The following is a 72,089-nucleotide window of genomic DNA, read 5'->3' on the forward strand; positions in this document are numbered from 1 at the left end:
TGTAGAAAAGAAATATACATGAAACAATTTGAGGGACAGTTAGTGATATGGCTATGGACTTTGTAAAGCACTGCATAATATGTTGGTGCTATATAAATACAAAAAAATAATAATGTACTGTGCAATCCAATACAAAACATACAACGACACAATTAAGGTATCCGCATCCAAGTATTTTACAATTTACGTTAATAGATTTTAAAATACAGATATGATTTATTTGCATCAAAATTTGTATTATGTTAAAAACCATTTAAAAGCAACATGGATAAGTCTAAGTTATTGTTTGTTCGACGCGTTCCGTAGACTCTTGTCCACTTCTTAAGGAACCGACTTGAGATTTGTAATGTGTCTTTATTTCTCATGTATAATTCTTCCTCAAACTGGGTACAAACACAGAGCGAGCCTTTCAGCCAACAGTTTTATCTCTTCACTTGCAGCCATGTAGCTTGACTTGGTTTAGCTTGGCTTGTTCCTTTACTGCCTCCAACCACACAGAAAGAAAGAAAGTGGTTGGAGGCAGTAAAGGAACAAGCCAAGAACTATATCATCCATTTTTGGGGACATTTTGTGTTGGTATGGACCAACACAAAATGTCCCAGGTTCTGTCCCTGGTAAATGGTTTGCACTCTACACCTCTGCAATAGACCTGTTCCCTGTTTACTGGACCATATGCTAATATGTAGTACAAATTGTATCAGCCACAATTCCAACAGCCATAATATTGCATGATATTAGGATTTTGGCATACTTGGATTTGTAGTAACTTCTTTACATGAATCTAAAATATCCAAAATCCTGGACTGTACTGTAGTTATGCTTGGTTAATGAAATTCTTTTTAAAGGTTGTTATCGGAATTGGTAATAAAATACACAATATGAATGAAAATAATAAAGTAAAATTCTAGAACCTGGAAATAAATAGTGATAGACAGTAACATGACAAAGTAGCATAAAATCACAGATGGAGATCCATCTGTCACACACTTTAAATAGGAGATACAAAAAAATCACTTGAAGACAACATTTAGATAATTACATTCAGCCAGATTACTGTTCTGGTACATGACCACAATTCTTTTATATATAGAAAGGAACATGCAATCCAAGATCAAAGAAAACTGGGAGCTTACCACTAGAGACAAGTGAAATGACCCAAATATCTGTATTTGGGCCACAGACAGTAAAAAGAACAAAAACAAAAACAGTGGTTTTGATAATCCTATAAAGTATCCAAAAACTAAATTCTAAAAAAATGGCTATATATATATATATATATATATATATATATATATATATATAAACAAACCTAACATTTTCATGTTCAATATCCTGAAGTTTTTTTTCCAGGTATCATGCAGCTGTTTATTGCACAAGATTAATATACGTATCTCATTACCTAACAAAATACAAGGCAATATTCATGATGCATGTCCAATTCTATTAAATAACTTGATTAGTCTTATTAGAAAAGAATATGCGTGGGAGGAAATTTATGCTAATGAAAATGTACACTGAAAACACAGCTAATGTTCTTTCATTATGCAGAATCAATTTAATACAGAGAAAGAGCAAAAGTTAAATGTTGGACTAAACAGTGTAATGCATTTCATACACCTAAATTCTTGTGGTATTTTAATAACCCCCCCTAATCCAAATCATGGACACAATAGCTCCTGATCTAAGTGATTGGCACCAGCAGTCCCCTCATGCCTTAAAATTTATATGCATCAACAGCAAATGATTATTGATGTAGTAAGTGATAAAGCAAGAGTGAAGTTATTGTGATCTCTATTTTTTTTGGAAGATATTTAAGCTCTGCCTTCTCTATTAATTGAAGTGCAATTTTACCTTAAGTCAAAAAAAAGCAGCTGTTAAAAAAGACAAAAAGTTAGCTCTGGGTTTATCCCCACATACCCTCCCTGTGATTCATTCATTACTCTTCTGATTAAATGACACCCAATGTAATTGAGCCTACTTCTTGTGATCTCAGAGTGTCATGTCTTTGCTCCCTGCCCTGGACTCACTAAAGAATGCCCGGAGCCCGGATTTCTCATAAGGCCACTTAGGTCATGGCCCAAAGTCCCATGGTAATGAAGAGGCAGCATTTGTTTAGCATGTTATACATAACTGCTTCCAATACTTTTCTCAGGAATGGGGATATGTAGATGAATAAAATTTTAGATGGAAGTAGGGTACACTTGTGGGTAACTCCCTCTAAAATGTCATCATTACGGCATACTTACAACATAAAAAACTCTACCCATCAAAAAGCACTGCCCTGTTACAGATAACTGTCCGCTTCCCTTCAATGAAACCCAATATCTGGGTTTTTACTTACTTTTAATTATTTTTCTAACCTTAATTTCTTATGAATGGGGAGATGTAGAGACCCGAAGATGAAGTACGAATAACATGCCCCCTTGGCTATCTGTCACATGAATTGCATTTCTCACCATTGAAGAGTTATGGGGGTTCAAAGAAGGTTAGTGGCTACCTATAACTTACAGGCGCATTGTATGGTGCATCTAGTTTCTGCTTCAGAAATGGTGAGCAGGGAGCAATATTTGAATTCCAGCAATATATAATTTAGTTTTGTATCTTTTATGTGACCGGAAAGGTAGGGGGGGAGCGAGCTTCTGGTCTAGGGAGAAAAAAGTATGAATGTGACCATGGCTGCAGATAGTGGCATCACCTCTCACCTCATTCTGTAGCATTCACCATTCATTTAAGTTTTGAGCAGGTAAGCAAACTATTGTCAAAAAAGGCATAATGCCCTCAGTGTTTTACAAATTAGCCATACTATGTTTTGGCAGTACTGCATTACTTAAAAGTTTATTTAAAAAAAACGTTACAACCACAATTCTACATTCACCAAACCACCTCTCATTACTGTACCCCATTTTCCCCAAATAATCAAAATATAGGTATATATTTGATTTAAAAAAATTGCCCAGCCAGGGAGCCCTTGAACAGGCAGCAATAGATAAAAAAGCAGCAAAAAATCAGAGTATATAATCTAAGAGACAATAACTAAATATGTTGTTAGAGAGTGATGATATCCATGACTTTAAGATGGGAATATATCAAAAACTCTAAAGCACAACACAAGATTTACTCTGATACAAACAATAAAAATTTTACAGTTGCAGCTGCTGAAAAATTGTGTGGCATCCTAACAGTGTCAAGATACCATAATGGGTACCTCTACGGTGCAGCACTGGAATAGGTCAGGAAAGTTGTGAGCAGCTGCTAATGGTGGCAGGTATTGATTTTTGTTTTTTTGGGGGGGTAAAACTAAAAAGTTTAATCTGTGACATCTATGTGCTCGAGGTTTTCACACAAAGTTCATTAGTACAAGGAAAGCCAAACCAGAAGCTGCAGTACATACTGCACATGCTCCAAAACGGGAATCCCCATTCTGCTTATTTGTTACTTTGATAGGCTTCCTCTAATTGTTCAACCCAGAATCTTCTTAATGAGGTCAGGAGCCACAATACCACTTTGGTAGACAAATTAACCCTTTCTATTCTTTCCAAATTTTTACAAAAGCTTTTGCCTTTATATACACAATAATTCTTCAATAAGTAGGATGGGCTTTTTGGTTTAGAAAAAGCTGCACCCATCATTTAAACCTTCTACTTTTTTAAGGGTATATCTTCACATATGTTCTTTTTTATCTGTTTCAATTTTAAATTTTGCATTATTTTATGTTAACCAATTCTAGCCAGCAGGTACTGAATACGAGTCTTGCATTGCAGGGTTTCAGGAAGATGGTTTACTATTATACTGTTCAGACTTGAACTATAGAATCTCAGGTTACACAGAAACTCACACTATGGAATGACTCTGAACCCCTCTATCTCTTAAAAAAGAAATTTGTTTGGATCCCTCAGAAAGCAAGGATTTATTGCTGGGCTTTCTGGTTAAACAGCCCAACATGCACTGCGCACACAAAGCATCACCATCTTTCCATATGTTAAAACAATAGCTGTGAGGATATCACAGATGCCACTCAGCAAAAGTCAAGGACTGGATGGAATGGATCCCAAGTCTGTGTATTTTGTGAATTACACAAGAAAAGAAACTGTAGAGTCTTCACCTATACATTATTGATTGGTAGCCAAGCATATAAGAAGCAGCAACACTGAGATACACAGTTAGACTCTCCAGTGGATCCAGATGAAAAGTACTAGAGACTCATCATGGATAATAAGAAGAAAACGGTGAGAATGGAGAAGGTAGGATGTCACTGAGTGAGGTCATTGTGTTATGTCCAAGAAGCTGCTGAGTACTGTTAAGTGTTCCTTTATTAGATACAGTGTTTTCTCAGGATGCTATGAGTGTGTGCTTTTGTATAAATGGTATAAAAGCACAAAGCTGTAACTGAGACTAGAAAACATAAACTACAAAGACAATTAGCTGATTTCACATTTCACATAAAATACCACAAGCTATTCTAAAGAGAAATCCATTTAAGTTCTAGTAGCAAGCAGAGTCAACATGTGTTAGCATTCTATACTGAAATCCTTACACTTATATCCTTATATAACCCTGCTCATACTAGAACATTTTATTCTGAGGCCAAATGACTAGCAGGTAGCTGCGCTTAACCAAGCAGAAATGTAATATATATAGTGTCAGTGCTGAAGATGCTGCTGTCACAGGTAGAATAGCTGCACCTGAGCCCCTGAAATAGAGAATATTGAAAGTTTTCACGTCTACATCAAAAGGTGTAGGTGAAAATACATGATGATGTACTTATAACCAACGTGGTGTCATGTGCGGTCACAGCGACAGAATTATAGAATGTAAGCAAATGATCTAAAAAATGTTTGATGAGAAAGTGAAAAAAGGAAATTAGGAGAAAGATTTTTAATGCAAAGGGGGGTACTATATACATCAGAGAGCAACTGGAGCCAACAAATGTCCATGCAAGTCAACAGCCAGGATTTGAAGACTTGCATGTTACATACATTCTGGTTAGTAGATGCTGATCATTTGAAGAGTACTGTAGCGTACAATATACATTAATATTTTAATTCATATTTTTATATTTTTGTTGTTGTTTTTATATAGTATTTAGGTAAGGCTGGGTACACACATGCGATAATTGTCACTGGAAAGGATCTTTCCAGCGACAAAAGACTGCACGATGCATGAACGAGCGCTGTACATACACCACTGTTCTGCTCTATGGAGAGGGGAGGGGGAGAACGATGGAGCAGAACCCTGCTGCGCTCTCTCCTTTTCACTTTTATTACAATCGTTCCTCGTTTGTTGTTTATGGATCCACCAGGACACCCTTTACACACACAATATTCTTGTCTGATATCAGCCCCGAGGCAATTATCGGACGAGAATCATCTTACATATGTATATAGCCTAAGATGAAAATGTGTTGTAATAAACAAAATGCAGGGCAGCCAGAGTGGCATGTACCAGACAAATCAGGCCACAAACCACAAAGGCATAATTGGCATTCGCTTTTCATTATTTAAGCATTCTAAAACAAATGCCAGTTCTGTAATATAACAGTGAGCACTCCACAATATAAACTAAAACATTCCCAATGTATCTGCGTTGGTTTGTTTTGTATTGTATCACAACAGCTATGTTTGGAAGGTATTTGGCAACTTTCATTGCCAAATTCTAGCTTGCCAAATGCTTCAATGATAGTAAATGACTTTGCACCCTTAGCACACCTTTGGCGATTGTAAGGCTTCCAGAAAACCTTTGCTTTTAATTTATTTTCTTTTAGAAATAAAAAAGCAGTTTAACACAGTCTGAAAACACTGATACTATAGATGTTCTACATGCTTTAATTAAATGTTTCATGAGAGTTGGCAATCTAGGTTATACTAGACAAGTAAGGCTCCAATTTCCCGGATGACCAGAGACACTTGAAAAATTGTGCTCTACATCATGAAGCCCTGCATGCTTAGTTGAAGTCACTAGGCCAGATGATACCCAAGAACAGTATTGAATCCTACTTAACATCTCAAAGGGAATATGGCCACTCCCCACATTGCCATGCAGTCCTCCTCCAAATTTCCCCTGCCTCTTGGTCCAGAGCCAAAGCCATCGATTCTTTTACTTACCTTTATCTGGGGAAATTAAAAGTACCTTTATCACAGTTCCTTTTCTGCCATCAGAAAGCAATAGGATATCCACATAGATAGGTGAAGCCAATAAACCCTCTTTACTTGTAATTTTTGGATCAGAAATCTGGCCCGCAGCTTGTAATAATAAGGGGGAGAATTCCTTTTGTGCCCTATAACAGTGCTCATTTTGTTCAGCTAGATATAATCCACTTAATTTCCCCAAATGACAGGGAATGAAGGTGGCCATGTTTGTAAGGTCCTTACATAGAAGAAACAAGACTCTTAAAAGAAAGACAATCTTTTTCCAAGGATCCTTCTCGTCTCTATTCCTGAAGGGATATTTTATCTGCTCTTACCCTGATATAAAAGAAGAACTGTACTAATATCCTTCCTACATAGCGGAGTGACAGTGACAATGGGAAGGGCAGCCCAGACCCCTATACTAACCTTACCCTTTTCCATTGTTCCTGTGACCCAGGGAACAAGTGAAAGTAAATATACCTGTATATAAATATTTATTCCCTCTGGGCAAAAACAAGTAATAAATCCTTGCAGTGTGGGGAACCCCACTGCAAAGGTCACTATACCCAAGAAATCCTGAGATTTCCTCATTGAAGACGGTACAGAAAATATTTTTGTATAGATAATTTAAACTTTGATTAATTTTATAAAATAGATTACCATAATAGTCTCAATGCATCTTTCTCAGTATTAAGCATAGGAGCGTCTCACTTCACTGACAACTCTAATGTAAGTAACTTCAAGCACTGAGCTGGAAATTCAAGAGTTCTATTACATAACATAGAATAGTAAATGAGAACAGATTGTATGACATATGACAGTGGCTGAAGTAGCAACCTGAACTGCTGCCTGAGAGTAATGCCTGTATAATGCATGATGCATTCCCAGCAATCACTATAAACACAGCAGGTATTCAGTGGGCATTAAATATCACAGATACTTTATTTTTATCTCTCCCTAGAGGAAAAAGCTGACAAATCTGGATTTTTTTTTTTTATCACCTAGTCTCTACATCACCTATTCTTCTGCATCCTCATTTAAAGCTGCTGTACTTCTGCTGTCAGATTTACAGTGTTGGCACTATTAGGTTGCATAGCTATCCAGTGTAACAGCGAAATAAAGATTTGTCAATGTAATTTCCTTTTTTACAAAGACAGCATGCTGCACTGACTTGGCCTGGTGCAAGAGGTATATTACCAGCTTCAGGATATACAATGCTTTATATGACATATCTCCCACTGGAGCAGTACATAGTTACAAGTTTACAAGTAAATAAGATTTATTTGATTAACAGAAGAAACAAAAAACTGTGAAGGTAAGTATACCTATAATTATATTGGTGAAAATAGGATAGTAAGCAGTCTTGAGCAGTGTCACTTGCGATTATGATTATTATTATTATTATTATTATTATTTTTTTTTGCTATAATTGGACTAAAAAGGGTCTATCATTTTATGGCAGTGTTTGCAAGCATTTTTTTACAAGTGATTTCAATAATTTCAACTAAAACCTGACGTATGACTTGCATGTAAGTGCAGACATCTGTATGCTACACAGGTCATGATTCCTGGGTGTTAGATAGCTATAAAGTCCATGGGTATTAGAATGCTGGACATAGCACACAGACTATGGGTTCTTGGTACCTGTATAGCAAAAAAGACCAGTTCACCATAAAACACCACTGGGGAATGCATTTAACTTACAATTTATCTTTACTGGGAATGTCGCATCTATCAAATGACTGCCACTGCAATACCCCATGATGACTATGTATTGATGATGTAAGAACCCGATGGGTAGGGCACTGCAGTGAGATGTTGGTGAGAAGCACCTAGAGAAGCCAACACAGGGGAGCAGTGCCTAAGATCCTTAAAATCCAACCATGTTCTACCATGTATGTACATTGGCAGGAGGCACTGTAAGGGATTCTGGTTACTAATAATCTCTTCAAAACAAGTTAATGATCATTATAAATCTGCTTTTTATACAGTAGTCCCTGGGTTACATACACAATAGGGACTGTAGGTTTGTTCTTAAGTTGAATTTGTATGTAAGTCGGGACAGGTACATTATTTTAATAAATGCAATTTGGACAGATGTTTGACTCAACATTTTATTAGGCAGCTTGGTGTCAGTTACTGTATAAAATCATCACTGTGAGTTAATCACAAACAAAGCAAAAAAAAAAAAAAAAAAAAACTTTATGGAGCCTAGATATTCATTAATTTCTGGAGCAAGCTGTGCTTTGATATGTAAAAAAAAAATGACTGCGGAGTTTGTTTTGGTCATTAAAGAGTTACAAGAGGCAGCAGAAAGAGCTCACCCCCCTAAGATCACCCACAACCTCAGCTGTGTTTAGAAAAACATTTCTTCTGCAAGTCATGCGAATTAGCCCCCTCCTCCCTTCAAGCCTCTGTCCTGCACATGAGCAAGCAGGGAAGCCCCGTTCATATCTAGGATATATATATACCATATACCATATATCCGATGCCTTTTCTTGGGGACCACCTGTATACATAAAAATCCAGAATATTGTGTTTTATTATTGAGGTATACATGTGTCAAGTGACTCGCTCCCAAATAAAAGCTTAAAAAAAAGAAAAATCTCAGCACTTGATTCTTTCCTTTGTAGACTCCCCTTTCCAGCATTGAAAGGTATGTATATGGGGAGGTAGTGGTTAGCAGAAACAATTCAGAGTGGTGATGACATATATTTTTGAGTTTAGTCAGTGCCCATCCATCTGTGTATTATAGCAGCCAGGCTGACATTCACAACAAGGTCATGGAAGGACTTGATCTGTTGCCAGCTATCTCTAGGCTGTGCACTTTTCCACATTTAATAGCAAACCAATTTGTAGTGGAACACGGTAAATTGATTTGGTAAGCAATGTTTTATTTGAGATATTACTCTTCACGAGGGATGCTCTATGGTGTCTGTTTTTCATGCTGAAAGGACAATTATAGATCTCAGCTAAAAATATCTAAAAAATATCATGGGCACTGTTAACAATTTCTCTAAAATAAAAAAAAAGTAAAAAATGCATTTCAAGCTCAATTTACAGGAGGAACAAAAAAAAAAAGAACAGAAATATGACTTAACAACCCAGTAAGATATGTACTGGAAAAAAGTAGTAAAGTATTTAAAGGCATATTGATTAACAGTCCATAAATCTGTCATCTGTAAAACCTGCAACTATTTTGTCTTTTAGAGGTGTATGCTTTCTTTCTATTAATATTAATGATATAATACTAATTATTTTGTAATAATGAGACCAATTGACATAATCATTTTTCAGTCTCCCAAAAACCATTATTTATATGCACAAGCATAATATTTACCATTTCATGTCAGCACAATACTTTATAGGAAATGCAATTGTACTTTGCATTATTTTTTATTGTCCCTTCTTTCACTGTATGGTTATCACAGCAAACATAATTTTTGGTTTGGCCATTTCCTAAATTATTTTTTGAAGGAGTGCAACTGGGATATATACAGAAAATAATTGCTTCCTACTTACAGCAAAAAATAAAAAAGTAGATCCAGCTTCTATACTCACCTGATCTTCAGCGTAGGCCCCCAAAGATCCCGCCATCCAGTGATGCAGTATTGCCCAATGTCATTCAACATCATTAAACCCTTCTTCTGAGTTCAGGGTCTCAAGGCTCCACACTTACCTCAAAGGGTAGTAGGTCATCATGTACTGACCTAGAGCTGCTCTTTGCAGCATTTAAGGTCTTCCCACTGCTGGAGTAGAAGGAGAGGACCCTGGACATCATCAGGCCTGACTCAAGATCTTTAGGAAATAAAAGTAGGAATAAAATACTTATTTTTTTAATATTTTCCCCTTTTTTACTCTTTTTAATATTTTGTCCTTCTGATATCCTTCTGGATGCAAATAGCAGATTTTTTATGTTTGGTAAGTTTTCATCCATTCATTCATTTTGATTCATACATAAAAGAATAATAGATATTTTATGAGTTTTATTGGACTGTTTCAGCTGACTGGTATCCCTTTGTTTTGCAGTGTTGTCACTGGCAGGACCAAAGACGAATGAAACTTGGTTCACATACAAGCATCCCACACAAGGAGATGAAAGAGGAGCCAGGAGAAGTACAAACAGGGCCAAAGTAATTGTTGTGTCTTGGTGTCCACACAGCTGTGATGGGAATAGAAATTGTAGTATTTAAATAATATTTTTCACATTTAGGGCGATATTCGTAATGTAATTTTTTTTTTTCAATTAAAAAAATGAGTTTGTTATTCAGTAGCTTTAAACCTCATTTATGCCTCAAATTATGCTGGTTAGGTTACTGAAGCTCACTACTGTCTGTTTGCCTTGATCTTAGGCACCACAGGCAAACACTGTATCTGCCCGGTATAAAGGTTCTCCACTTTTCTTATTGCAGACAATACAAGGTGAGAAAGGTAGAAGTTCAAGTCCCCAAAGTGGTTACAGCAGAATATTCTGTTATGTGGTGTGTGGTGGCTTGGGTCATTTAGCTCTAATATTCTCACTGACATTTCACACTCAATAACTAGCAAAATTAAAGCTGCTTTTTGACTTGTTTATTTTGTTTTATTAAAATTAGACAATATGACAAAATTAGTAAAGATAGACAAAAATATAAAATATTATGTAGAAAAAGGAGTCTGATTATGAATATTTTCACAAGATTTACCCACCTTACCTAAAATATATACATTTTTACTCTGAATTAAATTAGTAAAATGTATAAATCATGAGTGAATCATAGTTGATTCAAAGATTTTCCAATTGAATCCAATATAAAAAATGGGTAGATTGTAGGCAAATGTTGAATGAATCTTTGGTTGAAAACATTTATAAACAGACCACTAAAAGGATGGGTACATGGGACAAAAAATATTCTCTACCTGATAGTATTAACGCTTTAAAAAAATGGGGTGATCAAGTCAACAATGAAATCAGGGATTATATAAAGGCAGCACAGCCAAATCCCCTATTTTTACTACCTGGAGTTACATTTTTTTCCCTTCAGGTCATACCATAATATCTAGGTGACCAACTTCTAAAATAAAATGCTTCAAATTAAATAAGAAAACTGTTTTAGGAATGTTTGGGTTCCTAAGAGCATGCTTCTTAAAGGACTTTGAATCTCTTTATTCTAACATCCTCATGACAATGGATTAGAGAGTGTAAAGAAATTTAAAGTGCATTTAAAGTGGACCTAAAAGTGGAGCAAACTCACCTTTGAGTTCCAGCTCTGGGTGCCGCCATCTTTATTCTATTCTTCTGCTTCCAAATGATCTTCGGTAATCTTTAATTATTAGCCATGCCAGGATGACATAATCATATGTCAGCACACCCAAAGGAGAGCGAGGACTGCTGCCCCTGTTTTAGCTTTCCTTGTACATGATTTTGTATTCTTTTCACATTTGCTAAGTGAATTATCCCTTGCAGAATGATATTTCACCTTGAAAAGAGAACTGTTGGAAAGAAAAGTTCCTTTAGTAAATCAGCCCCAAATGTGTTTGGTAAAAGAACTTTCTCAGACTGATCACCAATCTACTTCACCCATGCACTAGAAAATGATGGCTGTATGTGTTCAAACCTAATTGTTTGGGGAAAAATGTCTGTGACAGCTCCTTCTAAAAACACTTTGATAAATGAGTGATGCATTCATATACAAATAAATTGAAACTTGAGTTACACAGTTATCTATTTTCAATGTTGCAGTGTCCCTCAACGCCTAACAAAACTTTCTCACAACCATAAATTATATTTTATGACTTTTCTTTCTAGGTCTAAGTATGTTTTAAAGTCAGCAGAGTTCAGCCAGACCAAAGAATCCCACAGCTTCCTAGAAGAGGTGAGGACAAATATTTTTTTAGACTGATAATATCCAATATAATAATGATCCAGACAAACATATCATTCACATAAAGCATACAATTCAAGTTTCATCAATCATCTTTTTGAACATTTCCCTTACTATATGTAAAAAAATGTTCAATTCAAACATCATGATTTAGTATAACTCACAATAGAAGGTACTATAAAGTAACTGTAACATATACTTCTATATGTAACACGTTAGAAGCACACAGGATCAAGAGTGATGTTAGTATAATTATTATGATTTTAATGGAATACCATTAATGGCCAATATAGTCTCTGACTGTTAATAAGTATTTGCTGGTATGGAGAAATGGATTATATCAGAATGGAGTTCTAGGCAATGCAGAAGCTTTGCACCTCCATTATGTAGACTGACATTAGTAGGAATTTACCGGGTATGGTCTCATTGAACACCAATTGCCTACAAGTGAATCTTACCTTGTGACCAATTGTCCGCTGGTTTACCGCAGGAGCATGTACTGTGGATTCTATCCTTGGACATTCACCAGTTCTTTTGCTTCTTTCTACTTTGCTTTATGGATGACGCGACTCTGCTGTAAACATCTATGGAATCTCAGTACTGTAACTTGAAATCCTACTATTACTGCAGTCCACATAGGAACAGTCATGTTTAGTTTCAATAAATGTGGCCAGAAAAGCATGCAATCTATAATGTAGAGCACTAGTTGTCCATTACTAGCCAGTAGCAGGTGTAGATGCTTTGTATGAGCAAAGGAGGACCTACAGTATATCAAAACCATAAATGGACCCTCTGCTTTTCTAACCACACATTAAAGGTCAATATTTTGGTGATATAGATGCTAGTTGCTTTCAGGGCAACCATGTAGAGGTTACTAATCTATACCAATACATTTGTATAGTTTCTTGCAAATATATTGTATTTATATTTATTTTATGCAAATATTTTTCCAGCTATTAATATATACGGTAAATCATTGCATAGCTAGAAAGTGCAGGGCTCCTTGTGCTTATGGATACTCTAGTAAATCTATGTTTAGATATGAAATTTTTTATGCACTTGCACATTAGGTTTTTGGATATCCAATGAATGCATTGCTTCTAAGTTTCCACTATCATGAGTGTGAGTACTGGTGGCTGCCTATTGCTAGAGCTAAATGATGTGCTCCTTTTATTTTACTGGCTGCAGACACAAAATGAAAGTATGAAATTATTTTGGCTGATATTCCACTGAGATAATGTAGAATACATAAAATAGATATAGGTGAATAGTAAGAATTTTGCCTTTGCAGCAATAGTGTTTCAGGTTGGAATCTTGGCCAGGATGCTATTTGCATAGTTTGTATGTTCTTGCCATGTTTGTGTGGGTTTTCTCCATGCACCCCATGTTCCTTCCACATTTCAAAAAGACATACAGTTAGGTTACTTGTCTTTCCTCTAGAAATTGGCAATAGATCAGTCTATCTTCCCTTCCCTGTCCCTTCGAGGGACAACTAGTAACATAACTATTGACTTTGTAATTGCATAAAACGTTGGCTGATATATTTATAAATAACAATATTATTATTATTATTATTATTATTATTAATAATAATAATAATAATAATAATAATAATATTAGGAAGAATATAAAAGGCAATCATGCTTTAATCAACCCAGCATACCTATATAGCATATTGCTAATGCCCATTTACAGTCATTCAAGTGAATGTCTTAGAATGAATGTCAACACAAGTGCATAATGAATCTATACACTTTATCTACCTCAAAGCCATAAAATTATATTTGTAGCCCCTCTATTCATTCCTTCGTTGTTAATTGGGCATGGCATATAGATAAGACAGTTTGAAAGAGCTACTTGCAATAGAGATGTCTAATGAGCTGAGTACTGAGATTAACAAATTAAGCAGTTTCCCTTTGAAAATCTTGTGAACATGGCTTGTTGGGAACTGAATAGACAGACCTTTGTTCCAGACAATTCTGACATGGCTGTTCTCTTTTTAGCTTGCTGTTTTTGAAGAACAGAGAAAAGAAAAGGAGAAAAAAGACCTTAAAGAAGAATATCTGAAGGAGGAGGAAAACAGACAGCAGTGGAAAAGTCTGCAATATATAACAATTAACCAATGTCTGAGCAAGTGAGTAAAAGCATTTTATTATTATTAATATTATTATTAATACTATTAATAAACAAGATTTATATAGCGCCAACATATTACGTAGCGCTGTACATTTCAAAAGCATTTATAGCAATATATAAAGGGACATTTTAGGGATTTAGCAATGTTCATTCGTAATGTTTAAATCCAAACAATGTTATTTAAAAAAGTCATAATACAGACTATACACAGTACAGCAGAAAGTCAATCTGAAAAATCTGGAGTACTAACTTTTCACTATCCCCTTGGTGGCTTGAAGTGATAAAACTGAAATGCGTATATGCAATCTGCAAAATCTTCATGGACCTGAATATTATAATTAAACACTACACATTCCCTTTAGAGCTGTGTTCCCATCAGGGAAGCCCCACAACAAACGTTTCCCCTACCACCCACTCAGAAATTACTGAAGAAATGAATATTAAATGTGGTTGTTCTGAGTCTCTTACTACAGAGTGAGGCATAGTAAAGTGTAGAGAACCCCTTTTTCTGTAAGGTAAAAATTCAGTTTGTTTTTTTTATGCACAGAGGGAGTCTTTTTGCTTAAAGAGAAACATTTGCCGATCCCACACATGCGCAGTGAGATCGGCAAATTCTTTTTTCATCCTATGTCACCCGATTTCGCGCCTGGGTCAGGTGACGTAGGATGAAGAAGCCAGAAAAGAAGACAAAGATGGTGGCGCCCAGATTTATTTTCTGAAGTGAGAATAGGGAGCACTGATTTAGGGACTCTTGGTATGCTACAAAAATAAATAAATCTACCACTGGCCTCACTAGACTTTTCCATGTGCATTCTCTGAAAAATCATTGGCAAATATCGATTGGCAAATACAGGAATCTAGTGAATGATTCCGCCTTCAATCCTATTTATAAAACTAAACTGTCATTCTGGGGTGGGCTTGTTCTTTAGGTAAGAATCTATTCAGATAACTACACCAGCTATTATTGTTTATTTATATGTTCAGTATGTTGGCTGACAGTTTTTAAAATGCAGCAAAGAAGCTTCCACCTGATTGAAGAATGTAAGCCAATCATACGCTACTACTAACCAGCAATTTAAATTCTTGCCCTGCTGCCAGATAGCTAAAATAAAACATCTGAAGTCATGACACAAATCCAGATATAAACCATTAATAAAATTAGTTTGCTGCAAAGCAAAGGACAAAATGCCTACTTTCAGCACCACAATGTAATGTAAAGCTGCAATGCACTGTGAATAGCAGTCTTTGCTTTTATATAATGGATATATGTCTCCTTAATTTGTGGCAATGCGATGCTGGCATGCAGCTTCATTAGGTATTTTTTCTCAGTCTGTTTCATTAGCGTTTAGTACAAAGTATAATTTTTGGCATAAAACAGAATGAATGGTAATTGCTTGTGTTTTGTTCTCTTCTTTTTCCCCCTAGGCCTTGGGTTTCAAGCTACTTTAGAAATATCCCACTGCGTATCTATTGCCTGCCTCTAGCTAACAGGCCACAGCTAAAGAAGAAAAAGAAAAAGAGATGACTGAAGCTTGGAGCTAGATATTAGATATCATTAGATATGTCTCATATGGATCATTTCATAAAAAAAAAGAATCATACAAAAAAAAATCATCTACATGTTCTATGGTACAACGTATATTACCACACTAACATATTACATATTTGTGCCCTCTCCGTAAATCATTCACTCATTTTAATCATACAATTAATGAGACCACAATTTGAGTTACCAATAGTTTTGCTTGGCCGCTGTCAACTTTAAGCAAATGCTTCCTTCCTTTATTCCTTGTGTGCCAGGGGTGAGAAATTCCCATCAGATTTCTGTCCATCTATTCCAGTCCCTGCAGATACAACTGATGGTTTCACACTTCCTTGATATATGTCAGTGTAACACATTTGTAATGACCTTGTTACAGATGGTACAGGCATAAAATGTGGGGAAATGTTACCTAGGGGGTCTACAAAACCAACGAACCAAGAGATTTTTTTTTACCTTTTAACAAACACAACTAATAGACCTTTATGTTAAGAAGTTTACAATTAGTAATTTGTTTTTAGTGTCACCAATTCACCAGCAAAAAAATGATCAAGCTGCTAAAAGATAAATGTTAAACATGTTTTTAATCAAAAGAACACTTTGTATTGTATTGTATTTCACCAAACTATTCTAAAAAGTTAAAAATATTCATTGGGGTTTATTTATTAAAGCGGGTTAGGCAGTTTACTTAGTAAAGTGAATTGGTACTATGTAAGTAATAAGCAGTAGTGAACATGGTGATAATTCAGTTTGCAAAGATTGACCAAGTAAATATCAAATATGTAATTTTTGCCTACACATGATTGGATGGCTGAACAATTTTTCTCTATTTTACTGTATGTTTTTTCAGAGATGTAAAAAAATGGTTATTTCTCTATATTCTCGAATATAGCTAAAGTTTGGGGAAAGAAAAAGACAATGATTCATATATAATTAAACAAACATCGTATATGACCACCAGCCCATTCAAGCTTCATGGGGTGGGGTTTGGCATACTATATATACAATTGCCTAGCTTCAGGAACTTTTTCTTACCTTTCTAGACATCTATAATATCCAGGTACTAATTTTCCGCATATTCTGGAATCTCCCCAATAGGAGTCTCCGATTATACTGTTCAAATTAAAGTAAGGAGAGTACACAAAAAGAAACCTATTTATTTTCACATACCTTCAGAGTTATTTTCTACTCCTCTACTGACCACTGTATGGTCATATTAGAAATACCAGTTTCACTTTTCTTCACCCAAGCATTTTATCATCAAATTTTCATGAATTGATTTCTCTGGCAACATACAAACCGTAAAAGTCATCACCATATACCCCTGAAGAAGCCCAAGTGGCGAAACGCGGCGGGTCCTAAAGACTTAAAACAGGTAAATGAATTACGTTTGGTGATTGTATGTATAGTATGCCAAACCCCACCCCATGAAGCTTGAATGGGCTGGTGGTCAGATATGATGTTTGTTTAATTATATATGAATCGTGGTATAAAATACATAAATATTTTTTCCTAAAAAAACTCTGGCCTCAAAACCCTGTCTTTTTCTTTCCAAAAATTTTAGCTATATTGTCAGAAATGTATATTGTATGTGTTGTGTTGAATTGTTTTGCATTGGGTTTTACATTTTCGGGATTTAATTTTAATGCTTTGAATAAAAAATAAGTAAATAAATAAATAAATAAAAATTGCTAATTCCTGCACCGAAAATGCACCATGCAAGACATTTTTTGTTCTACTGAAACCAATGTACCTTTTCTTGTACCACAAATGTGCCAGGAATAAAAAAAACATAGTTATCTCTCTATTTCTCATACCCATTCACCCTATAAAAGTATTCTCACTGATCCATACTTCCTCACTGCTTTCCAGCTATGGTAGTCCACCCTGAGTATGTTAAAGAGTTGGAGCTTACACAAAAGGATAAAAATACTGTCCTCCCATGTAATAGGCTTCTCAGACTCTAAAGAGTCCTCTTAATCATAGACTTGCAGTGAGGCAAGTAGGTGTTTCTGTCTTTGTGAAATTCTAGATCTAAATCATAAACTTCCTGCCTGGATGTCCAACCACACTTGAGTCAAAATACTCTAATACTTATTAATCTAGTGTAAACCTGCCAGCATCTTCTTGATTGAAAAAAAAAAATGAAATCTAAACTAAAATCCGGTAGCACTTGTTATAGTGTTCTCAAGGTGCTAAATAAACTGAATAAATAAGCAATGATATGGGTATAGTCACTAGACAGCTACTTTCTTTTGCTTTGCATACTATCCAGACCTTCTGCAGGTAGCAGTATATCCGGTAGAAGAATATTCAGGCTGTTTCATACAGACTCACAGAATCATGCTTAACATTAATTTTACTAAAAAAAAATCACCCCTAAATCTAAACTCCAGCCTTTTCTACAGTCATGCTCAGTTGTACAGGCTCCGCTACCGAGTTAAATTACTTTGCCTTACCTTGATTTCACTGCACAGTGTGAGCATCTCACTGTGTTCATTAGAAGATGCAGCCAGATAGAGTTCACCCCATGTTCTAGTTAGGGGTTAACCATCACTATTTAGTCCTTTGCTCCCCAGCCACTCTTCTTTGTCTGCCCCTTTCATTCCTTTTCTTCATACAGGCTCAGCATCATAAATAAAGTCAGGGCATTTGCGCAGTCTGCATATCCACCCCTTCAGTTTGAGATACACACATCAAACTATTCTGAGATTTACATAACTCATGCTATGAGCCACTTAACTGCTTAAATCAGGGCCAAGGGCTCCTGAAAGGAATACTGAGGAAGGGTGCTGTGATGGTTTCAGGAAGCTGCATACAGCACCTTGACAGCCTCTACCACCAATAATGAGCTGGCTTTATTGATAAGAAAAGCACTGCGATCCAATATTGAAATCAAGTCTAAAATCTAAAAAAAGGTACTTCATTGAATCCCACTTCCACTTTATGGAACTGTAAAGGTGTATTTAAAAATTTCATTACCTTGTAGATGAGAGAGGAGGAGGACGGAATAAGAGAGGCTAAATAAAAACAGATTCAGCTTCAACATTGCCAAGTACTGGCCTTGAAGGTTATGGCCTAGTATAAGTTTGCTTACATCAAATACTGCTTGGCATACATAAATAGATAGATAGATAGATAGATAGATAGATAGATAGATAGATAGATAGATAGATAGATAGATAGATAGATGAATTTTCAAGTCACCAGAACTCCATTTAAATGTTTTTCACATCATTTATTTTTACAGTATCACATACATTTATTGATTCTTCAAAATGTTGCCTTGAGGAAGGAACCCTTCCTCGAGATGACAACTATAGAGTGAACCTGTCACCTACACTATGCTATTGTAATAATGAAAATTGTCTACAATTGTCTACAAAAAATGTAGTTGAAAATAATTACATAATTGAATTCAGGTAATAAAAAATATTTTAAAAATATCAAACAGACCTAATTCGTAAGTCTTAATTTTTTCGCAGTTGCTTTGCAGTGTTACATGCAGTTTTAATGTTTGACATATTAGGTATCTTTTTATTCATCCTTTAAATTTTGGTTAAAAAAAAAAGATTATTGCATCGGGACTATATGCACTAAAATTATTTTTGTGTGTTCTTTTACAGAACATTTAGCTTTGAAAAACAGTTTCACATATTGTATGACAGATATACAACTATCAATACATTCCACACTATTCCTTTTTTTATACTATTCTTTATTTAAAGGCAAACAAAGAAACAACAATGAAAACAATCCCAACATGGTAATTATAAGTATAGAGGACATTGAGCGCAAACAAAGTTACATTCTAACACACAGCCACTTTCAATCCAGAGGTATTGCAATAAATAGTATTTATACAAACTAACATTAGATAGGGTCCAGGTAGAGTCTGTACTCTGACGTCTCCAAAAACTGTTGCCAAGGAAACCAGATTTGTAAGAATTTGTTCTGGGTACAAGCTAAAGATGACATCTTCCATCAGCACAATCTCACAAACCTTAAAAACCAAATATGAATAGAGAAAACATGGAGACTTTTTCAGAACAGAACAATTAATAACTTGGCAATAGTCACCAAGTGTTTTACACAGAATTACAAAAGGTTTTTATGGGCTATTTTCAGTTTTTTTGCTTTAGAAAATATGTTCAGTTTTAGGATTGTAAGTAAGTTTTCATGCCTAAAATTGTTTTTTTTTTAAACTTAGTTTTTTAAACTTTTACAAACACCTTAAGAAAGCCAGCCTTTTCCGCTTACAAGGCCATTAGGTATAACTGATAGAGAGAGAAATGGCCCCTGTGACAATAGATTTTAGATGGCATTGGCCCTCTAATAAACCACAGCCAGAACCCAAATCTCTTCCCTAAAAAGTGTCTTCAAAAATTTGTGGATGGTACTTGTAAAGAAGTTATCACTGCACCATTCACATCAACGTGATGAATGGAAGTTTGTGATTAACTTGTAGGAAGAACAGATCCACATCTGGTTTGATCTTGCAGTGGACAATGCCCTTAAATGCCTTCAGGGGTAGGACCCAGTTGCTGGTGTCCAGATGTAGCCTAAACAGATAATTCTCCTGGATATTTTAGGATCCTGGATTCTCTCTTCTGTCACTATAAGCTGTTTATCATCATAGGGGTGACACAAAATGCTTGACTTAGATCCTACTTTTTTTCACATTTCCCAGTCAGGGCAACTATTACTCTCACTGATAGAACATAAGGGAAGTCATTGACATTGAAGGCTCGGGATATCCCTTCTGATTACTAGTATTTTGTCTTGGGAAAAAAAATGGTGTCCTGGTAGCATTTATGTAAGCCCCTAATGAAATTTTGAGTGAGATTGACATGGCCTTTCTCCACTAAAAGGTGGAGGAAACATACCATAGGTTGTAACCATAGCTGAAACGGTATGTAGACCTGTATGCTGCTGTACAGGTGAAGGCTTGAGTTTTGCCACAACAAATGATTCTTGCAGTAGTTGTTTCATAAATTGGACCACCTAACTATCTGCTTCTCTATTGTTAGTAGCATCCAGAAAACAATTTGAACACACTGACATAAATAGTAGGGAAAGATACAGCAACCATGAATGATGGTCCCTAATATATGACCTGGAAAGGGAATATCAGTGTTTTGAAGGTGATCTTGAGCTACTTTTTCTGTAGTGCTGAGTGATATATTTTCTTGAAAGACCCTTAGCCACAATAAAATGTCTGGTCTGTCTGTGCAAGTGCGATAATTTTTGATCTTTGCGTTGCTTTGTACTTGGATTTGTCTAGAGAAGTGCAATCCATCCATCCTGCAAATATAACTCCTAGAATGCTCAGAGAACACAGAGAACAAATATAAAAAATGATGCCCTTAAACACCACAGAAAGGAAGGAGAAAGTAAGCGCCATAGAACACATTTTTAAAAAAGAATCAATCGGGTTGTGAAGGCTTCCTTTCACATTTGCTCAGAAAAAGATCTCTCTGGTCTTGCATCAAATGTTTGGGATGTTGGTTCTGCACGGAATGTACTGTGTGCTTTCTAACAGACCTGGCACCATCTTCTAGGAACAAGGCCAAATACATGGCTAACAGAAGCATAAACAGGGAGATTGAAGTAAACACTAAACAGAAATATACCAGCTAGAGCATAAGAAAACAGATTTTTCTCCAACAAAAACATCTACTTTTAGGGGATAATAAATCTGGATCCTAATGCCCAAGTATGGAACTTCCCAAGAGGCTTATTTTAGAGGTATATTATTATTACTACACAGTATGATTTTAGCACCGACATATTACGCAACGCTGTACAAAGTCTACAGTCATATCACTAACTGTCCCTCAAACGGGCTCACAAATTATTGTCCCTACCTCTATATGTCTTTAATACAGTCTAAGGCCAGTTTGGGGGGGAAGCCAATTAACCTAACTGCATGTTTTTGGAAAGGTCTATAAGGAAGAATGGATGGGCAGTTGTGAACTCATAACTACCAGATTGGTGACATTGCATACATCCTTTAGATATCGATAAAGGAGGACAAAAAGGAACACTTCTTGGAACACACCTTGCTATGGGAAGTTGAGGAGGATGCTGTCTGCTAATGTGCATTCCAAATAGTCTCTATGGAATCCTGCAAACTCTTTTTTATTAAGTTGATCATGCACTTAAGGTTTCCATATTTACTGTGACCTCCCTCCCCCTTTGTTAAAACCTTGCAATTACTACTTAACTCACAAAGGAAATGTGTGAAAACCCACAAAAAGCGAGACTTTAACAGGACCAAGGTTTGAAAAATTTGTACTAGTTATAAAATACCAGCAAATTTTTAATTCATTCATTAATTCACATAAAGTTTGTTTTTAAAACCATTAGTCATTGGCACATTTCTGTTCAAACAGGTCTCTAATCAACGCGTTTCAGATATATATTCTGCTTCCTCAGCCAGACGGAACTGCACCGACATATCCCTGGAGGTTTTTTCTACTTAGTCACAGAAATTTTTGCCAATTTTTCAATTAGGTTGATTACAATAATTTTGGACCTCGTTGGGTTCTAGTTTGCTTTCCACTCCTGCTGATTCGCAGATGTTGTTACCCTGTACTTACCATCAGGAAGGGAACATATTCTTTCCAGGTTCCAGGTCTGGATGGCATTAAGAAAACTGCATGGCCTCAAATGTAAGTCCTGAGGAAGCAGAACATATATCTGCGAAACACGTCAACTGCAAGTAAATGATTTGAGACCTGTTCAAACAGTAATGTACTAATGACTAATGGTTTTAACAACAAACTTTATGTATGAATTCAGTTTTGCTGGTATTTTATAAACAATACCATTTATTGGTTCCCCAACATTTCTTTTTTTTTTTTTTATCAGTTTAAAGATTTGTTTTTAACAAAGTAGTGCACACTAATTATAGCAGAACTAAACTCTGCAATACTCATCTGTCCCATTCCCTAGCAGGGCACATCCATCTTCTTCCTGACTGCAATTGTTGGCTAACTTGATTGGCCAGTATGATGTAACTCCTAGGAATTATTTTCGACACCAACAGGGGACCCTGGGAATGCAAATGTGCAGCTTAAGTGTGATCAGGCAGGTAAGAAGAATTCTTGCCAAAGTGGCACTGCCTGTCCCTTTCTGTAACAATGACCTCCCTAGATGCCTCTGCAGCTGTCTACCAAACGGTCCCACGTTGTCCTGGTTTCTTGCTTTGTCCTGGTGTGGAGGAAGCGCCAGGTGCTGCCATCTTTTTCCTTCTTTTTCTGTCTTCTGGTCACCCGCATTGGGCAGGCGCGAGATCAGGTGAAGTAGCCTGCTGTAGTTGTAAAAAAAATGCCGATTTCACTGAGCATGTATGAGATCGGCACTGTTTTTTTTTTCAATGACTGAAAAGCTTCTTATGTACATGCTTAGTGTTTGTGCATGTGCAGTAGGAGCAGCCTGAAGCCTCCTGGGATTTGTGAGGCCTTTACCGTCATGGCTGTAAAGACAGAAGGGGAGGGGCTTATCTTTTTTTAAATAATGAAAAAAAAGACATTTTTACCTTATATAGAGGGCTTATCTATCCTTCTATATTAAGTAAGAATTGTAAGCTCTTCTGGGCAGGGTCTTCTCCTCCTACTGTATCACTGTCTGTATCTGTCATTTGGAACCCCTATTTTATGTACAGCGCTGTGTAATATGTTGGCGCTTTATAAATACTGTTTATTAATAATAATAAAAATAATATTTGTGGTGATAGGTTTGCTTTAAAGGGCAACTAAACCTAATACAAAAATAATATAGAGTGCTCTTTACCAGTCCTTTAATAACATGAATGCATTTGTTTCCTTTATTTATCTTTCTGTCCCTTTATGTCCACAGTTTAGCTCACAGGAAGTGACAAGGACACTGGAAAGATTCACAAGTGTTTTCCTATTCTTGCAATAAATGTAATGCAGCCACAACATCTACGGGCCTATTCCTATTAGATATATGCGGTTTACAAATACACACTTTGCAATGAATATGCACAGCAGCCAATTTATTAGAAGGGCTGCCCAGCTTGGCACATCACACAAAAATATATTGCATGCAGCATTTGTAATGCACAGGTGAGGGCACAGAATGGCATCCCAGCACCCCAATGTATGTGGAGTACATTGCAATATTACGTGTATTATTGTACTGTATTAGTGGACAGAAGGCCTTAGTGCTGGTAAACAGAAATGTGTTACATTTATGTATATAGGGATACTTTAAATTCACTTTGCTCCCTAGGAAATGGTTGGTAACCTGTGGGGGGAAAACATTTGCCCTTACACATGCTACTTCCTGCTTGGCAGATTACTCAGGAAGCTGGGAATGGAAATGGAAGTAGACGGTGCCGGACACATATCTTGACGTTTGCTTAAAGGTATGGAAATAAGTTTGTTTATTCAGATTTATTGTGTTTTAGTAAACAGGTGAAGTTATTAAAGGGATGATAGAACAAAAAACCGTAATATAATGGCAGAGGGGAAGAGAGCGACAGCCTGTACATATTATCACACAGCGAGCCGAGTTTCCACCCTTCGGCCTGTGAATGAAGCCGCCAAAACAGCAGCTTCCTCCTCCTCCTCCCGCCGCACTCACACAGGGGAGGGGAATCCCCGAGCACCGGAGAGGAGGAGGCGCTCAGCCCTGACAAGCAGGCCGCTAGGCCCCTGACCGCTTCCTGGTTACCAGCTGCCGTTGTCAGGGAGGGAGGAGAAGGAGAAAGAGGGTCACGGCGGAGGGTCAAAGGGGAAAGGTCAGCCACCCAGCATCCTCCGGGTTGGAAACACAGCCATCTTGCTTCTGCGAGACAAGAAAATTCATGCGGTGAGTGTTTTTATTTATATCCCCCGTCACCTAGAATCCTCTTCCCGGTCGCCCTGAGCCGCTTCTCCACAGGGGAAAGTCTGGGAGGAAAAAAATGGAGTTTCGGCGGCCGGAAGAGGGGATAGGCCTGAGCGCCCGCCGCCGCGGCTTTTGTCTGCCTCTGGCCGGGGAGCGAGTTGAGATTGGCTGTAGGAGGAGAGGCGAGCAGCGGGGTGATGCAGGGAGGGCGATGTGCTGAGGCTGGAGGAGCCGGGGGCGCCATTAGTCCAGAGCGCAGGCTCGGTGTAGGCCTAGCGGTGCAGGATCAGACGCCGGCCTTTCCTGGGATGTTCAGGTGCAGCCATGGGGGGTCTCCCTGCATCCTCAGCTGTCATCTCCTGTGTGTGGGCTGATGGGTCAGGCCATGCATGCATTATATCAGCCAAAGATGGGAGCTGTGGCCTGGTGTGTCATTTCTATTCAGATATTCCCATGTTGTGTGATGGAAGGCAATTATCATAATATGGCCATTACAGGCTCATCTAATATCCATGGCTATATAGTCACCATGATTATATCACATTCATATTGTCTGATCTCCCATCTCTACATGGCCTGATCAGCACACCGGGAACTTGATATTCTTGTACATAATATGCCGGAAATACATTGTATTCACCAAAGCACAGGGTGCCCTCAACTATTCTCCTTTATTCTAAGCCACTTATTGTCCTGATGATCTCCTGCAGCCACTTTGTGTCTGTATGTACGCACTCCATCTATCCCTGCATGCCATTCCTCAGGTTGGCCCATGCCTGCATTGTGTGTATTGTACCTCTGTTGTCACCACTCAGCTCCCTATAACAGGAAGTGCCCAAAGAAGGGCTTTCCGTGCAGGATCTTCTTTCAGTAAAAGAAGGTTTAAAACACAGAAAATGAATGTTGAAATATGACGTGTAGGCATTTGGGTATTTTACAGATAAATGATACAGATATATAAACATTAAACACACTTTTCTGCTGATCTTTGCTTTTTGTGTAAATACAAGGGGGGTGCCGTGTTCTTTTTATATAAGCATTCATAGCAGACCAAAGTATATCTGCGTTTAGTAAGTGCTGCAAGCATATTTTCATAAATCACATTGCTGCTGATCATGTGATATAAGATAGCCAATGTTACTCGTTATACAAGCTGTCTGTGTTTTAGAACTTGAGTATTTATTTTTTTCTTATTCCCAATATATGTTTAGTCTACAAGTTATTGTTTACTGAACACATTTTGACTTTTTAATATTTTATCATTTAATGGAGTAACAAATGCATTGTCATTTTTTAGAACTTCAGAGATTGGAGAGATTGGTGACACTCAAGTCCATGTGTAGAGGTAAATAAGGCAGATTCATTATTTTGAGAATTTGTTTAGCTTTTGTGTACAGTACTATGTACATGTCAGGCGACCTCCATAACAAGTGGTACCCAGCACCACCACCAGGAGATAGCTATGGAGGGCATCTGCAAAATGTCCAATCCATAACACACCACAGGAACATTTTTCTTACAAAATGCTTTCCACCTGCACACATTGTGTAAATTGTTTGGTGACTTAAAGTGGACCACTCGTCTCCATGACTGCATATTAAAATAGTCTCCCAACCCCATTCCAAGTTTCTGGATGAAACTGTAAAAATAAAATGAAAATATGCTTCCCATTTCCTGCCTCCCTCCCCCTAATGCCTGAGACTTTGAGGAATGTTGTGCAGCAGATATCCCACAAGAACATGGTTCTGTAGTGTATCTTCTAGCCAGATTTAGGCTGCTCATCATTTATCTTGTTGCAGGAGGATAATGTCATGTGCTGCACTATGAAAGTCAAAGTATCTAACTCGCCCCTACCCCAGGTACTTTTATGGAGTGTATTAGGAAGGGGGAGAGATGCCACACTGAGTTAGTGCACCTTACCTGCATTGGAAGCTCTGCCATGTTTCTATCCCTCAGCATATAGAAACATTTAGCCAAATGATCATAATGAAATCACAGTCGTGTGATTTACACATCTGTATTGCACAGATAGAGGGTGATGCATAGCTTGATTTTGATTTCAGCAGCCCAATTGGGAAAAAATGGTGAGGCTGATTTAGTAAATAAGTGAATGTTTAACTCTGTTATTTAATCATGTGAAAAGCAGATTCTTGATTCTCTATTTTATGCGACATGAATAATAGAAGTGAAAATTTACACAGCTTATTTTGTTGAGATTAATTCATTTAATAACTCTGATTTCCTGAATGCAGGTAACTAGACATTAGCTTTCAAATAAAGTTATTTGTTATGGACGTGATCTTTGCGGTCGCTCAGCTTTCCATAATTTAATCCTTAGTTCTTACACATTTATTTTTTCAGTTGAAGCTTCTTTTCAGGTTTTAGAGATCTCTACCAGTCATTTATTAGCAAAGAGTTTAGGGGATGAGATGAAAAAAGGCTGCAATCGGGTATTACAATATGAAAGTCCAAGGCATCGCTTGAAATAAATTTCTAGCTTTCTGTGCAGGTTGTTGGGTGGAAATGAGCAAGTGGTTGTAGAAGTATGACAGTCAGCAAAGTCCAGTCTTTTACTGAACATATTAGAGAAAATTATATGTAAAGCTAGCTTAAAAATGTTATTTGATTTAAAGGGAAAAGATGTAAGCACTTAAAATACTTTATACCTAGTGTGTGTTCATTTCTTCAAATAGGACAATATCTACTTCAACATGAAGCAACATATAGAAATGTTATGACAAAACAGCTAAACTGCTCCCCAGTTGGCAATGGCCAGCTTTAAAGCCTGCACTGGGTGCAGGTTTGACTGAAGGGACCAGTCTGCTTTGTGCATCGATGCTTGTTCTGCCTTAAGGCCAGATTAAGATTGTATTAGTACAATGCATGCAGTACAGAGCCATTCATTCTGAATTTAGCCCAATGCATGAATGGTAACTGACCTGCCAGTTAGTAAGGATACACAGTTTTTTGTTGCTTTTAATCCAGAACAGAAAATACTCTTCAATCTGCCTGACTAAAGAAGCCTAACGCATCTGTTTTGCAAGGATCTCCTACTGTGCAGTGTTGCGCTTCTTCATAAACCATTTCTAACAGCTAGCAGATACACCTCATATAATATGCAGGCAGGTTGCAAAGGGGAATCGTGGAAAAACTGGGCATCTCCTACTGGTATTATTGCAACCAAAACAATTTCTTTTGACCGTTCTCTTGCTCCTTAAAAAAGAACTAAGTTGAAGATAACAAAATATGTTAATGAACATTGCTCAGATATAGTGCGGCTCTGTGCACATTTTCCATACTATGTGAAATGGAAACTATACTTGGCCCTTCTGCGATAATGAGCTGATCATTTTTTTCCTATTTAAGTTTATTTGACTTTAAGGGACATCTTCTCTTATAGCACATCTCTGTGCACTACGCTCAGGGCCAAGGGCTTCCCTGGAATGGGCCCGTTAGATGCACAGGGGGCACGGGTCAGACGTACCTAAACAGATGGATCCATCACATGGCACAGGATTGTACTGGTCACTGGAAGCATTGGGTAATAAGTGAGAGGTCAATTATACTTTTTGTTTTAGCATGCACCTTTTCTTTAAAGTTATAAAACCTGATTTTATTACCAGTACTACTAAGTAACTTTTTATTTCTTTAATTTAATAAGAAGTAAATTATAAATGCCCTGTAAAATTCTCATGCATTTATTAACTGCATTCTGAAAACAAAAAGTATATTTATCGAGACATTTGAAAGAATGATCAAATTACAAGGCAGTAAATGAGTTTTAGTTCTGAATTTTTTAAACAGATAACATTTTCAAATGTCTCCTGAGCTCCCAGATCTGTATACCTACCCGAGAGTTATGAAGGTCTGCTACTCTCCTTGGCAGCTTAAAGTGTGACTGTGGGCAAAAATAAATTACATATATCATGTGATCTGTCATTAGCATACAAATAGCAGTTTTGGGTTTTCTTTGCCCCATGGTAAAATGTTTACCTGCTGATCCTGCCAGAAAACCTGTTGTACTTTGCAGTGAGTAACAGTTACAGATGTTGGAACAAACACATTGGAGGGCTGTATAGCAGTCATCATTTATTCATATGATGTAAACAGTTTATTCTAAAAGGTGAAAAAATAGTTACTAGAACTGCTGAAATTAAGCTTTGATGTGTTTCTCTTGATGTGTATCTAAAACCAACATTACTATTTTGTCCTGACACACACACACACACACACACACACACACACACACACACACACACACACACACACACACACACACTTTTCGCTGCCAGAAGCAATAGTATTAGTACATATTGTGAGAATGAATCTTTCCAATAAGGGCACAGACAGCATTAAAAGGCTAATAAAGCTTTTCACCCATCCTCATTCTACCCAAAACATACAAATGTGCTTTGACTGTTATTGACGGACTGCATGTAGGTGTAATTTTGGATGTGGCCCATAGTTTCATATAGGAAGCTGCCAGGATGGGCTGACTACATTTTTTATTGTACATAAGTGCATCAACACTTCTGCTATGCATTCAAGAAAACACATAAAGGCAGATATTGAAGACCTTTTCAACAGAAAATGCTTTTTGTCTGGCTGTCAAAGCTATTGCCACAGGCTTTGCAAAGAACGACTTCTAACTTTATCTGCATAACTCTCCTTGGTGGCTAATTCTGAAACAATTGTGTAAGCACTCTGGCAGACTTCAATGCACATCAGCAGTGGCTTGCTCAATATTTTTCTCAGGACAGATCAACTTTGAATTGTTTCACATTTAAGTGATTAAAGTTGGGTTATCAAGAAATGAACAATCCTGTCCAGGCCCTCTCCAGTGTATGTGAACACCAGGTCATCCTTGTTTCCATGCTTATTGTGTTGCTAATCTGGAAAAATATTGCATATTCCATGTCCTGATACCTGATATGGACATGTTCCAGGTCATGATTAGTGAAAGAAGGATAAATATGACAGGAATGGAGTCTGCTAGCTCCCATATTTTTGTTCTGACAGGTCCTTTGTAAGCAACCCAAGAGTATTGTGTTCACACTGCCATTGTGCTTTATGTCTATAAAAACCCTGCATCTTTATTCACAGTGCTGATGTGTGCAGTGTCTATGTACACAATGTGTAACGTGCCGTAGTGGTTCAGAAATAGATGCATATTTTACACTTTTTTAGACACCTATTATAAGATTAAGAAAGACAAAACGCAGTAGATTGCTATAAATGTTTAAATATATTATAAAACATTTTTTTTAGCTGTTAAGATTTTTTTCCTAGAGCTAATTCCATTACTGCTATAATTGTCCTTATGTAATTTGTGGCTCCTGCTTTGAAAAGTGAAGAAAACAAAAAACTGCACACAGTTGGTGTATGCATAGCATCAAAGTTGGTTCATGTATGTATCATGATCACAAGGGGTGCAGGTTTTCTCTTCTGTGGTGTGAAGATGGGAAAACACTTTGGAATGTTCGATGCTGAACTCCAGTCTTACCTGCAGTGTTGCATTTTACTTTGGGAGAGTTGTTGTTTTTTTTTAGATCCGCAGTGGAATGTTAATGAAAGAGCTTTTCTTTTGTTAGCAGGTTCCTCACTTCTTTACCAATCACCACATTCACAGTTTAAAGATTTCTCCAGTGGTGACTAGCCTGCCTGCTACTTAATGTTAATGTCTGTCACTTTATTATTTATTGTTTGTAATTATGGCCTGCAATGAAGATTGGGCTGTTTGAAATCAGTTTTTGATGCCTAGGGGAGAGTTCTGGATCAGTAGGATCTGACCTGCTAGCAACTTCACCTTCCAGAAATTTTACAAGCCTGGTTATAATGTCACAAGGGGTAATACATGAGTTGGTAGGGCAGGGGATGTAAAAGTTTTGAGGGTAAAATCAGTTGTGCCTTAAACAATTTAACAATGTCAGGTCTTCTTTATTAATATTACGGGCTCCTTTCCCAAATGTGTTACAAACAGCTGTACAAATTTATGTGAATAATAAAACAAAGCTTGAATTGTACCTTGGTGCACATAAATACAGTTGGTTGGTCTTGCCAGGGTGGTACATTTTATGAATAGCTTCCAGGTCTCGGCATTCATGTCTGTAAAATGGAACTTATGTCCCCAGTAAATCCCCAGTGATATGTGCTAGCTCTTCATTTATGCTTTTTGTCTGGTACTGAAGTTAGCAACCAACCTTCCAAACTTTGATTGTGCTTCATATCCATTTTTCTTTATTGAATTTGTATAGTTACATTAAGGGTTTTGCTGCAGAATGTTTGGTTCTTTCTAACATAATAGCCCCATTTCCCCCTAATTACCTAATTATTTCTTTAAAACCAGTGTGAAAAACTGCATTGCCTGCATCAGCTTCTCCCAGGTCACTGGATGATGCTGCATGTTGAAGTGGAACTCCGTCCAGAGTGGGGAAGGTTTAGAAAATCTTGTCACTTTTCTCTGACTATGTGTCCATGTTACAGGTAAAACTGAGGCAGTTGTGATCTTTCCAGAAGTTTCTGTCCAAGATTCCTGTATACAGAACAGCAAATCCATTCTGACTTTATTTCTGTTTGAAATGTAAATGTTAAATCAAGAACATATCTGGATCATAAAGAATTGGTTTACCTTGTATGAAGAAATCCTGTTTTGTAAATTCCATATGGCCGTGTTAAACAAGGCCAACATTCTCTTAAGCCAGATTTGTGTTTTATACTTTGCCCTTTGAATCTCTGTGCCGTGTATCTCGCATGCTCTGATGTGGACTAGTAGTCTTGAACATTTTCCCATAAGAATGGCTTGTGTTTATTTTGTAGGTTTACAGAAGAACCTAGAATGTTTGTGTGGGCACTGACCATTTGTTTAGTTTAAAGCTCTGTAAGTGTACGTGGGTCTTTATTTTTCATTCTGTAGTATACACGGGTCATAAATTCTCCATGCATATGCAGTGAAAAGTGAAAAGGATATGGCCTGAACCCATGTAGATGTTGTGGAATTTAGACACTGGTGCTGCAAATTTTTATTGGGGTCCTTAAATGTATGGGGTCCAGTTTAATTTTCTAAATGTCACATGGAACGTTAAAGCAGGTACCTGGTTGTTAGGAGTAAGCCTTAGTTTTTTATTCTTCCTTTTTAAAAATAAATGACCAATATTTTTTGCACTCACAAGTTTTATTTTGTCACTTGAAATGCTTTTTTTTACAGTTAGTTTTTCATTGGAAAAAAGGGCTTAGGCCTAGTTTTCTTGTGTATGAAGGTAAGACATTGTTATGGCCATACATTTATGGCTGTGTCTGGCTGTGTTTTAGACGCAAGCAGCCTACCAAAATACTGGAATAAGTCAGCCACTGTGTAAATGATCTCCTGCTTGTTCTTACCTAAAAAAAAAAAAGCATTTTTTTAAATCCCCCCCCCCTTTCCTCATTTACAGCCGGATACATTTACCTTCCTTTTAATATGTTTCTGGTATGTTAATTGTGACCAGCAGCTGTGGTTTCATGTTGCAGTTTTATGGATAGCGTTGTGGTGTATTTGGTGGGCCTTTATACTGTCCAGGAATGTGTAATTTGTGCAGACATATATAGTGCCTTATATTGTGTATTGTTTCAAATAAAAGTTTATAGGTACTCAACATATAAACCCCTCAAACTCATTGTCTCATTGGCAATATTTTCAGAAAAATGTTGGGGAAGGCTAGAACAAAAAGCGTAGCAAGGACTAGCACTTTAATCTATGATAGTTCTACCTGCAGGGATGGATTTGCAGTCCAAGTTAACTGTGGAAATGTTAACATTTACTGATTTGTTTATCAAGACCATTCATTTGTCATCTGTTTTTACACTGGTTTAAGATCACTGAATACATACTCCAGCCACACAATACATCATAGTGATGGTGACATACTTATTTATTTTTTATTCTGCATTTGGCTAGATGATGGGGACTTCATTAACAGTGGTTTTACAGAGAGTTTGTGGTTTTCTATACTTGTGCCTCTGGTATATTTTGTGGTCATGTTACATGCCAATAGTGCCCTTTTGAGTTGTTCCCTAGAATGTAGTAAATAATGTGGGGTACACTTTACATTCCATCATTTTTAATAAATCTAACCCTTAATGCAGCAGTATGATAAATAACATCTGCTGTGTATGATTTTATTTCAGTAGTGTTCATGGAAATATGCACAGGTCCTGGCTAGGACAGAGATTCTTTTATGTAATATTCAGCAGAGTTTTCCATGTTGACAAAATATTGTAGCCAGTACTATTTTCCAGGCATAATCTCTTTTATATGTTCTGTTTTAAATCCTTTTAGTCATGGTTTTCTGGTAAAGGTGTGATAAATGTGTCTGGCTGGAGACAAAAAACAATTCGAATGGTGTATGTGCCAGCTAAAGGACCACACTGCCATGATGGGAATATTGGGCTGTGACATTGAAGTATTATTTGGTCTTACATATACCACTATCTTCCATTATATGTACACAAATGTGTTTTCTTTTTCTTCTTAGTAGTATGTAACAGTTGCACTGACTACCCAAGGCACAAATGTGTTTTAGCATGCATAAGCGTGCATCCTCTGTCTGTTTATACGTTGGCTGAAAAGGACCATTGACATACCAAAATGCAAGTCTATGTACCTATATTGACTGACTGCATAATTAGTTTTTTTCCCAACTAATATTATTGGGCTTTAATAAAATAATGGATATTCTGACATTTAGGAATGATCACTTTAATTAAAAAGGCAGAAAGACAACTCTAATGTGAATAAGTTCTTTTATTACATAAAAATGTGTTGTTAGTGTGTTTGCTGGTCTTCTAATAGCGGAAGGTACCCATCCTCTCAAAGTTTACTTTGTAGGGCTCCATTTATAAAACGGGGAATCCTTCAGGTCCATGTGTTTCAATAGCAGTAGTAGATTACCACCAGGGAATGTCAGATTTGTATATATTATGAAAATTGTGCTATTGCATACTTTTGTGCGTTTGGTTCTTACATTGCTGTGTTTTCCTTTAGATTATCTGTGGAGGTGCTTGTTGGGTTTTTGTGTTGTGTTAATCAAATTCTGTTTATTAAACATGCTAGGAAGTGGACTTCACTCTTTATTATTTGAATGGATTGCTTCTGCATAATCTTTGTGCTAACATTATTGTTGTGGGAAGATTGAATTGTAATATTGTTTTAGTAGCCGGGAATGGTGTGTACCGTGTGCCCAGTATAGATGGTGGGTTTAGAAACATTTTGGAACACAACTTTTGACTCCAAGGCATATTTTAAAGTTTCATATCATTTTGCACCTCGGTGTATAAAATAAAAGTGGGGAAGGCAACAAGACAGATCAGGAGGTGTCCATTTTGATTTATTATACGTAGGAAGAAAAAGGGTGAGCTAATGTTGTATACATGGTGATGGTGCATCATGGAACCGATTTGATTCTTTTCCCGGATTGTGCTATACCTTGTACTTCTAAGTGGCTCTTAATAGACCCCTAGTTTTTAACTAGTAATTTCCCAATAATTTTACTCCAGCATTGTTTACCTGTCACATGTGCTCCTTGTGAAGACTATAGGCGAATACAACCATTCTGACACACACTGTGGAGATGTACAATGTTGTTTCCATCAGGAAAGCAATTTAAAGCAATGATGTGTTGCACAAAACAGGAAGTTGGTGGAAAACACTGGAGAGTATCAGCAACATTGAGATGTCAAAACTGTAAAAAGATAAAAGAATGTTAGCTGGTAAGCAAACAAATGTAATTTGGGTAGGGTTTAAAATTGATAAACTTATAAGGTTCTCTAAGGTTTACAGAAACGTGGAGATAAAATAATTTACATCTCATACTACCTATCATTAGAAATATTGTCCTGCATTCTATTAATGTGGTCTCTACATCTAATGAAGAAAGAGTTACTATAACTTTCATTCCATAAGTGTACAGTTAGGTCCATAAATATTTAGACACAGTTTTCCTAATTTTGATTCTTTAGATCACCACAATGGAATCGAAATAAAACAACTGAGATGCAGCTGGAGTGCAGATTTTTGACTTTTATGGGTTGAATAAAAATATTGTAAAAAAAAAATGTTAGTAATTTTTATACACATCTCCTCATATCAGGGGCTCAAATGTAATTGGACAAATTAATATAGTTAAAAATCTTTTCCAGGCAATGACTTCCAGAACTCTTGAACCCATTGACATCACCAGACACTCAGTTTTCTCTTTTGAAATGCTTTGCTTAGTCTTTACTGCAGCGGCTTTTAGTTGCTGTTTTTGGGTCTTTCTGTCTGAAGTTTGGACTCAGGAAGTGAAATGTGTGCTTGATTGAACTGAGGTCAGGTGACTGGCTAGGTCATTGGAGAATATTCTGTTGCTTTGCTTTAATAAACTCTTGGGATGCTTTCGCTGTATGTTTTGGGTCTTCATTCATCTGTATTGTGAAGCGTGGCCCCATTCAACTTGGCTGGATTTGAGCAGACAATTTGTCTCTGTACATCTCAGATTTTATACATATCAGAGTTTACATATCAGTAAACTTTAGTGACCCAGTACCACTGAAATCTTTGCACGCCCAGGCCATCACACTGCCTCCCCTGTGATTTACAGATGATGTGGTATGCTTTGGATCATGATCTGTTCAAAGCCTTCTCCAAACATTTTTCTTGCCATCATTCTGGTAGAGGTTGGCTTTGGTTTAATCTGGCCAAAGAATTTTTTTCCAGAACTGTGCTGGCATTTTTAGATTCTTGTGTGAGTGTCCAAATATTTGTGGATCTACCTGTATATAATCTCTATAAAACCTATTGTGTTTTTACAACTAAATCCACATACACTTCCTTTTGTCATCCTGTATGGTCAGTCAAGTTTTGTTTGTATAATATTGTATGTTCTGTATCATGTAAACACAATCCATTAAGGAAGTTTCAAACTGCAATATGTTGATTTTCAGGTGACATACAGCATGTTTGGTGCTTCAAGAAAGAAGTTTGTAGAAGGAGTCGAAAGTGACTACCATGACGAGAATATGTATTATAGCCAGTCATCAATGTTTCCGCATCGGCCGGATAAAGATGTAAGTTTTTCCTTTCTTCCCTGTTCTTTCAGTTCCTTGTTTTATTTTCAATAAACTATAAACGCCAAATATTTATTAGTATTTAGTAATGTGCATGTCAGTATTTTAGAGAATTGTTTACACTGATCTGTGTTTTTTTCCCTCCTCTTTTCTTGCTTACAGATACTGGCATCTCCATCACCATCAGCGTCGGGTCAACTGTCCCAATTTGGGGCTAGTTTATACGGGCAACAAAGTAAGTTTCGTTTCTTAAAGCAAACTCCAATGAAACTTACATAGCAAATTTTAATATCCGTCAGGTTGATAAATGAATTAACGGTTAAAAGAACCAAAGTGGTTTACTGACTGATTATTTTTTTTTTTTATTTTTTTATGATCCATCAGAGTACCTTATTTCCTCTCATCACTAAAATTAGGGGTCAAAGGTATTAGCATAGGTCAAACATATGTGAACATGGGACACTCAAAGTAAAACAAGCAGGAGTTAGTTATAAACAAATGTAAGACCTCAGTCTGTTGGCAGAAAAATGCATGTAAGGTCTATGTAGATAGGTGCACAGCTGCAGCGAAACATAGATACACAATTTAATTTTTTATTTTGTTAAGTTTCCAAAAGGTAATATCTTTTAACTTAAATTCTTCAACATGATTTCTTTGAAAATTTGCTTATCCAATTTTGGGATTAGTTGGGCTTCAACCTCAGTTTTTGCTTTGTCATTTATCAACTAGATAATTGCTTCTCAATAAAAACTGGACATGTGTCAGAACTACTTTTCTTAACCTCCAAAAGTGGAGGCATCTTTATGACTACATATGGCTTCAGATGTCTTCCTCAGCATCCTGTAAGGTTTGAATCTTAGGTGTATGCAAATACCAACATGTTAGCAGTAGCAAAGGCTGCCCTACCCCCACCTATACATTTTCTAATAACCTATAAGGTTATTCTTCTGCCAATATGATGCTGGAAGATAGGACAAACCATCCCGACACTATTAGGAACAGTTTGTTCAGGGTGCCATGGGATTTAGTTTCCGGATTGTGAAGAAAACCTCTGGAGATGTGTAGGCACAGCCTAGTGCCCATGTTTTAATCTTGGGACTACCCAAACTGTAGTAGATTTCATGATTATTGTATATCTTCTGTAGGCCTTTTTTAGGTCAGTGGTTGTATCTCTGGAGCATGAAATAGCATTTTTACCTTTTTTGTTAGTGTAATTGCCAGCTCTTAGCTGAGGACCACATGTGTATAATTAATTGTATGATGTCCTGCCCCTTTTCCCTTAGTTTCTGCCCAAGACATAAAGGAAGAAAAGATCTGAGGCAGATATAAGCGGCATAGTGACATGACTATGCACTTTGTAAAGTGCTGCGTAATATGTTGGCGCTATATTAATACTGTATAATTATATGTATGAAAGTGCCTAGTTCAGGACTAAAGTAGTGAATCAATTATTTATGCCCCTTTTACATTAATTTGAAGCGTTGTGTGATAATTCTTTGGTCTTTGTATGTTGGACACCCTCATCTACAAATTCTTCCTGACCAAATAAATCTATGGTCTTGGCTAACCCATTACCTAGTTTTGGTTTTCAATATGATGTCTTTGTAGAAACAGATCCTATGTTTTTTGCTACTACTCTCACTTCCCCACTGTATCATGTTTTTGTCTATTTTCTGTTTCTGCTTTCCTGTTGTTTCATTTCCCTAAATAGATAAAATCATTTTTGTTTTTACAATCTTGTTATACCCCCCTACCTTAAATTACAATTACTATTGTCAAAACCCTAATGACTCCTTCACATCACTCCCTTTTCTTCTGTTAAAAATTCTTAAAACTAGATGAGTGTAGACTTTTTTTTCTAGATATGTAAATGAGCCTTAATAATGAACTTACAAAAACATCTAGAGGGTTTATTCCTACCCCAACAAAAAAATTGTTACCAATTATATGGAATATGTATATACCAGGACAAGAATTGTTAGGTTTTAACATTAAACTCCATTCTTCATTAGGCATTGTATATAGAAGTAGTATGACATTTTTTGTTGACATGTTTGGATATTTTTTATCAGTTCTTATGGGATGCCCTGAAGTCTATTTCTGTTGGCAGAATTTTGCAGACTAGTTATGACCCACTATTTTCTTTTCTGTTAATGTTTAATAATACCAAAGAAAAATACAAACATAAAGTTGTTTCTTCATGTGTGATAGAAACTAAAATTCTTTTAAAGGGTCTTATCATATCTTAAACTTGAACATATCTTAAACTTTAACAGAGAATTTAGTTCAAATTTCTTTTAAATTTTTCTACGTGTAGATACATCCAAATACTTACGTGATAGTTTTTTTTTATACCATCTAACAAGACTTTTCTATCCAGAATTTCTCATCAGCTTCTCACATGTGGTTCAGAGTTCTCTATAACCATAAATCCCATTAAAAAAAACCCAACCATATTACTTTGCTGTTTAGGAGACATTGTCCATTAGGCCATTAAAACAATCTTGCAAGCCCACCTCATTAGACACACTTTGTTTTACTACACTTTGAACTTTTCTATAGTTTTAAATTGTTGCCACTGATTTGTAATTTGTCATCTGGTATGGTACAAAATATTGTCTTGTTTACAGTACCCTTTATGTCAAATTGATAAGCTGATATGGGTAGGGTCCTCTCACTGTTATGTTGTAATAAAGTTTATGCACTGTTCTTTGGGAGCCTCTACCAACCATTCCACCCCCTCCCCTGTGTTCCACTGGGTATTTTCTTTTTTTAACGTAACTTACTTTATATGCTCCACACTCATCCTTGTTATTATCCTTCTCATCCTTGTGCATATAGTAATTATGATGATATGTAGGAATAGCCTAATGCATATATGTATTGACTTAGAAACCATATATTAGTAGTGTTTATTTGAATCATGTTCCTTTTTGTTTTATTTATAGGTGCACTAGGCCTTCCAATGAGGGGGATGAGCAACAATACTCCTCAGCTAAATCGCAGCTTATCACAAGGCACTCAGTTACCAAACCATGTAACGCCAACCACAGGGGTACCAACAATGTCACTTCATACGCCACCATCTCCGAGCAGGTAATAGTGGTAAAATGTTGTATTGTCTGATTGAGTAGAACAATTATTATTTGTCATCTGTTTATTTTACCGGTACTTAAAAAAAAAAAAAAATGTTTTTATATTTATAATGTGTAAATATTATATTTGCAGGCAAAATTAGAATCAAAAGATCCATGTATATATGTGAGCTTTTTTCTTGATCATCATTTACTTCTGAATACAATACCAAGCTAGTAAATTCTGTATATGTAATTTTGAATAGTTATTGTTCTATATTCCTGTATATAAGAATGGAGCATGTAATCATGTAAGAACTGGTGTTTTTCAGGGGCATTTTGCCGATGAATCCCAGGAATATGATGAACCACTCCCAGGTTGGACAGGGCATTGGAATGCCAAGCAGGACAAATAATATGAGCAGTTCAGGGTTAGGCAGTCCAAACAGAAGCTCACCCAGCATAATATGTATGCCAAAGCAACCGCCATCCCGACAACCTTTTACTGTGAACAGGTAAGCATGTTTTGGGGGGTAACTGTGCCTAAAAAAAAAAAAAAAAACACACAATCCTAAATATCTCTTTAGGTGCATGTTTTATGGAGAAATATAATCTGCATTTATTTTAGCAAGTATGAGGAAATGTATAGGGATATACTGTAAGTTACTGAATTTTAAGAGGGGAAGATATTTTCTAAAAATAGCCACTTTTACCTGTTTACCTGATGCACGCTGTTGCAGTTAATTGAAGTGAAACTAAATTTCTGTCCCTTCGCCCCATCTTTGGCAATGACCTGGTCTTCTGGCTTTGGGTCTTCAACTACCTTTATTGGCCTGGCCAGAATGACTTAACTCCTGCATGTGCCTGTGGGAGGTAAATTATTCCTGGCAGTGCTCAACCCAGAATTTTTTTTAAGCCGGGTGGGAAGAAATTGTAGGTGGGTGGCAGCCCCTGTATTGTGACCAAACTCTTTAGTAACCACCCAAAAACAGCCGGGTGGGTGCTGAAAAGTGCCGGGTGGTGCGCCCAGCTAAAAGGCCCTGGGGAGAACCCTGCCTGGCACTTGAGTGAGTATGGACACAGCTGCACACGGTGCAGTTCAGTGTCCATTCAACAGAAGATTGCAAACAGGTGGGTTTTATTGTAGAAGAGACATTGGCTGTCCCTTTTCCAAACGAGCGCTGCCTGTTTGCAATTGTTTTTTTTTTTATTTTAAAATAGTTCCACTCTCCGTGCCAGGTCTCTGCAATCCAAACTACAAACGTTTAATCTGTCTGATTTGCAAACCTTTGCAATAAAATAGAAAATAAGTTGCTCTTTAAGCTCCCAGTTTAAGAACCGGTCCCACTGTATAGAATCACACTTTTTGTTGCTTTTGATCAAATGTTTGTGTTTTATTTGCTTTACAATATTTTAAAGCTCAATTCTGGGATAAAATATTGGTGTCTAAATACAAAAAAGAATTTGGTGTGCTTAATGCATTTCCTACAGATCTTTGCAATAATCCTTTATAGAACAATCCTTCAACTTGAAAGGATTGTTCAGTTTGAGTTTAATCATTGTTCCTTGTGAAAGGTGACTGACCTGGTATATCTCCCCCCTATAGCTCTCTTCAGGCAGCAGGTAGTGGGAGGGTGTGTTGGGTTGCCCCCACAGTTTTCTTTACAAGATTTTATCTAGGATTGTAAAGACATGTGGTGCTCACAAAGTAGATTTACAACCTTTCTGGGTATTGATATGTCTTTATAAACATTTTTGTACCCAGAGTTCCTCTTGTTTTTTGTTTTTAATAATTGGCTTTCTTTCTTTGACCACACAGTATGTCTGGGTTTGGTATGAACAGAAATCAGGCGTTCGGTCTGAACAATTCTTTATCGAGTAACATTTTTAATGGGACAGGTAAGACGTTTTTTGGATTTGTTTTAACCAAAACCTCTAATTGTTCTTTTAGGTTTTTTTTTTCTGATTATTGTAGAAATCCAAATTTAAATATCGTTTACCCACAGTGATGGTTAAAATAATATATTAATAAAAACATTAAATTAATCTGTAGATTAAGCCTGACATAGTTATGAAGAGAATAGATGTATCTTCCATCTTAGGTAGCAACTAATTTAATTATAGCCATAATTTGTCTAAGTTTGTAATTGAAAATCTGAGAAGCTAAATAAAATCAATCAATCTCTAGTGAATCGGGTGATAATTCCATTATTGTTTAATAAAGGGCTTAACAATTTAAGTCCAGACAAGCCTGCTATTGAATTATCTCCTAAGATTTAGAATTCATCATGCTGTAGAAAAAAACATTCATTTTCTAATTTTGGGTACATCAATTATGTAAAGGCTAGCTTTTAAAGCAGACGAAAACTTGTTGGAGTAAACCTGTGCCATAATCTGCACCAAATACTCATAGATTATGTTAGACACCTACATTTAGTTGTGCGACATGTCCTCTAGCAATAAGTTCAGTATTCTGCAACATCTCCCTATGCTGCCAATTCTCATGAGCCCTTCAGCTGCTTGGGCACAGGAGTTTCTAGCTCCATTCTTAAAAATGCATCCAGGCTTTACCCTGTACAGTGCAAAAAAGACCACAGTCAGGAAAAGTTTCAATCAAGCTTACAGGGTGGGGCTATAGTGTTCATGGTGTCAGAAATTTGTGATATTGGAATTTTTCCAATGATTGGTGATCTCCATATACCTAGGTTGTATCAGAACATATAGACTATATGGTATGCTTTAGGTCTTGTAAATATTAGTGTGAATACATGCAGGAAATGATCCTTAGGTCAAGGGTCATCCTTTTTTTTTCCCATGTGATGAAGTTTGAATACACAAATATGGACAAAGGGGTAAAAAAAAATAGCACAACTTGTACACAGTTATATCATATTTCCTAAGTTCATTGACCATTTATTTTGCTAAACAGTCCCCTAATTTATTAAATAAACTCCATGTTGTCTCATCAATGGGCTATTGGGGCATTAGGCAGTATTTTGTAAAAAGTACAGTAACTGATTGCTGGTGCATGATATGGTTTTGTCTTTTGTATGTTGAAGACACTGGGCTCCTTTGTTACGGTGTTAATTGTAATATTTTAAGAATTTTTAGTAGAAGGTGACATTGTATATAGTCAATTGGTAATCCTACTTTTGTGAACAGTTTGTTTGTGGCATTGTTATACCTTTGTGGGTAAATGAGCTCTCACATTAAGGCTTTGTTAACACTAGTGGCTTTTAAAAGCAGTTCTCCCGCTTTAAACATCTTGCAACAAATGGTTGACATTGAAATGAATGGGTACTTTTTTTCAGGCTTTTGCTTGCAGTAGCATTGTTGCAGTGTCAGACATTTGCAACCAACCATCTCCATAGACCCGAGTCTTGAAGTCCCAGGTGGGGAACTGTAAAAAAAGCTGAACAAAAAGTAATAACAATTGGTTTCCATTCAAGTCTGTGTGGAGAATTTAGGAAACATGTATACACAATTCAGCTGTGCCAGTTTCCTTTTTACTATCCCTTTAAAATTATTTGTTGTGTTTTGGTTTCTAATACATTTTAGTCTTCTTTGTTAATGATTCATTTACCTTTTATTTTTTAGATGGAAGTGAAAATGTGACAGGCTTGGACCTTTCGGATTTCCCAGCACTAGCGGATCGAAATAGAAGGGAAGGAAGTGGTAATCCAACTCCTTTAATAAACCCTTTGGCTGGAAGGGCTCCTTATGGTAAGCCATTACTTTTTTTTCTCTGTGTCCTGTATTGCTGGAATTGGAAACAAAAAAAATCTTTGGATTTTCTGCTGGCATTACTTTTAGTTAATGGTTTAGTATTGTTGGTATTGTTGACCATTAAACCTTGTACCCAGCTTCGTATCAAACTTTTTATGCAAAGCTAGTTCGGACAATTGGCAAGCATACAGAACGCTTTATAAGTCTCTTAAAACTCTTTAAGCCTTTGCCTGATGCCATGTCTTGTAATAAAATAAAATGCAGTATCCCTTGGCATCCAAAGGCCTGTTTTGTGTGATTAGGTTACACAATGTATTAGGTCAATGCAATGTAATGTTATCTGTTTATATATTCGCTAGTTCCATATTCATAAAACCTTTATTGTATTTATATATTTCTTTTTCTTTTCTTGTAAACTAATGAACATTCACTGTATTCCTTTAAATGTTTAAAAGTTAAAACTGTCATCATGTAGGTGTTTTGTTGTTTTTTGAGCATTCACTCATTTATTTGCACAGCTGAGACAAATGATTAACAATTTAAGATTACTTTAGCAGTAAATATTGTAACTTTATTATTCTCCTATCTGTAGTTGGCATGGTAACAAAACCAGCAAATGAGCAGTCTCAGGACTTCTCAATACACAACGAGGATTTCCCTGCGTTACCAGGCTCCAGCTATAAAGATCCCACATCGAGTAATGATGACAACAAATCTGTAAGTCGTTTAACAGTGATGTTTGTGTAAGATCTTACAAAAAAAAAAAAAAAACTTCCTTTTTGCATATATTTTTGTACTGATCATGGAAATGTAAGACCACAACAGGTGAAATTCCATTAGCAAAACCGTAGTATTTTAAATAGTTATTGGAAGATTAGCTTCACCAAGCTTCTGATGCAAAAACCAAGGTATGGGTTCAGCATCAGATTATTTAAATTTCTACCTAAAAATAACAGACCCCACCAGTAAGCATATTCCTACACCAAGAGTGTGCTGAGGGTGAGTTGTCAGTTGCTTGTGCATTAATCATTTCAGCAATCTGAAAGCCGTAAAGCAAAGTAATACTTTTCTTAGCATTTTTATTTGATTCTTTTTGGCAGGGACAAATTTTTAAATGGTAGGGTACACTGTTGTAATTTATTATCAGATTCTTATTTTCTTGCATAAAGTTTCTTTCTTTCTGGTAACCTTTGTTAATTATGTTAACTATTTCTGTAACGTTATGTGATTTGAATAACCTTGACTTTAGGTTAAACTCCTACCACCAGAAAGGGCAAAAGATAACATGTTCCTAGTCAGATGGTGACCAAAGGTAGTGGAGTCATGACCCCAAACTGTCAAGTTTCTTTGACATGAATATCATTGATAATTATTGATACACAAAGATATCATATATTGTGAAAGTTAAAAATCTCATATTTAAATAGGTAAATTTTTACACAATTTTCTCCTTAATCCACTCTAATTTTATTTGTTTATATCCAGAATTTAAATACGCCAGGAAAGACTGCCTCAAACACAGATGGACCCAAATTTCCAGGAGATAAAAGCTCCACAACGCAAAACAATAACCAGCAGAAAAAAGGGATTCAGGTTTTACCTGATGGTAATGTATTTGTAATCATTGCTGTAAAGAAAACATATTAAATGATGATGTGAGCTGTTTGAATAGTTAGAACTTTTATTTAACGATAACCCGTAATATATTGCCTGTCCCAAAAACATGCAGTTAGGTTAACTGGCTTCTCCCTAACAATTGACCTTAGACTATAATAATCACATATGACTATGGTAGGGACATTAGATTGTGAGCTCCTTTGAGGGACAGTTAGTGACATGACTATGGACTATGTACAGCGCTGCGTAATATGATGGCGCTATATAAATACTGTATAATAATAATAATAGCAGAGTCTCCATAGAGCTGTAATTTGTTACAGTATTTTGTACTACAAGGGTCTAGGAGAAAGTGTGCAAGGTCAGGCAATTCATAAACATTGCAACTGTCAGACTTCAGGTGACCTCTGATTCTTGATAAAATAAGCTAAAAAAAGGGATCTTTTACCTTTCAGAAATCCATTTCTCTCATTAGAAAGCTAACGTTATATATAAATTATAATTTTAAGATTGAATATTCATAGCCTTTTTAAAAAAACAAAGCGGTAACTAATTTTCCTTAACCAACCATGTTAGTTATAGTATATAAAGCCCCTATAGAACAGCGGTCGCCAACCGGTGGTGAGAAAAATTTCGGTGCAATGCGCGGTCTGGAGCCGGTAAATTTACTGGTCCATCGGTCCGAAAAGGTTGGCAACCACTGCTATAGAACACCTTGGTACCAGCTTTTAATGAGGCAGTTTGTTTTTGTTTTTTCAATTTGTTTTTTTTTTTTCTGTAAATCTTACAAACCTTGATTTGTTGCTTTTTATTGGAGACCTCAAGGACTTTTGGTAATAGTTTCTAATGGTGACTGTTATGTCTTGTCCAGGCCGAGTTACCAACATTCCTCAAGGTATGGTGACGGATCAGTTTGGCATGATTGGCTTGTTAACATTCATCAGGGCAGCTGAAACAGATCCAGGGATGGTACATCTTGCATTAGGAAGTGACTTGACAACACTAGGCCTCAATCTCAACTCTCCAGAGTAAGTTCATTGGTTTCTATTTCCCCTCCCTAATAATGCCTGCATACCGAGAGAGTGGGTTGTCAGTCTGACAATTGTGTGGGGACATTATTACTTTGCCTTGAAAAGGTACTTGTGTAGTGCCTGATTTTACAATGTAAAAAGCTTATAACTGTATAAAAATAGCATTCGCCTTGAATTTTTAAGGCCCGACTTGACCTCAAAGTTTTTAGTTTTAGCAAAAGTGAAGTATTTTACTATGGTATTGGGACAAATCTATGTTAAATGGCCATGTATATTAAGATAGAGTTTTGTTTTGTAAAAACTTTGATGAGAATTATTTACCTTTACTACAATGGCTGAACATTTTTTGCATTACTGTGTGTGAAAAGCCCTTTAAATCTTTTTCTATAAATTTTTCAGATTTATAGAAAAAAGGTGATAATCTTTTCTAATAGAAATACTATATTAAACATCTTTGTGTTTGGTATAACAGTTTCTAGAAACCTAGAGATTCAATCTGCTGACAACTTTCTATAAAGGAACCAATGTCGGTGAATTGTAATACCAGGGCTTTTGTTAACAGAAAAAACTGAGGCTGTATGCTTTTTCAAATGCTATCCAATAATTTGTGCTTACAGCGGCTTTTTATTAAAAAAAAAAAAAAAAGTTGCATTTTACTTAACAGCTAGCTCTTCAGCACCCAAATACAAATTGCTTAAAGTCAAAGTTATCTCTTCAACGTCCCACTGAAATGCTTTCCTTATCTCACCTGCAGCAGTCCAATAGAGAATGAACGGGGGCAGTAATGATTACTTCAGTACTGCTTACTGCCTGCCGTCTGCTGCCAACCCTGCAAGCACTGGTTCTTCATGAACCAGCACAGTGGTTGTGTGGGCAGCAATAAATGTTTCATCTTTTAAGATGAAATTCATTTATTCACCCCAATTTGTGAAAACTCATGTGGTTTTAAGTTTAAATATACATGCATGCCAGGAATTAATAAAAACAAGTTGCCTTTCCTGGGCTAATGTATTTACCCAAACTAAATATTGGAGTTTTTTTAGGTACTCCATTATTCAGATTTTCCCCAAATTAATATATTATATATATTAAAAGTAATAAAATAAACTTTAATTCTGCTTAACACTTAATTCCAACTCTAGCACTGTACCACAAAACTACAACAACATAACAACCTAAAATTAAAGTTGCTATAGCTGATCCCTGTATTTACACTATGGAAAACAATGGTTCCATTTTTTCCATTTAATTTATACAATTCTGTTTTTTTAATAAGTACTTGTTTTGTTTATAAACCCAGGAATCTATACCCAAAATTTGCATCACCGTGGGCATCCTCGCCTTGTCGACCACAAGATATTGGTATGAATTTTTAAAGTTTATGTTTAAAAGACTGTCCTTGATATAGACAGTCAGATCATTTTATATTTTAGATAATCTGTTTAAACTTTATTATATTATAATTTTTACATATACAAGAAGTTCCTCAGATGATAGAATCAATTGTTTTCCAATTTTTTGGTTTTTTTTTTTCATCCTCCTCTGTTTCCCCCTAGATTTCCATGTTCCTTCTGAGTACTTAACAAACATTCACATTAGAGATAAGGTGAGTCCTTTTCAGATTTTAGAAGTATATATTACTGCAGAGCTGTATGAAGTAATTTGGTTGTGTTAGTAAGCTTGCCAGGAGAGATTTTTCCCCTTTAGTGACCAAACTAATTGGCAGAATTTTAAGGGTGTAATTGTTCTTTTTCTTCAGGAATAGTGCATTTTTATTCACTTGTATCAGCATCTAAACATTCTTGTACAGAGCACAGTAGCATTATCTGGTAAATTTATAATCAAGCCCTTGCAATGGCTTCCTTGTTGGATAAATTTTAGGTTCATACCTAAAGCAATGGTCTAATAACTGAGCACCAGAACTGTTACATGTCACAAGTTGCATTCAGTTCTATATCTAAAAGTTTTAGAAGTTTAAATGCTAAGACATTAAAGAAAACCTTTTGCTTTGCCCTCAAAGGCACCATCATTAGGAAAAAGCAACAGTGTCCCTGACTATCCCACCACTGATCATATGCTTTACTCGCCACACTAGTACACCCCTACTACTCCTTGCTTTGAATCTGGTACTTCAAGCTACTTTCTAGTACAGGAGTATTTGGCTCATTTAACCATTTAATCTCTGTTAAATTGCTTATCCACACAACCTTATTTATAAGCATGAGCACTGTCTTGTGTAGGAAAAGGCCAATGCAGCCACTGAGCTCCAGTACATTATATTTGGGAAGAGGGGGCCTTCTGGAGAGTATAAATCATCTAGGGAGTGGGCTTTATATAAACATTGTTTTTTTTTGTCCCAAATCAGAAGGGTCTGGGCCCATTTTAATTTTTGCTGCTGGTTGTTTACTGTTTAGATTTAGCCCAATGTTCCTTCCTATTAGATAGTTCCAGTATAATTACATTACTGGAGTAACCTCTGGCAATACTCGTGTTTTTTTAACATTGCAAATCTTTTACCAGTCTAAACAACGAATTCTAGAGTCTTCACTGTAAATCCTTTATTTGTACAATTCATTTAGCAGGCACTTCTTTTCAAGACTAGCAACATGTTGTAATACGACATATTGCAAAAAAAAAAATGTTCAATATGTCTCATTTACTTGTCACATTTATGAGATATTGTGAGACTGGTAAATGTGTTGCTCATATTGATTTCTATTTTATTATTAAATGAATATCCTTAAAAAAAAAATTATAAGAAAATGTAGTGGTAAAGAAGGTAAAAGGTTCCAAATTTCCAATTTCCAGATGATCTTTTGCATTTGTTTATTTATATATTTTGTTGTTTTTTACAGTACTGACCTAACTGTTTTTTCCTTTTTGTAGTTGGCTGCAATAAAACTTGGCCGATACGGGGAAGATCTTCTTTTCTATCTCTACTACATGAATGGAGGGGATGTTTTACAGCTTTTAGCCGCAGTTGAGCTGTATGTATAATGATTTTGTAGTTTTTCTCTTTCTGTAGACAATAGAAAGTTTTCTAAAAGAAATTTATAGTGGTTACCACATACTTCCTTCCTTACTTCCTTATGGCCGGAGGAAAAAAACAAAAAAACTAGAAAGACAGAGAGCGACACAGCACTTCTGACCTTACTGTCATTTACTTTACAGACACAAATCACTTCAATTAACACTACATTGGTGCACATGACCTTACTTTGCACAGAGTCAGAAACAAAATGTGCATGGGGCTTTATTAGGGCTTGTTCATATTATCATGTTACCCCACTAGCAAAATGCAAGATGATGAAAAGTGTTTTACATTTGCACTGCCTTGAGATGTAAAAAATAATACCTGTTTAACTTAAGCTCTCTGATAGTGGGGTAACATTCATGATAGTAGAATGGGGGCCTTTGTTTTTTATTTTTTAGTATATGTGAAACAGCATTGCAGCATGCATCATCATAGGCATGTTTTAAGTAGAAATATCACCGCTTCACAAGATACAACGCTGGTGCCCATCTGCTATCTTTAGTTAACCTAACTAAGAAGGAAAACACATTGGATCATTTGCTGTATGCCAGAATTTAGATAACTCACCCAAGCTTTGAACACATACTAAATGATTGCATTGAAGTGTTTATAGAATCTGTACACTTCCCGACAGCTCTTGCTCTGTGATTGAGTTCTATGCACCAAATGTGTCAAAGGAGACGCCTAGGTGTATTATCTGTGTAAAACTCATACATAAGTTTACTAATCTACAAACCTGATAATATGCTTGGTTTGTTAAAATTGTGTAAACCAATTTGGTCCATACTGAATTTCTTTTTAGACCTTTTAAACTTTTAAAAATTGTCTACCAACTAAGTCTTATTATGCATTAGTGACATTGGTGCAAAATATAACACTAAAAAAATAGTTCTGAATTTAGTTTCAACAGAGACTGGAGATACCACAAAGAAGAGCGGGTATGGATAACCAGGGCACCTGGAATGGAACCAACAATGAAAACGAACACCTACGAGAGAGGAACATATTACTTCTTTGACTGTCTTAACTGGAGGAAAGTTGCAAAGGTACAGTGCATTCTATCTTATGTGTGCTGTAAAGATATTCAAAAGCACAAATACTTTACCTTGTTTGGCACCTGTAATGCTTACTCATGTGGAGAGACCTTGTCCCCCATGGTAGGTGTTTGTGTCATGCTAGATGTACTATCCTCCTTGAGTAGATAAGCATTCATTGTGTTATATGTAAAATTGTTGTAACAACATACTAAGACTTACAGGTCCCCCTGGCATCTGTGGAGGTTCATTGGATGTTTTGTAAAGTTTACCTGAAAGTAATTTTTGTAGGGTATTGATGAGGGCATTTTCAGATTTCTCTTTTAATAGCAGTGTGTATTGCTACCAACATATTTAGTACCCATTTAGTACTTGCATTGCAATAAAAGCCTTAATAAACAATGAACTGCTTATAAACAAAAAACAAACGATATCCTAAGGAAAAAGAGGCCAAGGCTGCAACTTTTTGTAACGTAGAGAACGTTGGAGAGAAGCAACGGATAAGCAAGTTATTTGATCCTGCACAACTATATAGCACATGAACTCTGAACTCTTGATCATTCTGCTTGTTTTGGATTAGGGACACTATTGGTTTTATTATTTTTATCCCTTGTTATACTGTTTTTATGTAAAGGCTAAGAAAGCTACTATTTTTATATTGTGTTTATGTAGGCTCTTAAAAACAAGTATTTATTCAAATACAATGGGCCTGGCTTTTAAAGTTCTCCAAGGCTGTAGAAGATACTTTCATCAGTGAACCTGGATGATCTAGCAAACCTGGAATCAAATTCCAAAAAGTCATTTGCAACTTATTAGCAAATGTTTTCAAGCCTGGACCAGATCCATTTCATGTTTGCTGTATCACCCAGCTTCAGTGATAAATGTACTCTCCAGCCTTGGAGAGCTTTAATAAATCGGGCCCAATGTGCTCAGCCTTGGGTTTCCATTTTTTTCTCTGTGCATGAAATTGGTGAAATAGGCCAATTTAAGTCCGTAAAAGCAAAAGGGGGTCAGAAGGCAGTTTTTTTTTTGGGTGTGAATTCTTTGAATCAAGTAAACTGCTGCAAGAAAAGTTGAACTCTCTTGTTCTTAAATAGGCATACTTCAGGTGCCTGTAGAAGCACAAGAAGACACAAGAAGTAATGTGTCTAAAGCCTCTAACCTAAATAGGCAATAGTATATAGTATGGGTTATTCCATGTATGATTTCATGTGCTTACACATGATTTCCTAGAATAGTCATGCATGATATTTTTCTTAGACGCATCGGAAATTAAAAGAATATGCAATAAAAGCATATGAAGTACTAGGTAATGTGTTATGTGCTACATTCCACTTCAGTGTCCCCACTTAATGAGTGCTAATACAAAGAATAGGATGCGCTCTAATTTTTTTTCTCTCATTGTACTGCAATGCAGTACACTTGATCTACACTGACATGTATTTCTGTGATTAAAAAACTTGTGTTATACTGCAGGGAGTGTGCAGATGAGAAAAGGCTTTTACAACTATAGTTAAAATATTTAGTGTGTTCTTTGAAGAATCAGTAGAGCACATTTATATTTTATTGGTATTGACCATAGAAATTTGTCAGAATACAGATATAATTTTTAATTGTAGGTAAAACCGTGAACCCAAATAAAAGACCAAAAATTCTTTCTACTCTGAACTCTTCCATACCCAGAAACCCATGCAGCAAACATTGTGTCATCTTATTGGAAGACCTACATAAATAAACTATTACATGTGGGTTTTGATTACTCCTTGTGACATCATATATATTTCTACCTGTCCCCGAGATGTGAGTAAATATCTCTAAAAGATTGCACAATTGTAGTGGAGTTGCATTGTTCTACAAGTGCATTTGCTAAAACCATAGAACAATCTCCTTTTACTCTCTCTCCTTGCTGTAGTGGTCAGCTGGTTAATTGGTACAGTTACCAAAATTATGTTACCATTTTGCACTTTGTGGACCAATTATTGCCGTGCTGTGCTGCACCTTTTTTTTCTTTATGGGTGTTAAAAAACAAAAAATATACACATGCCATTAATAGATAATGGTGATTTCCTTTGAAATGAGACATGCTCCAATCAGTCAAGCTACGGACGGACCACTAGTTCCTAATGGGGTCATGAAAATTGTATCCTAAAATGATAAATGTTAAAGAACTTTCAGCAACTTTGTATTTAATATCACTAGCTAAGAACGTTCAGCACAGACAAAGCCAGTAAACGTGTATTTTCAAGGGGGAATTAGAAGAAATATAAATAAAACACAATTGTGCAGTGTGATTCTCAAAAAAGAACTGGTAGCGCTCCATTGGTAGAGACCATAGCTATTGCTGGTTTTATTTATTTGAAAACCAATGTTGGTCCATTTAAACGATGATTGCTTTTGTTTAGGATTTCAATTGTTAGTTTTGAGCAATTGTTATGCCATAAATAACGAAATGCTTTAGCTCAGTGATACAGTAATTTAAATTACCTTGATACAGCTTCCTCAATTAGTTGTACAAATCAAATAAGTATAATTATGGAGGAGCCTGATTCTGTGTAATCAAATAGAAATAGAAAATATATCATTTAATAAGGTAAACATTTTACTCTGAAAAATAGTACACAGTAAGAAATGACTGCAATGCAAGACTGGTCTAAGACATCTGGGAGCTATATTTATATTACTAAAACCTGCACTGTCAAATTGTTAGAGTCCTAAAGAGCTTACAATCTAGTAGGTGGGGGAAATATATGGGACTTTATAAGCACCATCAATAATAACATCCAATTTTTATATAAGCATAGTTTATTTAGGATTGGTCACATACAGCATCATTAAAAATAGATTTACTAAGGCCCATCTATAGTTTTTGATGCGTTTCTCAGCCTCTTCTGCTTCCTCAGAAGTACCCTTTGATAGGAGAGCTTTTAACACAACTAAGAACAATAACAATGACTCAATAAAAGAAATATATAAACATATGCAACATTTAAAAAAAAATAAAAGTTTTTTTGCACTTCTAATTTCTGAAATCCAGTCAACATTTCAATCAGTCTGTATGTTGAGCCCCCAAACAGTCTGTATTTAAATCCCCCATCCCTCCCCTTCCCAGAAAAAAAACTCATAACATGATAATAGATAATTTGTCTGTCTTGTTTCATCTGGATAAATGTGTTTTCCTTTTAATCAGATCTACATTTTTATTTTCACCCTTTTAGGAGTTCCACTTGGAATATGACAAGCTAGAAGAAAGGCCTCATCTGCCATCCACCTTCAATTACAATCCTGCTCAGCAAGCCTTCTAAAGACTTCCCTGTTCATGGGGTATGGCTGTCTCAGCACAATACTCAACTGCAGAACTGATGTGGCTCAGGCATCCTGGTTTTAATTCCTTGAGGATCTGGCAATTGTCTCATGCAAAGGGATCATCACTTGAGGTCCTGCCTTACTAATTATGTGCTGCCCAACAACTAGAATTGTCATTTGTTTCTTTAGTTTGAGCAGGTTCTGTTTTTTTCCTCTTGTTATTTTTGTTTTTGTTTTTTTTTCATTTTATACCAGCAGACAGACCTAGGGTCTGTTCACCACACACCAGTACAGTACACTGACAAAGTTTACCACTTTTCCAAAATGTACAAAGGAGGAGCGATAGAGAGAGAGCGAGAGAGAGAGGAAAAAAAATAATTAGACAGAAAAGTTTGAATTGTTCATTGTAGCACTATTGGTAATAAAAGAAACACATGTTTGTGCATTTTTATGTGAAGATCCTTCTCGTATTTCATTTGGAAAGATGGGCAAGGTCAGCTTCCTTCATTTTACTCCCGTTCTGTTTCGAAAGGCGATTTTTAAGCCGTGTTCAGCCCCTTCCCGGCCAATGGGGTTTGTGTTTCATTGCAGCGCAAAGGCCTACAGGCCCCCATGACAGGGAATGTGCAAACAAGAATTCACTATTTAGAAGAAAACGAGATTGCCGCAACCCTTGGACAATTTCCAGAGTTGTGTAATACTGAGCTTCATCTTTCCAGAATGAGCAAAACACTGTCCAGTCTTTGTTACGATTTTGTAATAAATGTGTACATTTTTTTTAAATTTTTGGACATCACATGAATAAAGGTATGTATGTACGAATGTGTATATATTATATATATGACACCTATTTTGGAAATGTTTGCCCTGCTGTACCTCATTTTTAGGAGGTGTGCATGGATGCAATATATGAAAATGGGACATTCTGGAACTGCTGGTCAGGGGACTCCATTGTCGCCCTGTGCACTAAAGGGCCAGATTTTCAGCAGCCAAGGACATCCATACCCAAGTGAACGTGATGGGACTTAAAGAAGTGAACTGAGACAATTCACTCTGGCTGTTTGAACAGCAGCGTTTCATAGGAAGAAAAAGATCAATCTTGTATTTTCTGACCACAAAAAGGCTTCTTCTCTTTGTAATAAAGTAGAAAAGCTCTCCTCACTGCAGTGTTGGCTTTGATTTGAGAATGTGAAATAATTTGTGCAATTATGACAAAGGTTTCTTTTATTATTAAAAAAAAAAAATGGTGCAAGTGGTGAATATGGTAAGCCTCCTCCTGTGTCCTAATTAATCCCATGGCCCTCAGGTTTCCCAATTGCTAGGTATAAATTGTGTTTTGAATTCTTCTGTATGCTCTATATACAGTTAGGACCAATATTTGGATAGAGACAACCTTTTTTTTCTAATTACCACAATTAATTTTAAATGAAACAACTCAGATGCAGTTGAACTGCAGACTTTCAGCTTTAATTCAGTGGGTTGAGCAAAAAGATTGCATAAAAATGTGAGGAACTAAAGACTTTTTTTTTTTTTTACACTTCAACATGTGTGGTCAAAGGATCCAAGTCTACCATAAAGAGAAGACTGCATGAAAGTAAATACAGAGGGTGCACTGCAAGGTGCAAGCCACTCATAAGCCTCAAGAATAGAAAGGCTAGATTGGACTTTGCTCGAAAACATCTTAAAAAGCCAGCACAGTTCTGGAAAAACATTCTTTGGACAGATGAAACCAAGATCAACCTTTACCAGAATGATGGCAACAAAAAACTTTGGAGAAGGTGTGGAACAGCTCATGATCCAAAGCATACCACATCATCTGTAAAACATGGAGGAAGCAGTGTGATGGCTTGGGCGTGCATGGCTGCCAGTGGCACTGGGACACTAGTGGTTATCCATAATGTGACACAGGACAGAAATTGTGACACAGCAGCCAAATAAATTCTGAGGTGTTCAGAGACATACTGTCTGCTCAAATCCAGCTAAATGCAGTGCATTTCACTTGTTGAAGACTAAACTTCGGACAGAAAGGCTCACAAACAAACAGCAACTGAAAGCCGCTGCAGTAAAGGCCTGGCAGAACAATAAAAAGGAGGAAACCCAGCATCCGGTGATGCCCATGAGTTCAAGACTACAGGCTGTCACTGCCAGCAAAGGGTTTTCAACCAAATATTAGAAATTATTTTATTTTCAGCTTTTTAATTTGTGCAATTTTTTTGTTCAACCCACTGAATTAAAGCTGAAAGTCTGCAGTTCAACTTCATCAGAGTTGTTTTATTTAAAATGAATTGTGGTTATGTACAGAACCAAAATTAGAAATGAAGTTGTCTGTCCAAATATTTATCGACTTAAGTGTGTGTGTGTGTGTGTGTGTATATATAAAACAAAAGATGACCTCACTCATCAGTCCTGTTAAGTAAGATGATACAGGAACAGTTGCCATGTTTCATTAGAAATTGTTTTTCTAGCTTCTGATATTAAAGTGGATTTTTGTGGAGCATCTGTTCTGTGAATATAGATACATATCGTAAAAAATTACTATCACAAGAGTATGTTCCAGCAGAATGCATACAGTCTCAACTTAAAAGTAAGCCCTTTAAGAGAAAATGAGGAGTTGCAGTTGCTGGCTTAAAGCTCTTTACCTTTACCCACTTTGCTTATTTGCTATTTTTTTAGGAACTAAACATATAGTTAAAAAAAAGTTGGTTTTAAAAACCAATGAATGGTTTCTTAAAGATTCTTGAATAGCTGAGGCTGGAACAGATGGTGTATGAATATGTTCCCATAGATAGATTTTCTACTATGTATATTACAATGCTTCCACTGTATGTTACACTCAGTAAACTCTGAACAGAAGAAAAGAAGGTGACTTGAAGGCTTGGGCAAAACACATTACTGAACTGTATTGAAAGGTAAGTGTATGTGTGATTTGTGTTATATATTTGTTGTAAAGTCACCAGCACTCCTCAAAATTAAACTTTACAACTTCTTTGTGATTGTTGTGTCATGAGCCCAATGTTTTGGGCCACATAAGGTACCTTAATCAAGGCACATAATAAAGGGACCCTGCATGGCCCATACTGTTGACTTGTCCTACATTACTGATGCCACCTTCACAATAAAGGTGCTGAGTTTCATTTTGAGAATGTTGGTGATTTTACAAATGTCTTTAAATGTTATGTGCGTGGATGCATGGTACCATCCATTGTTGCAAACACCCATCTTTTATTAGTCTTTAGCTGTCAGGAGATCTGTCCATCTTATCAAAGCTAATTTAACCATGGTGTATATTATTATTCCTGCCAATGCTGATTCCTGAAAATATATTTTAATAAAAGATGCTGTTTCTCAGGCTGATATTTAAGACCGAGGTCTACAAATTTTAGTACTACCCATTATTTGGCTTTTCTTTTTATTCAAAAACCAAATTTCAGTTTGCAGGAAAATGTTATTTATTAAAACAGCTATAGACAATCTAAATCCCTTTCTGATGAATACTGCCATTATCTGGGTCAGTAAAACACATATTGTGTGTTATTGCGGCTAAGGCAAGTCACATTATCTTCAGTAGAGAAAAGTTTCTAGAAAACACTTGGTTTAGTTTGGTGATTTAATTCTAAGGTGCACTAGCAAAAGTTTTCTTCGTTGAATAGGCTGGGGGTTAGGGGGTGATGTCTAGGTGTAGTGTAGTGGTTCTTGTAACTGTTGTAACTCCGGATGCAATCCCCCATTCTTCAACATAAATCAGGCAGGGGATTGGATGATGTGACCTGCCTGTTGCAGCAGAGCCCAGTATGTAGAGAGGTGGTATAAACAGACTGGCCCACAAAATGATGTCCCATTGCAACATATCTATATGGGTGTGGGTGTTGTGAATGGAGCTACTCTACATTTAAATGTCTGCTACTGTGAATGTATAGAAAAAAAAGGAATGTTACTTTACTGCACAAGTGCCACGTATTTCTGCCATTTGGCTTCTCATGTTTTTCGCATGATGATCATTTAAACAAAAGTATTCACACTATATGTGTTGCTGTGCAGTTTATTGGGATGTGTATAGTGTGTAATATTCAAGGACACCTGACATTTCATGGAAAGTAATGTCTGATGTCCCCACTAATGTGATGCACTGTTAACATTTCTGTCTATGTATACCATCTGTCAATGTGCACCATCAGTACACTCAGCAGTGCAAGTAGCTGTGTGTTGTTGTATAATATATGGCAACCACATGCCTAATTCCTCATAGTCCATACATCACATGCAATACAGAGCAAACTATCAAGCTTACCTATACAATATCCTGTTCTAATGCCATGTGCTATTGCTTACACATTAACCTTTTTGTATTAAGGCAGTCATTTGAGTCATGGCAACAAGGAGAAAAAAAATTGCCCCAATCCTGATGCCCTCTCTTACACACCTTCAGACAATGCTAGCCTCCATTTAGGCTTACAAGTAGATAGCTTTTGGATTTTGCCATTTGAATAACCAAGTACCCCTGGCACTGTGGATCTTTTAGAAAAGCAGAAGCAAATATTGCCTGTCTGCTTTTCTAAATTCATGCCCCTACTGTTATGACTTGTGCTCATTTTAAATCTTCAACCCTTTGGTGGCCATACGTTATTCAGAATTTTTAGTTCATTGGAAGTTAGATTTGATAGAGACAAGGCAACCAACATTTATTAAAAACTCAATCTCAGTCCATACCTAACTGACATCAATTAGGCATTGTTCATAAGTTCTTTTTTTGAGGGATATCACTCCTGGACAACCGCCAGCCAGTAAGAGTCCTCCATGCTGTATAGCGAGCTAGATGGAATATTTAAATTCCCTAATTCCCTCTACTTGCTGTTGATTGTCAGGGGTTGGTGACTTACCGTTTTATTCTTTATTAAACAGCAGAGCCGTAAAGTGCTTTGATTGTCTAATGAATGTCAACAAGACCTGAATTTGAATTTAGACAGCAATAATCAAATATGATGTTGGTTTGTGCTCGGCTGAATAGCTCAATTTAGATATGATGCTGCTTGTCTGCTGTCACTGCTAAACATATTCTGTGCCTTCACTGCCAGATGCCCACCTTTCTAGGCCTGCAGAACCTTAACCTTCACTGGCATTGATGAGGACCCTTCTCCCACTAGCAACTTTCACAAACATTTTCATTCAATACACATTTGTATGCTGCTTCATTCAAATACAAAAAAATTAAAAGTTTAAGGTGCATTTCAAAAAAACTGTTTATGGCCACCTTTAGGTGATTGGAATTCTACTTTATACTCCTGCACCAAAAATGCTTTCCATCCAATAATGACTAGTGTCAGTCTGGCCTAGCCAATCAAGATAGCTAAAGACCCAAACCCAGAAGTAGACCAGGTGAAGATTGAAGCTCTTTATTAGAAACAACCTCAACCAAATGTTTTTGTCGGTGTTGATCAGACTTCTAATTGTTTGAAACACAGAAAGAGTAAAGTGATTCAGAAATGTCTGATCAGCAGTCATCCATTGATATGACTTGACTCAGGGATTGAAATACATTTCACCATCCTAGAGGTTCATGCATTCTTCACCATCAGTTGCTCTGAGGATTTCTAACATCTGTTTATTAATGATATGTAAACTTTTTTTCTGTACAAAATAAGAAAATATTGTACTTTATGAAGTATTCATCAAAAATCCATAAAATCTCACTTCACATGGGTTGAAGGAGTATACTCCATTTAGAAGGCTTTGAAGTACACTTTATATAACAGGGCTGATTGGTATCCAGAGTCGGATAGAGAGGAGGGGGCCACATTTGAGCAGTAGCTTTCTATTCAATATATTGCTTGTTGTCTGGATGAGTAGTGGAATACAGGTAGATTATCTTCTGTATCTAGTGCTTGTTTATGCTTCCCTAGTAGATCCATGTGGTAATTCTGCTTTTTAAAGCAAAAAAAATTGTTTAGCTGTTGTGGGTAAAATAAACCTAATTAAAATACATGGGCTCCCATTCACACACAACAAAAGTGTTTCTTCAGCAGTTACAGTTTATTATCCAGAGAACATATAGGTGTTTAGCATGGTCTGGGATCAGGACAAAGATTTATTCTAATGCCATTAGTGATCTATATACAGTAGTGATATACAGGACTCTACATAATAGGCATGTTTTTATATTTGCATGATGCCAAATGGAGCTTTGTATATACGCATGATACTCACAAGGTCAACACTGTCTTTTTAAATTCAGATGTTAGCCTGTGTTTGTAAATGTTTTTGCAGAATTAGGCCTTATTTAGATGTGTGGTTTCAAACCACATGGTTAGCTGTTCTATGATGCCCCTATTTGCCCTCACTTGGAGCAGAGAAGACCACTGCATCTGTTCTTATGTTTGGAGAGCAGTCTTTTGTAAAAAAAAACTTTTATCCCAATCACTTTTGTGATGAAACTGCATATTAGATAAAATGTCCACATCTATCTGAAAACAGAAATTAGAAAGCCTGGTAATTTCATGTTACTTGCCCAAATGCAGAAACATGTAGGAAGACCATAAGGTAAAATCAGACAAAAGCTTGAGAGCTCCAATTATTATATCTGAGTCGTTTATACTATATAGGATCATTAAAATGACAATGTTTGAACGTCAGCACGTAAAATCTTCAGTGACATAACTGAGATAAGAGCAGTAATGTTCGTCACAGCTGTGTTATACTATGACGTGCTGCTTAAAGTGGAACTAAACCCAGTTTTTTCTCGCCTGTCCCCTTTCAGTCGTGAATGTCACATTTTCCTTCTCTTCCTTGTTTTAATAGTTAGTCATCTTGATTGGCCAGGGCTGGATGATGTAACTTGTGCATGTTCAGCTCAGTGATTTTGACAAATGAAGAGGTAGGTAAGAATGCCTATTGCAGAAGGTACATCGCCTGTCCTTTTTTGTAATAAAGTCTGCCTGGTTGCAAATGTTTAGAGTGGAATCCTAAAGAAAACCTCTTCTGCTAACCTCTTCTAAAATGTTAGTTGTCTGCCTGCCATTCTGCCAGGTACTGAGTAGCTGAGTCTAAAGTGGAAGTAAAGTAAAAAAAAAACACTCGCCTTTACTTTGGCAGATCTGTCGATTCTCCGAAGATTTCCTGAATCGGGTCCTGCGTCATCCTGGAATTCTCATTCACCCAGGTGCGGAGGAAGTGCCAGGTGCCGCCATCTTCATTTCCCTTCTTCTGCCTTCTGCCTGGCGATATCTCGGGCATGCACAGGAGAGGAGCACCTAGGAGCCTCCTGGGATGCATATGCCACACATGCCATTCTGTTTTTAACCCCCCCCCCCCTCAAAAAAAGTTACGGTTGTCTACACTCCTGCTAGTCAGGGCTGTGTGATGTGGAAAAACAACTCAGGTAGGCAAGTAATTAATTTCTCATATTGGAAATAAACTTAAGCAAGTAATTACATAAATACACCTTGACTTTGAATGGTGCTATGTTGCAAAGTCCACTTTTTCCTTTACCAGACTTGCAGTTGAGTACACATGTCTGGCCCTACTTGGCTCTAATCATCTGTTGTTATTACCTAACCAAGGTTCTTCAAGGTTGCAAGATTCTTTCCTAAAAGGATTTTTCATAAAAACTAAAACCATAATTATGCTGATGCATGACGTATCTCATCAAAAGAATAGAATGCAAATGTCATCAGAGAAAAAGATGTGACATGTTAATTTCTACTTTTGTTCTTCTTGCCTCTCATTCAGTGTTAAGAACAATGCTCCCGCAATCAGCTCAGAGCATTCCACGAAGAAGTACTGTCTGAATGCAATCACTGCTGCTGCTTCTTTGTCTTGTGAAGAATAGCTTACAAGGATGTTGGCTTAATGACATCTTTTCAGATCTTTAGGAGACTGACACTCACAGCTGTTGAGAATAAGTTAAGCATGATGGTCACATTTTAGCCAAAAGAAAAGTACGGTATTAAAAGTGCATAGTAAGCATCATCTGCAAAATGCCCTTTTATGATGCTGGGCAAGTTAATACATACAAAAAACTCAAGGAACAAGAAACTCTTTTTGATGGTGTGTCATTTCTCTTACCGCCATCTTCTTCCTCCTCCTCCTCATTCTGATCTTCAGCCATCTTGATAGGCCAGGCTGGGATGATGTCTCCCTGTCAGGGGTGCAGAAGTTCATTTAGTCTCAGCAAGTGCAGGGGAATGCATGTGATGTGCTAGGTATCCTGTCAATCCACACTGAGCTGCCCATACACAGCTCTGAGTATTTCACTTGGTCCAAGTTTACTTTAATGGTACAAGTTGACATTCAAAAATCCGGCCAGGGATAATCCGATTCCTTCAGATTTCCAGCATTGACGTCGGAGCGCATTTTCTAATTTACACTGTTCTGGAGGCGCCGTTGCACGTACTGTTCTGGAGGTCTTGCTTGCACGTACTTTCCTGCTCATTCCTTGTCATTTATTTGCTGCTGTATACCCCTATTATGGATTCAGCATCCACTTAAAGGACTGTGCAGGTAGTCATTTTCTGTTAAATATATACAGCATATATAAACGTAAACATTTTAGATTTCCAACTGATAAAAGCACAAAGGGTTTTGCATTCAAACACTACTCTCTGGGTGCCCCAATTCCCTTTTAGGGCATGCTTTGAATTTTCACAATCCCATTATTTCAACCTTGTTTCAGAAAAAATATTCTTACAGTATATGGAAATTCCAAATATTTTTTGGAACGTTTTGAAGTATGTTTGGCATTATGGTACAGTGTGTGCAGCTCTCCTGCATTCTAAGTATACCAGTGTTCCAATTAGAATCGGTGTTGTTAACCTGTCCATTGGCTTTTGTATGCGTGCTGCCCACAGAAACCAGTTACATATCACTCTGCAGATGGAGCTTGATTAGTTACAGTGAATTTCTAATGTATGAACTTTAAATGAATGATATTGAAATTTCTAAAATAGCATTCAAATGGTGAGGACTGATGATATATGGGGTCTATCTTCACAAAGTTGTATGTAGTCTATTGGAGAATATAGGAGTAGCATAAAATAGTACCAATTTGTAGTGATATATATACACACACCCAGTGGTACCTTGGTATAAGTCCTTAATCCTTTCCAGATCCTTGCACTTATACCAATTAGGATTTATACCAAACAAAAATGTTCCATAGGAAATAAAAGAAAATGATTAATCATGAAAAAAAATCCTATTGTTATTGCCATATTATACATTGATGGGGTTGTATGAAATAATATAAACACTGTTTAATACTAAAATACATAAATACAAAAGCAATTAGATGAAATAAATAAAAATTTAACATCGCTTTATCTTGCTGAGAAGAGTTAAGTGCCTACTAGAATTGTGCTAAGAAGGGAGGAGGAGGAGATGTTATGTAATTCACAGAACGTTATAGCGTACTTTGTTCACTGAATGGTAGCAAACTGACGTACTGACGTTTGTGGCCAGTCGTGGCTTTGTCTCGAGAGAGGTAAATAAGGGTAGTGCGCGGTGTTATGACTCATTTTGACCCATACAAGTCCTGTTTCCAAACAGGACTTTTACCAAGTTGGACTTTTATCCAAAGCGGACTTATACAGAGGTACCACTGTGTATATATATATATATATATATATATATATATATATATTTATTATGTCTGCCAAGAAAAGACAACACATTTTAAATAAAAATGAGAGGAATACATCTGGACACAGATATTGTGGCCCATGTCTGCACAATATCTGTCAGCTTTGCTTTTTGGTAGTTCCAACAGGTGTGCAAATGACATGATAATGCAGGACAGGTAAAAACAGTAACAACTAAAAGTAGGCATTAAACTGAAAAATTTATATTATTAAGGTGTTGCTCAGGCCCCATTCTAAGAAATCCAAGGTTAGGAAAACAAACACAAATCTACCTGTGATTTCATTTTAACAAATTACAGAATTATGTCTGCATATAAAGATGGTTGTATTGAAGCTTACAAAAAACAACTAGCACTCCAAATAGAAGGGAAGATAAGACACAGTAATCTTCAGAAATATCTAAATAAAGTGACTAGTCAACTCCTTCTGGAATCACTATGGCAACTTGCAAGAGCTTCACTTACAATCACTTAAAGAAGCAATTTGAAGGTAAGAGCATAACACAATGTCTAGGTCAGTTTCTAGAGAAGGAGCACATGCAGTGAATGTTACATTTCTGGTTTACAAACAAATGAGATAAAGCTTTATTTCCCTTGCACCTCTGCAAGAATCACAATAATAAAAATAGTTTTGATGGATAGAATTTTCATACAGTCTCACATTTGTTTTATTCAAACTTTTAATCAGTTCATAAGCTAAAGCAATCATTCATGCAAACCATGATATATTTATTTACAAGTAATCACTTCTATAACAGATTAATTTTTATTTACAATACAGACATTTGATTTGTTAATCTGGTAATGTAATTTTGCATCTAGTTTGCTAGAAGAGAACAGTCTGTACCTGGTAAATATTGATTTATGCTGTTGTAGGGCATTTTTCATAAATTCACACCTTTAATGCCATTTTTAGGATGGATTACAGCAGTTATATACTTAAACATTTACCCCATACTCCACTGCAGATGCAAATTACCTATATTCTTCCCTTCCTGCTGGGAATAAATAATCCAGAGGGATATAAATATAATGAATAAAGTTATGTAGACAGGGACTGCATTTGTATACATAGATTTGCTTAGACATGGTGCCTACACACACGGCACAATTGGACCCTGAGACAAACCTTGGATGGCCCAATCTTGGTCCCCAATGCCCAGTTGTGTCCTTTCTTCTGATACCCAGCAAATGTATTTTGTGGACACCAGTCCATATTTATGCCTGATAATCCCATTAACAACCCTTTCACTGTAACACAGGCCATCCAACCTAATACATATAGCAGAAAAACATGACACTTTTTTTTTTGTTACACAACCAAATTGGTGGTTTATTATTAGAGCATTATAAGAGAACAATACAATACCGATCCTCCTACACTGCTACACTGTATCTGATTCATTACAAAAGTTTTTACCTAAAAGAAGCCACTGCCTTCAGTTATACTATGTTCAGAAAAAAATGTTATTTTATTAGCATTTACAACTTCTTCTTAGCATTCCTAATGACCTGTAGTCATTGTCCTTGGCTTGTAAGGTTTATTTTTTACATTAGCAGCAGAAAGTTTCTGGGTGGCAAATGAAGAAGGAATCTTTTTGGATTTTTTTAGCGTGACCCATTGACATCAACTCTAGCTCCCCCATATTCAACAGAAAAATGTACAGCTGATCAGATGCTGTTGATCTAAACTCTATTTACTCCAATGCTAAATTTGAGAACATACACTCAGTGTATGCAAACTTCATAAGTTCCAGTCCAAACAAGGACCCTCCTCCATAGGCTACAACACATGAAAGCTGCTTCATCCCTCTTAACAAGCTGCTGCGCACACCACTAAATCTGTTTATTAGATCAAAGTTGATGCCAGAGATGATAGGGGGATCCACAAATGTTAAATAAATGTTTAACCTAATGTTATTATGTTTAATATTCACAAAGCAGCAAAAAGGTATAAACTGAAATACTGCAGAGCATTTATTGAATGGTACTGGTTACCTTGAAGTGTCATGATTCACCATGAACTTCTTACATGAGTGCCCTAAAGTGAATGCAGATCTGCATAAGGGGCCCACATGCTAATGTAATGACTATGATGAATCCAACCTATTTATTTGAAGATAAAATTACCCTTGATCAAATGTTGAGGATATTTCATGGTAAAGCATTCACAGAAAAATGGTATGCTGGAAGAAATATCAACTTGAGTATGTGATGAAACTTTGGTAACAATTTTAACTCTTTTGGGTTAAGCCCTTTCATGTGTTATTACAGACTTGTTACATTGGGATTTCACTGATGTTAAGTTACTGTGTTTTGAGTTAGGTGAATGGTATACATTCTCAAAGATTTGAGCCTGGGGCAGCAATTTAGATGCTGCTCTGGTAATGGTTTTTCTTTAATGTAATTTACTTTGAAACTGATTAAATGTTCCTCATGTAATATGAGTTACAAGAATATTATTGAACCAGTGTAATTGTTCACTTTAAATGCTGCACTAAATGAATTTCATCTTTTATTATCACTATCATATTGTGGATCATGTGTCCCGTATACTGAAACCTGAGCTGTGAGTTAATACCTTGCTCTGCTTTAAGATAAATGTCTATGCAGTCCCAGGCAGAAAACAATGATCAATAGGACAGAACATCACAGCACAATAAATAATGATTCCCTCACTAAAATCTAGGCCATTACTTATACTGAGGCCTGGATTAGACTTCTCCTAAACGAGACTATGAGTTCAGTTATCAGTTTGATGTATTACTGGAATTTTGACTTATTTAGCAACTAAACTACAGTGGAACCAAATCACACATCCCTCTAGATGCCCCTTACCTAATGTTTCTTTGTCTAATATACTTTACTGTTGTTTATTTACTATCTTTAATGACTAATGTAATGTTTAGCTTACCATAATGAGTAAGTAATGTCTGTATACACCAAGGGACTTTGTTCATAAAAGTTTCTTCCCAATAATGAGCACAAAAGGCCTCAATTATGGAAACAAGCCACCACTTGCCAAAGATAACATTACAAGATACATTTTCTAGAGAAGAGCCTTGACTATTTGTGCTATATGCATATGTTTTGTTAATGATTGGTTTAGTCAAAGACTCCTTTTTTTATCCTATATATTATGAAGTGCTTTTAAGATAATGCTTGCTTTAGTTCCGGCACCCAAAGGAGCTTACTGGACTAATGTTATCATCATACGTAGCACAAATTAGCTTTCTTAGAACAGAAGTCTTATTCTATCATATATACTACAAATGAGAAGATTATTCCTCATTTCAGCACGGTGGGTAGAGCAAAATAAATCATTTCTTTATGTCCTAATGGACAACTGCACCTTCAGGTCTACTGGTATAAAGTAGTAGAGCTTGAATAGTTTCCATTAAAGTTGATTATGGCTCGGTCAGAACTAATCTGACCACAGATCAGAAGCCAAAATCTGAGCACTCAATGAAATGTATAGAAGGCTACCTGATGATGACAGCTTCCATAGTCAATTTGTCATTGCCTGGTTTCCAGATTGACTAAGCCATACTATACGTGTCATTGACAGATATAGCAGGCCGTTGGATGATGACAGCGGACATTGGCCAGATTGGCTGATCCATACTATACCTAATATTGAGAGGTATGGTATGGCTCCTTAAAAAATTATAAATTGCAAAATTAGATTTCTGGACCAGTCTGACCAGACTCGATTTGTGTCGGAAGTTTTGTGTTCTGTGCACCTCCAGTGTTTAGTACAGAGACAGCTTATTATTACAGAGCAAGTTTTACCAAACTGAAGACAGCTGTTTTGGGCTTGTTGGTCATAAGTGTAATGCATAGAAACAAAACTATCTATGCAATAGGGCTTGGGGACCAATAAGAAAGTATGACAGTTTTGTCCTATACGGTATATGGTATAGTTCATCTTCATGCATATAAATACTTCTGGAAGTCTTCCAGAACCAGACTTAGGTCTATGAAATAATACCACCACAGCAATAAAATGAGCAGAAACCCACTCACATGTTGTAAATACACTTATCCTAAAAACAATTTCACATAGAAAAGATTTTTGGTTTCTAATTACTTCTCTTGATTTAAACCTCTTGATTTAAACTTTTCTGCTGGATCAAGCAATGATCTAATATCTATTCAGCAGAACACAATAGGCCTGAACCAGAGGAATAAAATAATAGCGCAGGTTAGAAAAGCTTGCCTGATCACCATTGTTTCCCTTTGCACTGCTGCTACATGCATAGAGCTGCTGTTTTCTCCTTGAAATATGTCTATCAATACAATTTGATTTTCCATATGTACTGCACTTGAAGAAAACCTGCACAGATGGAAATATAAAGAGGAACATTGATAAGATATTTTTCAGCTAAAGTAATGCTTTTACTTTGAAACCTGGAAGAATAGGGCAGATCAGGTGCTTTGACCTTGGTTTGGGTCGGTGTCTTGGAAAGTATTGAAGCAAGTGAATCAACAAAGCAATAGGGAAAGTAAGATTTTTTTTAAATCATGCCAAGGATGGCAGCCTAAGTACTTCTTAGGTATCTGCATAGGTACTGACTGTAATTTTTATATGATTAAATTTCATGTGGCGGTGTATAAATTGACAGCTGAATTAGTATAGATGACCTTATATACTGTACTTCTCTCTAGTAGGTTACTAAAATTCAGTAAAATGAAAATACTATATTTCCCCAAATCTTGGTTTTCAGTTCTAAGCCTTACCAATTTCCGTGCAAGCAGTGGGTTGAAAGTGGATCATGCTAAACAATGAGGCATGGGGAGTTAGGGTATGGTGCTCTGAATTCTATGTACAGCTTTTGAACTGCCACTGTCCATTGGTTTCTGTAGGACCTGTTGAAGGAATAGTCTAACCGCAGACAGAACACCTGTAAAAAAAATAAACATTTCATTGTATGTTCTTTTGCATGTGTAAATGAGACCCTATAGCAAACACTTGATGTTGACACTTGATGATTACAAAATGAATAACAGAATATGAAGCACAATCTCATAGTTATCATATTTTAAGCTATTACACCTGATTTAAATAATAAAATTTGTTTTATGATTATATCCAAGGAAAGATTATGATTACAAATGATCATTACGAGCAGAAGTTACTGCCTACTGATTGCAGTCCATCCCATTTACCTACTTGTTGTGCTGTGTGTCAAATGCATATAGAGAAAAAAATATTCTATGAACAGGAGCACTAAGAGTCAATGTCAATGCAAAAAAAAAAAAAAGCATTACCGTATTTTTCGGACCATAAGACGCACTTTTTTTCCCCCTAAAGTGGGGTGCGTCTTATGGTCCGAATGCATATTTTTTTACTTACCTGTATACCCGCCGGTCCCCGCAGCCAGTGTCCTCCTCTGTGTTCCTGTGTCCCAGCGTGCGGCACTTGTGCCTGCCCACGAAGGCGGCGCCGATTGGTTTGGAGCGTCTAATGGTCCGAAAAATACGGTAATTAATTTTTGAAATACAAGGCATAGTCATGAGGCTCAGGTTTAACACATCAAAGTTTTTTTGTGCTGCTGCCACATGTAGAAATAAAGCCACCAATTACTCTATCCCAATGTTCTTCCACCTTTTTAACATAGGAAACCCCTTGAGGTCATTTTCAGGACTTCAGGGAACCCCAGCTATAGTTTTTATATTCACAACTCACCGAATGATTTATTAGTGTGGTGGTCAGTAAGAAGAATTCCTCTTACATTGCTGGTCAGTGGGAACAATGTCACCCTTACGGATAGTCACAAAATGCTTATTTGTTAAGGAACCCCTAGCAACATCTCGAGAAAACCTAGTTGGGAAACACTAGTCTATCCTATTTGTGGACTATTTCTGTATATGCATATTGAAATGATAATGTAAAAAAAACCCATGTAAAGTAAGACATTTTAAGAAGATTATTATCAGAAAACAGTTTTTTGAAAGGAAAACAATGACTGATTGCTATAGGGTATTTGCACTTGGTACTTTTTATTTCTTTATTGATTAAACCTGAAAAGCATAAATGACATTTTGCAGTATAGACACTGAAGTACTTTCTAAAGAAGCATCGGAAAGTGAATAAAATACCCTGGAAACAGGTTAAAACCGACATTGTCACTGGGATGAGGAACAGCTGACTCAGAACTGGTTGTCTATTGAAGTCAGAGCTGCGTGACTGCAAGATGCCGTGCAGACATTATGCCGGTAATTATATTGGTGATCCGCCAGCTTGTAGGTAATTTATTTTTGTAGCCTATAAAATATTTGTGTTCATATTTGTCTGATTTTTACTTTACAAAGTGCATAATGGACTGATTTTATCGCTTTTGGTGACTGCTCTAATAAATAATCTATTGTGCATTTTAAATTTCCTTATAAAACCAAAAATTAAGCACATTTTAGAAGCATTAGTTGTCTATAGTCATATTATTCATCAAATTCAAAAAGCACTTGGTGGTATTATTCAATTAATCACTGATTGTACTGTTCAGGCAGCAGTAGGTTCAGGTAGTTTTTTTAAACGTGGTCATCAGAAGAAGTGAATCAACATGGAGTCAATTGTCCTGATTTATTTAAGCTCTCCAATTTCATCCGTGAAGCTGGGTGATCCAGCAAACCTGGAATGGCTTTTCCAAAAGTAATTTGCTAGCAAATGCTTCCAATCCTGGATCACATCCATTCCAGGTTTGTTGGATCACCCAGCTTCACGGATGAAAGTATATCCTCTCTAGCCTTGGAGAGCTTTATTAAATCAGGCCCAATGTATCACTCTTTTTACCAAAGATTCACAACGCTTTCAGCCAAGATTCACACATCACCAGTCAAATTGTACATCACCACCCTCTCTACTATATGAAAAAGGCAAATAATCAAAATATTAGGGTGGATCATGGGACTATGCAGGACATTCAGAGGGGCCATGGGGGTACTAAAACAATTCTGTTGTTTAAAATCACTTGTGGCCTTCCATGCCATTAAATATTCTGAATGTGATCAGCTATGATAGCCTTTGCATGGTGCCAAGAACATATATACAGAACATATACACACTGCAAAAAACTGGTATGTGATGAGTCAGAATTAATTAGAAAGAATATACCACATCAAAAGATCCAATTCCAAATCCTTTAGAAAGGCTTCACAAGCTCATGTCAGAAGCAAACACTAATTCGTGTGAATGCTGACCCTTATGTATGATCTCATTACTGGCAGGGGCCATGAATTGAAAACAGCTCAGGCCCATTATGCAGCTGATCCACAGCGGCACAGAATGATGGGATTTTTAATAATAAGAAGGACTGCAATTATTTCTATATGGCAAAATATAAAGCAGGATGTATCAAAAGATCAGCCTTTTCTAATAAAAAGGTATTGTCAAAGCAATATCTGTCATAGGCAATATAAACAAAACATACATTGAAGTTCTTACAGTTTATTATGAATTGTCACTGAAAAAGTCTTTTGTATGGAAACAGAATAAATTAACAGAATAACACAGAAAGCAAATAAAAAAGGAATAAGAAGTAAGAGAGATAGGAAGAAATAATGCTACTGCTGAGTCACTGACCTTGAACAAGTAGGTAACCCAAAGAATTCTGAACTTCTCCAACTTCAGTTTGTTAAATACCAGTTCCATGGTTTAAAAGTAGTGCAAAAAATGCAATAGCTCAAATACATTAGTAATAAAGTAGTGAAATTATAAACATTAAAAAAAACATTTTTAGAAGCCCAGAATGGCAGCCACCACACTTCACACATGACAGGTAAACATGACAGTGGCTGCATGGAGCCAGGGGGAGTTAAAGGGAATCTGTGGCTTTGAAATGTATGTCAAGCCAAATGTTTTGTTTTAGATAGCGTGGGGAAAAATTAGAACTGCTGTCTAAACATTTCCTGTGCTATCCAAAACTAAGAAATCAATGTTTTGGTTGGATAGACATTGTCAATTCAAAAAAAATCAATCACTAGGTAGATTTGTCTTAATAAATATGGTAAAAAACAGCGGTCGCCAACCGGTGGTGCCCAAGAAAATATTGGGGGATCATGTCCCCTGTGCAGTTTCCAGGCTTGGGGAAGTAGGCGGGCTGTGTCCCTGAACATAACCCGCCCACTCTCCTATTGCAGGCTTCAATCAGCGTTGGGAGAGTGGGCGGGGTTATGTCATAATGACGTCACTCTGTGTGGTCAGGAGTCGGTGATTTTATTGGTCTGCGGAACCGAAAAGTTCGGCAACCACTGGTATAAACTACAGATATTGTAGTTATATATCAGAATATATATAGGAGTAATTCTTTGGATCTTTTCCTAATTATTATTGTACCTGATATCCAACTGTGCCAATACCTTATTTATTTGCTGTTATAAAGTATTCCAGTATCAAAATCTCTAAAAAAATGAAGAATGGCTCTTTTTAATTTTTATATGAGAATATTTCTGTTACTTTGAGTGAAAAACAACACAGATGCTTGCTGGTGAGTTATAGCATACGTATTAACCAAGTTGGCAATCCCTGAATGAGCTACCACAGCCAATCTTAGGGCAAGCAAGAATGATGCTCTTATTATCTGGGAAGTGGTAAAAACTAGACCCTGGGGTTTGAGTAGCGCTTACATGGAGTGCCAGCTAGGAATAATACATGCATTATAATGCACAAGCAGGTGTGGTTTGGCATTCATAGTCATTCACTTGCAAACAAAACCCATCTAATCAGTTCTAAATAAGCTGGGTTGGGACTATTGCTAATGTTTTCCTGGTGCATGCCACCAACTATTGTCTGTAAAAAGGACATTCAGCAAACAACACAGTGCTTATGTTTTACAGTAAACCTAAAGAATCTCTTTGCATTACCTTAAAATATAAGCAGTAATGGTGGGGGCAGCACAGTGACTCAGTGGTTAGCACTCTGGCCTTTGCAGCACTAGGTCCCAGGGTCGAATCTCGGACCAGGAGTTTGCAGGTTCTCCCCATGTTTGTGTTGTTTTCCTCCGGGTACTCAGGTTTCCTCCCGCAATCCAAAAACATACAGTTCGGTTAATTGGCTTGCCCCCCAAAAAATGTCCTTTGTATTAATGACATATGACTTATGAGTTAGGGACATTAGATTGTGAACCCCTTTGAGGGACAGTTAGTGACATGACTATGGACTTTGTACAGCGCTGTTTTTTCAATTCTAAATCCAAACTAAACATTCTATACAGGCACGAGAAACCTAAATGGTATGGGAAAGAGACACATTAAAACTTGAATTTTCAAAGAATTCAAAGTATATCAACTAAAAAATGAGAAGGTGTGTTTGCCATTTTCACAGTTCTTTTTACCCAATTTATAAAAGTATGCCTGATGCTTGTTCACCAGGGAAATTTGTCCACTTATTCTTTTTCAATTTTACCATTTTCTAACAAATGTGCAACAATTTTTAGAAGTTTTTGGTTGTATTTTATTAAAAGGCATTAAATGATTTAAGCTCCATATATATAGATCTTCATTACTGGAAATGATTATTTGTAATCATCTTGGATAAAAATCTAGTTTCAGTATAAGTGTTCCATAATGGTGTTAAGCATTATTCTGTGCCAGATTACTAAGGACTTTTTCAGATTCAATTGTGGTCCCAAATACTTTAATATAATTTTGTGGAAACCATTTTTTTGCATGTGATTTCAAGCAGCTCTGGCAGATGGCGGTGTTATTCCCAAAAGTCACTTTTGGCTATGTGGGTATGGTTGGAAAATTCGGGCCAAGGCTACAGCCGTGTACAAATGTGGTTATCTGCACCTGTGGCCAGCCATGCAGTTTTCCATCCAAGATTTGAAAGAGCCATAAATGAACTGAACTAATCACTAACAATCATTTTGAGAGGCAAATCTTGAGCAGATGTAATGACAGTGATGAAAATATCTGGTTTTAATACATGTTGAAATTTGATCATGTTTTTCCTTTTATGTTGTCAGGTGTTTTCCCAGATAAGTTTTTTTTTTTGTTACCAAAAACTGTAAAAATGTGAATTTTGTTAAAAGACCAACAT

The 72,089-nt window shown here is 36.5% G+C and overlaps 1 protein-coding gene across 6 annotated transcripts; it reads left to right on the forward strand.

The window, feature by feature from the left end:
• The first annotated feature begins 23,964 nt into the window (after positions 1-23,964).
• On the forward strand, positions 23,965-53,583 carry CNOT2 (CCR4-NOT transcription complex subunit 2). 6 transcript variants are annotated; one of them, XM_072401359.1, is made up of 16 exons: positions 23,987-24,060; positions 25,822-25,869; positions 35,481-35,603; positions 35,766-35,838; positions 38,552-38,699; positions 39,010-39,192; positions 40,497-40,576; positions 42,275-42,400; positions 42,996-43,120; positions 43,889-44,009; positions 44,892-45,048; positions 46,352-46,413; positions 46,608-46,657; positions 47,938-48,038; positions 48,975-49,131; positions 52,335-53,583. In XM_072401359.1, exons 3-16 carry the CDS (start codon positions 35,493-35,495, stop codon positions 52,419-52,421), a joined length of 1,581 nt encoding a protein of 526 aa, XP_072257460.1. In that variant the 5' UTR covers positions 23,987-24,060; positions 25,822-25,869; positions 35,481-35,492; the 3' UTR covers positions 52,422-53,583. The 6 variants fall into 6 exon arrangements, with proteins under 6 accessions (XP_072257463.1, XP_072257460.1, XP_072257459.1 ...); XM_072401358.1 differs by lacking the exon at positions 23,987-24,060 and adding an exon at positions 24,330-24,506; XM_072401363.1 differs by lacking the exon at positions 23,987-24,060 and adding an exon at positions 24,334-24,506 and having other exon boundaries at positions 48,987-49,131.
• Positions 53,584-72,089: the final 18,506 nt, after the last annotated feature.

This window comes from Pyxicephalus adspersus, chromosome 2 (genome assembly GCF_032062135.1).
Source record: "Pyxicephalus adspersus chromosome 2, UCB_Pads_2.0, whole genome shotgun sequence".
Taxonomy (NCBI): domain Eukaryota; kingdom Metazoa; phylum Chordata; class Amphibia; order Anura; family Pyxicephalidae; genus Pyxicephalus; species Pyxicephalus adspersus.

Excerpts from the sequence above, each read along its gene's own strand:
- CNOT2 (XM_072401362.1), top strand. The coding sequence starts at position 35,493 with ATGTTTGGTGCTTCAAGAAAGAAGTTTGTAGAAGGAGTCGAAAGTGAC. Across the intron at positions 35,839-38,551 it reads TAGTTTATACGGGCAACAAA|GTGCACTAGGCCTTCCAATG; the intron begins GTAAGTTTCGTT and ends TTTTATTTATAG. Across the intron at positions 38,700-39,009 it reads ACGCCACCATCTCCGAGCAG|GGGCATTTTGCCGATGAATC; the intron begins GTAATAGTGGTA and ends GGTGTTTTTCAG.